The sequence below is a fragment of the Lactuca sativa genome, chromosome 8 (genome assembly GCF_002870075.4).
Source record: "Lactuca sativa cultivar Salinas chromosome 8, Lsat_Salinas_v11, whole genome shotgun sequence".
Taxonomy (NCBI): domain Eukaryota; kingdom Viridiplantae; phylum Streptophyta; class Magnoliopsida; order Asterales; family Asteraceae; genus Lactuca; species Lactuca sativa.
Window position 1 is genome coordinate 195920385 of NC_056630.2, and position 72089 is coordinate 195992473.

Below are 72089 nucleotides of genomic sequence, written 5' to 3' on the forward strand. Positions count from 1 at the left end.
TGAGTGCATCTTATCTTGTATTCGAAGGACATAAAGACTAAACTTTGGTGTAACCAACACCAAAATAATATTTTATAGTATTGTTTACTTAGTCAGTTGTTTTGAGATCCAATGTGGGTGTACGACTTAGATTATGGTTAGTCATACCTTATACATGTACCTATTTTACATATTTAATAATGTTTTCCCTATGAATAACGGTTAAGGGATAAGTGTTAAAGCATTCCTTGTGGAAGTCTATTATCTAAGTTCATTATACAGATTTAGCTAGTAAGATGAACATGTCGGCCTGTTTGTTGGATTTCAGAAAACTATATATGTCATAATGGTGCAGCCCTCCGATTATCTTAGCTGACCAATCTTCATTTGGTAGCCTGTTGGTATAAATTGGACTTATGAGGGATCTAGATATTAGTTACTATATTCCATAAGTTATTAATCAATTATAATTTTATACGTTAACATATGTTCTTGGCAGGTGTAACATTGACTTCTTAACACAAAATACACTAAAAAAATTTTACTTTTTATTACATGAATCATAACAATTTTGGTGTAGATTCGTATTGCAAATTAGTACAAGTAGTTATCAAGAAGATCTTATAATAACCTTGTGTAAGAATCCAAGTCGGGCATTACTTACTTCACTTCATGCTACTAAGTCTACATGAACTTGAAAGACACACACAACAAAATAGTAAGCCACAACGAGCTTATTTAGTAACCATATTATTAATGTATAATCTAGTTGCACAATTAAATATATCATATTATTCTTAGCCATATAATACTACGTGTCCTCTAATCATTCAATACAAAGTATGACATTACTAGCACCAAGTCTGCCATCTATTATTCATAATAGACTTACAGCCAAGACAGATACTATCAATTCCCATTTATCTCCCCTCAACAATAATCAATTTATCCAATCAACATTTCTCTTACCGGAATTACAACCGTACAAACTCCCATTACAATATATTCCTTCACAAGTATAGTATTCCAACCACCAATGCCACTATTAACTTGTAATTCTCCAACGATAATAAACAATATAACATTATAGCTACCAATGCTACTATCATAATCCAATGCTTACATACAAGCATTTACACATCCTCATAACCCTATAGTATTGTAGTCTCTAAGACCACGATCACCAACTTGTCACAATATAGTGGTATTACAGTCACCACGACCACCATAATAAATTTATCCTAATACATTGGTGTTACAGTCACCAAGACTACCACAATTAACTTATCATAATATAATGATATTTCTAGTACCAAGCATATAACGATAATTCATACTTGTATTGAAGATAATATAGTTGTTATTGCAACACTAAGCATACCACTAATAACCGATTCCAACATAGTGGTAATTACAAGCCTAAACATACCATCAATTTTTTTTCTAAAAAATCTACAAGTATAACGTTACAGACTCTAAGTTCATCGTTGAATTGTACTCCTTAAATGATGGTATTACAGTCACCCTTACTACCATCTGTTTCTAACGATTACCTACAAGTATAGCATTATAAACACGAAGTTTTCCATTAACTTGAAATTATCCAAAAATGGTATTACAGTAACATATATAATCATTAGTTTAAGGTCTATAGACTCACAATATGATATTGTTCTTGTCATAATTCCATCGAAGGTATACAACATCACCATACTACTTTATGACTAATATGACTACTTTAGTCAAACACATATGTGTACACTACGGTACACCAATATTCTGTCGTACAACAGACATAGAATATCATACCTAATGTAGTGTAAAACTTCTCTCATACAATATAATGTTTATTGACCAAACTATTTGTATACATTCCACAATAATATTCTATGACAACCAAGTAAATTTTCATCACCAACAACTATTAGGATATAGTAGGGGGAGATAAATGTAATAGCTTAGCATTATAATGTTTGGTTTTATAAATAAATATAATCAAATTGTTGTTATATTTAGAAATAATTCGACATTTAGGCTAAAAGTAAGCGTCTAAAAAGTTGTACCATCTTTTAAAATGGTTAATATATTCGGAAAGTACTCATCAACATGATTCCAAGGATATAAAATTGGTAAAAATCCGACTCCGGTTGGAGATCTTTGTAAAAAGTAAAATCAGTCGCGTAAATAATTATTATGGCATTGAAACGGTACATAGTGATTGGTTAAGTTTTGATTAAAGTTATAAAAAGGAGAACCGCAGTACTCCTCAAGATGAGAACTTTAGGAAAAAGAATGCCAAAAATGGGATCCATATGAGAGAGATATGATTTTTGTAAAAATCATTTATTTATAACCCTGTTAGGCAAAAAGATGAAAGTCAAAACTCGCCAAAAACAACCTAAAGGAAAATATTAGTACTAGTTGAGCTCATCACATAGATATAAAGATAGTAAAGATCAGAGCTCGTATGCATAAGATATAGATTTTTCAAAATCCTGTTTGTGCACTCGAGGTGCGTGTCATTGTGTGACATGCACCTAACACCGGATTCGACCTGATTACGAGTGACATGGCCCAGGGAGAGAGTGAGATGTGGAGAATCCCCGATGGATCCACGATGATCACGCGTAACATGCATAGATATTTGCATTGTGCGCACGACAGAACCTCATGCATCCCTCAAAACTCTCTCTCTCTCTCTCTCTATGGAGCTGTTGCAATCCTCGGGTGCCTCGGAGCCCTGATCCTGAATCAACCCTACACCATCAGTATCACGCATCGAGGGAACGTTCACGACCCCACTTTTATGGTTTTAAAAGAATTTTCTAGGGGTTGGGGATACGTGCTTATCAACACTACAAGAAAAATAGCCTTTTACGACGCGCAAACCACGACACTCATTGATTTATGTTACACAATGGAGAGTGACGTTAAAAAAGTGTCATCTCTTCAAAAAATTTAAGGATTTAGGTCACGCATTATTGTGTGCCCTTAAATTAGCGTCATACGAGAAAAAATTAAAAACACGGAGGGCGCTGTATCTTAAATGGGCGTCCTCTATGAGTGTCGCTTTATAATTTTAATGAAAAGCGCGTTTAGTAGATAGGGGGAAAATGAAATCCCTAAAATTTTGAACACCCGCCTTATTTTTTGTCCTCCAATTTTGTTTCCTTCTTGCCCTAATTACGATCCTTTCTTCCCCCTCCATGGATTCGACTGCCGCCTTGCCTAGTTATCGACACTCCTTCCTTCGTTCTGCACTTGCCTTCTTCGCCTGACAATATCTAAAGAAGTACAACTATGAAAGCGTACAAGTCGGACTTATGTGTGAAGAATTTACATGCTCCATCTACTTCTATCCTAGAGCCGACGATTTAGGGCTTACAGCTTCTCATCCCACATAGCGCCGGCGATTTAGGGCCTTACAAGCCCTAGCTCGGATTGAACTAAGGTATGCTTTACTGAGCATGATTTGTCATGATTTTTTGTTCTGCTTACAAGCCCTAGGTCCGATTTCAAGAAATATCTCATTCTATTCAATGAAGTAGGTCTGATTCTTCTCTTCTGGTTGCACTAAGGTATGTCGTGCTTACCGTTATTCATCTAGTCTCTTCATCTTCTTCTTCTTCTTCTTCCCTGATATCTTAATTTTTCATGTAACACCTACCATTTCTTCACTTTTGGAACGCGTACAATTTCTTCACTTATTCTTCTTCTTCTTCTTCCCTGACTCGAATTACTTTATCATGCCATTTGTGTTGATGGGTGCAGCGCTAGCTTTTTTCCTAATCTATTTCCAAGTGAACTGGTCACTAGCTTGTGTGGTGGTTGTGGCGGAATCAAAATGGGGGGTTTCAGCCATACTCAAGCAAAACATATAGACATCATTACCACTTGGCCAATTGTCATGGCCCTCCACTCGCTGGTTCTAAACCCTGAAGACATGACAAAACAGAGGGTATAATATCATGAGACATGTATGTGTTTCTTGGTCATGAAACAACAGCTGCAAAACAACAGCTCCCATCATACAACAGAGGGTATATATATATATATGTAATTTTAAGTTTTTTGTGATTGATTTAATCTTTTATGAATTTGTTATTATAATATATATATATATATATATATATATATATATATATATATATATATATATATATATATATATATATATATATATATATATATATATATAGTTTGTTGGGTGCAGGTTGGATCTGTGAAAGGTAAAGTTATTAGGATGGGAGTCATAAGCACCTCACTGCTTACCGCAGACAATACTCCTATGGTTGTACCAAATACCGTATTTTCTAGTCAGGTGACCATTACTTCTTTCCTCCATAACCTTAAAAGTTTTGTTTTAGTATATAAGATAGTCTTCCAATATTTATCATAGGCAATTGTGAACAAATCATATGCTGGTTGGCATGAATTGGTGTCCGATAGCTTTCCCAATACACCCTTCATTTTCATCGGTTGAAGAAGCTGCTTTCTTCTCAGTTCTCCCTGCCTCTTTCTTCTGTCTTTTTTTTTTATTTTTTTTTATTTTACATCTTCTTTGTAGGGTTCATCAGTTCAAAAGTTCCTAAATTACCCTTCATCTCTTTTATCTTTGTCCACCATTCTCATCATCAATTAGCAAGAAATACGTATATTTCTCCTCCTCCACCACCCCCACTATCTCCGTTTTTGGTTTTAGAAATATTTCATCACCATCTTCATCTTTCGTTTGAAACAAAATCGCCAAAATAGAGGTGGGTTGTTGTTCTTCGTGATGTATTACTTGAATTATTTAGTTTCTTTATTTTATCAGTAATTGAAATAGATCAGAGTACAACTACACAAACACTTACATAGGATGCCACCTGTGCCTCCTACAAAATTTCACATTCCAATCTGACTTCATTTCGTTATTTTTAAAAGGGGGAAGAGGTCACAGACACATAAAAAGCAAAACATTGAAGCAACTGGATTCACATATTGAGAGCATACACTCGCCTTTAGTTTATGATTTCTCCTTTTAAGCACCTGACCATATTCAAGACTTCAATTTGTTCACGCCCCTATTTAGTTGTTTCACGGTTTCACCATAGCAGTCATGTCTACAATTTTTCACCTGATCAAATCCCAAAATAGCACAGCTGACGTTGCACAACATACAAAGGCCATGCCCAATTCATATGGACTTCACTTTTGAAAGGGTGGCTGTCCACACCTGCAACCTGTCTACAAAATCAGATGTTCACATGTTTATTTCACCATATCATCAAGCAAACTACACGTTAACAACTTATCTGCCTCTAATACATGCCATCTCTTCCTGCCCCTATCGTTATACATATATTGAGAGCTACAGAAACTTCTAGTAGAGTACAACGGTTCAAAACATTTTCCTCATTTCTTGATGGTGAAAATGGTCCAGAAGCAGTAAGCACATCCAAATTTGCCAAGTTTAGTGATCTTTTAACTCTTATGATCTTATGAACATGGAAACTTATAAAAACACATTATTTTAGTTGATTAATTATAGCTATTTTCATTTCAGGCTTTTCGCATACCCTTAGGAGCTGTTGGATGTTACAGTTGCCAAATTTACCCCTGTGAATACAGATGGTGAATCTGGTGAACCAACGTACATTATATCAGATCGATCAGTTGAAAGTAAGCGAACTTTATATACTTCTTTGATAGTAACTTTTTGTGTAAAAAGCTTGTCATCAAGAAGTTGCAACTCTGATAATCAAATTCACGACAAAAATGAGAGAAGATAGGAACAACTTTTGATTCTAATTTGTACTACACATTAAGAAAATGCTAATTTCCATCACACACAAAAACAAAAACAAGTAGTTCCCATCTTCTCTAAGAGGAGTCATCTACTTTTGGAATTTTAGATTAATGAATTTGTATTTTTTGCAAAGTATTAAATTAAGGATAATTTAAATAATTTGATGAGGGATTAATTACACTTACAGGAAGAACTGGAGGGACTTACTTCTAATTACCCTAATCGCTTCAAAGTTTACTATGTATTGAATCCGGTAGGTATTATTCTTAGTAACAAAAAGCCTATGATAAACAAATAAATGATAGTAGGTTGCTGTTTGTTGCATTGAATTAAACCTAAGGGCCCTCATTGTTGGAAGTATTGGAGAGTTTTTATCAGCTGCTTTGCTGCCTCCAGAGCCATTAGCTGTAAGTGTTAACAGTTCTTGATGACTTGAATCTTAGTGAATGATTCAAATTGCTAAATGATAGAACTTTAATTTGTTCTAGGTCCAAAATGTTGTGGATTTTTCAAAGATGATTGGAGCATTATATGTAAATGAAAATCTTACACATCTTGGTTAGTTTATATTAATATATTTATAAAAGTTTATTTCCTAAGATTATCTTTTCTCATTTTTTCAAAATATACATAAATATCTGGTAATGCTTCCATTGGATCCGAAACTAGGGAAAATGCTAATAATGGGTGCTTTCTTTTTCGTTGCTTTGATCATATTCTTACAATTGTTGCTGGACTTAGTGTCAGGGATCATTTTCTTTTGCCTCAAGAGAACAAAGACGTGAGTAATCCAGCTACTTTCACACAAGGGCATTTTGGTCTTTTCCTGATATCTTTTGTATGTCTATTTTAGCAAGCTAGTACAACAAAATCAATATTTTCTGCAAAGGATTACAATGATCATATGGCACTTGTGTGTGAATATGAAGGATGGAAAGAAGCTGAAAGAGAAGGATATGCTTATAAATATTGCTGGAGGAATTTCCTTTATGCTCAAACACTTCAAGCTATACATTCTTTAAGGAATCGTTTATCCATATTTTAAAAGATGCTCAATTACTTGAGACTAAATCGGGGATTAGCAACAGATTAAGTCATAATCAATCATCGGTTAGCGCCATTATATGCTCAGGCCTTTTTCCTGGCATTGCATCTGTAGTGGTATGTATGCTTAATGCTTATTTATTTAATTTACAATTTACAATACAATTGATAGATATATGAATCCATATGTTACTTAATTTTGTTCTTTTTTATTTTTAATATGTGCAGCATAGGGAGACATCAATGTCCTTCAAAACTATAGATGATGTCCAAGTCTTACTCTATGCAGTATGTATTAAAGAAATAGCAATGCACTTTCATTCATTTGTTTCATATTTTTTTCACATTTCTCTAATGATATTTTTCCTTGAGTCATAGAATGATTGGCTCATATCTTGTTTTTTGATATTTATACGCAGTTTTTTTCTTACGTCGGTGGTGGCGAAGTTCAAGATTAAGGGAGACTTGTAATCATGTTTGGCTTTCCTTTCCAGTAAGAAACAGAGTTGTATGATTATTTGTTAGTTTTATAGGAATGTATAACACATGTTAGCAATGTATTATTTTTGTTTAACATTTGAATGACATTATAATTTGTGCAATTTATTTTATATTATGCAATGGATTGTATTTTTTGTATATGGTATTTTATTTCTGTTATAAGAAATTAAATGAAAATTTAATTTAAAAATTAATAAATATATGAATTTTTTTTTAAACATTTAAATTTATGATACGCAAAAATGTATGTCATCTTCATTTATGACATGGCCTTTCTTGACAGGGGCTTTCTTGATACGCATTGCGTGTCATTAACACGCGCGTCGTAAGGTTACGACACGCGAATGCGTGTCGTCTTCCTTTATGACAGGACCTTCCTTGATACGCATTGCGTGTCGTAACCGCGCGTCGTAAATGCGCGTCGTAAATGCGCGTCGTCTATAGACGACGCGCAAAAGCGCGTCGTCTCTCTTTATGACAGGGCCTTCCTTGACACGCATTTGCGCGTCGTCTGAGCGTTTTACGACGCGCAATGAGCGTCGTAAAAGGCCTTTTTTCTAGTAGTGCAAACTGCTTCATCAAAATATATTTTTGCAAATATATAGTAGTGTATGTAAAACATAAAACGATAGGAGAATATGCTTGTAGAAACTCTGCCTCGTTTTAAGCAATGATCTTGTCTATTCGTTATGCTATCTGACATACTAGGAAAAGATTATGCCTCGATATTATGCTGGTCGATTTCCTAGGATAACTTAGTACCTAGAATTAATGTTGGCCAAATCTTAGGATATGCATTATACAAAGCTGTTACTCTGCCCTAATATTTGTTATCCAGATTATTATTATTATTATTATTATTATATATATATATATATATATATATATATATATATATATATATATATATATATATATATAAAGTGATAATTATGGAAGAAAACGTAAGGATTGGCAATGCACTTCACTATAACATAACCTATCAAAGAATATGTATAAATGATAATTATTTTATATAGGGTTAAGTATATATGAATAACTATGAAAAGCAATTGGTATCAAAGAAAGACTAAATAAGGAAAATATAAAACGATCATCATATTTAAGATTAAATAAGCACGTGTTAGTGAGCTGTTATTATCATCCTTTAGCCTGATTAAATTCGGATAACCCCGAACCTATAATCATTAATCTCACGAAAGCCAGAAAAATATGTATAGATCTATACCAGGCTAACAACCCCACCTGTGATTGCTAAGTACAATCTCAGCATGATAACTTTCTTAAGTATAAAATTAATTTTATTCGACGTCCAACGAAGCATCGTGTGGGGGTATTTATCGATCCACAAAGTTGATTATAAGGCTCGTAGTAATGTTGTTCATAAAATCTTAATTTAAAACTGCCTAGAGGGATGCGTTCGCGTAGTTGGATGATTCGATTTGATAAAGATTATACAGATTATGATACGTTATACATCCTAAAGGAAGTAAAGGTTTTTAAAACATGAATAGTTTGTGATAAAATAAAATAATTAAAAAAAACCATAAAACTTGTGAACTTAACATCTTTATGTTGCTGTTTTCAAAATACATGTATTCTCAGGAAGATAAGTGTGGATAGTAGTTGTTGAAGGAATGAAGTCATCAAGGAAGTTGCGGGAAATTGTTTTTGTTTGTTTTTCGCTTACTTGTGGATAGAAAGTGTGCTTGAACTCTAAACAATGTAACCCTAAAATAATTTATAATAAACAAAAGTAATGTTTGTGTTCTACTTTTATGTATTGTTCAATATACCTGTCACTGTGATCCAACGTTCGTACATCACACAACTCGACACTTCCGCCGTCGGTCGGGGGTGTGACATATTCCACTGTATAAATTCTTCATTAAGCATATCCATTAAATGATTATACCAACATTCCACTAAACAAATTAAATACAAATATATTAATCATTCAATCTATGTAACATGGTTTATCTTCAATGTAGTGATGTGCGGAAAAATAGTCTAATAACATTAACTTAATTCAAACTACAAATCTAGATTGAAATTTTTAAATCCTAACAAACTAAACTGACTACTAGCATTAGGCAGTGTACCCGCTCAGATATAGTATTTGTTAAAGTAATTAAGGGTGTCGAACTAAATAGGAATTGAGGTGTACTAAATAAAATAATAAAACACTGTAATTCCGAAATAAGCAAGATACTATTAACTTTAAAAGATACTATTGATTAGATTTTCAAATCACTATAGATATATGGTTAATTCATATGAAGTGCTATGGAAATTTGATAGATATTCACTTATTTCTAATTTGATTAACTAAATACTGATATCATTAATCCTATGACTCTAAGTTATCTACCAACAATGATAGCTATCCTAGAAGCAGTCTATTCATTCATATTATATAATGACTTAACATGTATAATTAGTCCCATGGTTAGTGGCAAACAATACAAAATTTATAATATTTCTCATACTTGATAAGTGCACGTTTTGTTTCATGATTTCCCTAAAGTTAGAAATCCATAAATATACTATAACATATCTATGAAATATATCTTTTAAATTTGTTTCACATTATCTATCATAAGTTCATTATAAAATAATAGATTTCAATTTCACTAAATAAATAGTCTTATTATAATTAGTAACTCTTACTTCATAACTCTTACTTCATGACTCCTTCATAACTTCTACCCCACACTTAAACTATGCAACTACTTTGTTGTATATAAATGTAAAAGAAAGGTAAAGAAAGGAATAATACTCCCATGTTATTTTCTTGAATGCTCTTTTATTAAAAACCAATAAATACTTCTTCAAAATAATGCATTTCTTATGAGGCATAAAAGTTCGGCGACAAAATGATATTTCAGCACTAAATTTGGTCTAAAATTATTATGCTGGTAAATGGCATATTTTCTTAGAGCGGTTTCCATTCAGTGAGCTTTGTTAATTTTTAAATATTAGTAGAGAGGCTTGTACTAATCTTGTATTAAAATCCCTTCTTCTTGTAGGCGTATATAACTCCTTTTTGTAGGCATGTTAACCCCTATCTTAGTCTTATTGCAATTATAGATGAGTATGTCGGTAGCATTCGCAGTTGAATCCTAATTTGCAAAATAAAAATATAGAAAACAAAAGGATAACTAGATTGAATTAATTCATTAGTAAAAAATAAAACTAAATCACACTTAACTACTTGAGAATTAAAAATAAAACTTAAAATTTAGATATCTAAATTAACTAAATCCCAAGTTGGTGCCCTCTTAATATGCATTATCTAAAATGTTGTAAACATCTATTGGGTCATCATTTTTAAGAAAATTTGATGGCTCTACATCCGATAGTTCTTCTTCAAACTTCTCCTCATTCCACTGTTATCCTTATCATCTTCATCTTCGTTATCTACGCTTGGATCTTCTTGAGGTTCATATTAACTTTCTATTTTCTCTTCCATTTTTTCAAACTTATCAGTTTCTTCATCCTCACTTGTAGGTTTTAATAGTGGTTTATCATTATCTACTTTTAAATTTAGTATTTTAAATATTTCTCAATCTAACATCTTTTGAATTCTTTCCACATGCTCTCTTAGATAAGAAATTTTTAGCATTAGCCCATTAATCATCTATTTATTATTAATTCCTCTATTGACTTCTTTATTTCTTCATCAAATTTGACTTTCTCCTTCCTAGCATTTACCTTTTCTTTTCCTCTTTTACTTCTACATCTTTTCTTAGAAGTTTCTCCCTTATTTGTATTCACTTTTTCTTCTTCACTTTCATCCTTTACTTTCTTCAACCTGTTAAACCCATGAATTTCCTCAAAGGCATCTATGGATTCAAGAAAATACATATCCATGTTTTATGGAACATACCATTTCATGCTTGTTATTATTTTATTTGACAAGATAACAAATGATCTAGCAATCGTTGTGATAAAATGACCTCAAATAATGACTTTGCTAGTAGGTGCTCCTTTTCTATGAATTTCTAAATAGTATGAAAGACAATATGCCAAGTTCACAAGTTCTTAAAATGTCAAATGCTTGTCCAAAGGAAAAATATCATTGCAACATACTAGATGTTTATTCTCATGATGAGCAATGATATTTACTCTTACTTGATGCATGATCCAATGTGCAAGAATTTAGATCCTAGTAGATGGTGCATATAAAATCAAATTTTCTGTAATCGTGCTTCTTCCAAGTCTCATCATGATTAAACCCTTTTGATATCTTCCTTGGCATTTGTGATATGTAATGGTTTCATTCCTTTATCAAAGTTTCTTCTCTTTTGATTATTCCCAATATCCATGCTAAATCTAAAACACTACATTGTATAGGTTTTCCTCCTAGTTGGAGAGTGATTTCTCCTTATTCCTTATAGTTGGTGATTTCTGAAAAAAAACAGTTATAGCATAGAATTATTTCACCATTTCTTCATAGATTACTTCCTTAATGTCAAAGATGTTGTTCCATGCGAAAGAGATTAAAGGCATGTCGTCACCTTCTACCATCATTGCCTTTGTTAGATGCACATTTATGTCATTATTGATTTTAACAGAAGCTAGTATACCCTAATCAATTGATTTGAGAATTGAGATATTCCTCTTTTCTAAATTTGTTAGGTGAGAGTTAAAGAAATTCTTCTTCATCAAAGGAATAGATTTAAACTTCAAAAATTCATTCCTTGACATCTATAAAGTTGAATCAAATTAGTTTTGAAAACAATAAAATAAATTTTGTTTTCTGAAAATTCGATTTTCACAACGCGGACTACAGATCGTGGCGCGACAATCGAGTAGTTCAGTTTCTTTCGAAAATATTTTTGAAACAATACTTTTTAAAAAGTTTGAACATTTCATCATGAGTAAGAGTTTAAAAACCTATCTTTCGAAGTGAGAATTCTAAATAATATATTTCTTATAGATAAAGAATGATTGCATTACTATAACTTTTGAGAACATGTTAAACAATTAAATGAAATCTTAAGAACAGACCATTCGTCATGTAACTAAATAATCAAAGTGAAAAATTACATACCTCTTTGTCTTGGAAATGAAGAAAAAGAAATTAGGGTTTATGAAATTATTGCAAAGACCCAAAAACGTTCAGATGAATCTTTTCAGAATTGGAAGCATTATATTTATAGTATTAATTTTCTATAGAATTCTCGGCGTGGCATATATTTCATGGCGCGATGCAAAACTAATTAGGTTTTTGAGTCGGTTACTAAAATCACATTGCAAATTATTAATTATGTTCAATTTTGCGAATTTTAGCTCAAATTCGTGATTTTTACTAATTTTTCTTTATTTCATGTTTTTAGACTTAATTTATTGATTGATAACTTTACTTATTTCTCTAATCTATGCAATGATTCTCGGGCTCTGAGTCTTACTCATTTTGTATTACTACATATAGGAAGTTCTCCTTCCTTGGAATTTTCCATACTAAAATGTTTTAGCACCCTTTCCAAGTATGTACTTTGACTAAGTCCAATTAGTCTTTTACTCCTGTCTCTCAGAATCCTTATCCCTAGAATATAAGCATCCTCTCCTAGATCCTTCATAATGAAGCACTTTCCAAGACAAGACTTAACCACTTGCATAGTTGGAATGTCATTCCCTATGAGAAGTATATCATCAACATACAATACTAGGAAGGTTGCTATACTCCCACTAGCTTTGACATATACACAATACTCATATTGACTTTTGGAGAAACCAAATTCCTTGACTTTCTTGCCGAAACAAAGATTCATCTGCAAGAAGCTTGTATCAATCCATAGATGGATTTCTCAAGCTTACACACTCTCTTTTGAAACTTTGCATCAACAAAATGCTCTGGTTAACTAATGTAAACATCCTCAGTCAACTTCCCATTAAGGAAAGTGGTTTTGACATTCATCTGTCAAATTTCATAGTCATGCAATGCAGCTATGGTGAGCATTATCCTAATAGATTTTATCTTAGCCACTAGTGAGAAGGTCTCATCATAGTCAACCCCTAGGGTTTGAGTAAAGCCCTTCGCAACCAGTCGAACCTTAAAAGTTTGTACCTTTCCATCCATGTTGGTCTTCTTCGTGAATATCTATTTGCACCCAACTTCTTACGACCTGGTACATTATCAACCAAATTCCAAAATTGGTTGTCATACATAGACTTGATCTTGCTGTCCATTGCCTCTTGCCATTTGGCTGCCTCAGGGCTACCATTGCTTCCTTGTATTTCTCTAGTTCATCCAAATTTACCAGTATACTATCACTGATAACCATATCACCATATACAGTAATATAGAAACCATAGAACTCAGGTGGCATTCTAACTCTATAGAAATATAACGCCCTGTTCCTGGTACGCAATTTCTTAATTTATCAAGTATTTATTTTCGAGCTACTCGACAAGTTGGTAGCCATAATTCGTCGAGTAGATGCCAGAAAGGACGCGGGGTTTAAAGAGTCTACTCGGCAAGTTCAAGCATGGACTCGACGAGTAGGCCGGCCAAGAGAAAACCCTATTTTCGGGGTTTTGCACCCTATTTAAACCTCTTAAACCCCCTTTGGGCCTCCCTTATCAGTCTCCCTGTCCTCCAGAAACCCTAATTCGATTGAGAGCTTCTCCTTTGAGTTTTTTTAGTGTGTTTTTGTGTGTTGGAGATAGTTGGAAGAGCTTGGAGCTTGCAAGTTTGTGGAAGAAGAACAAGATCCAATAGCACACTAACCTTAGGTAGCTTTCTGAGGTAAAAAGCTCTTAGCTTGATGAACTATAGCTTAGATCTCTTTATATGTTTATTCATGGGTCTTCTTAAGCCTTTTGATTAGGAAAAGTTGTTCTCATGAGTTGTATGCAAAACAATTCCTCTTTTTTGGGATTTTGAACCTCTAGAGTCATAAAAGGGGTCTTTAACCTATTTTCATCCAAGCCATGGCCATGTTCATGAAAGTAGATTGCTATAACTTGAGTTTGGGTCCATTTGAGGTGTGCAAAGCCATCAAGTCTCCAATTTTATAGAAATGGACCTTGGAAACAACCTAGATCTCTATTTTGGAGCTGTGGAAGTGTGAAACTAGCTAACTAGGTTAGATCTGCAAGGGACTCGACGAGTTCATAAAGGAACTCCGCGAGTTCGATGAAGAAAACCCCGATGATGTTCATAGGTCTCAGCGAGTTGATTAAGGAACTCGGCGAGTAGAAGGATCTTGTCCCTTTTATGATTATACCAAGACTCAGCGAGTCTAAAGGAGACTCGACGAGTCAGTTCGACAAACCACGATGGCATGTAGCTTAGGAACTCGTCGAGTCAAGAGGTGACACGGCGGGTCGATTCGCGATTTCCAAGGTTCTGAGTTCTAGGACTTGACGAGTCACAAGGCTAACTCAGCGAGTTTGGTCAACCTAGAATGTTGACTTTGACCAGAATGTTTACTTTGACTAGGGGTAAAAAGGTCATTTTACCCTAAGAATAGTTATCAGTTTTTGACTAAGTGTCTTTATGAAATTTATAGTCGGAGATTCGTCGGAGTAGCAAATAGAGATTCCTGACCCAGAGTTTCAGCAGTCAGTCTTACGAGGTGAGTTTTCTTCCAGTAGGAACGGGTCTAAGGCACCAATACCGAGAAGTGGTTATGTATGTTTGACGTCTTTGTGATTCATGCATGTTTATGTTATATGTTCGATGTTCTGGACTCCGGTCCGATGTTGGGCAAGCCCGATGCAGTATATGTGATCATGTTATATGTTATATGTTTATGTTTATGTTATGTTCAATTTATTCCAGACTTCAGTCCAATGCCGGGCGGTGCCCGATGCAGTGGGCGGGGCCCAAGTTATTCCAGACTTCATCCGATGTCAGGCGGGGCCCGATGCAGTGAGTGGGGCCCAATTTATGCCGTACTTCGGTCCAATGTTGGGTGGGGCCCAATGTAGTGGGCAAGGCCTAGTATGTGCTATATGTGTTATTGTATGGTGTGTGGTAGTTTAGAGGAGCTCACTAAGCTTCGTGCTTATAGTTTTCAGTTTTGGTTTTAGGTACTTTTGGTAGCAAGGGGAAGAGCACGGGGTGATCGCATGGCACACACCATAGTATTCAGCCGGGGATTGTTTGAGACTCTTATATTATATCATTTGTTTTTGATACATTATTTTATATGATATTGTGAGACACATGACACTTGGTTTCTTACTGATTATGGATGATTATGGTTTTTATAATATTTTTCAAACAAAATTTTTGGGTGGGTGTCGTATTTTTGGGATGTTTCAAGTTGGTATCAGAGCATTGGTTTGAGGGATTCGGACATACCTTTGGGTGTGACTGAACTCAAACTAAGGAAATTGTATAAAGATTTTCAAAAAGAGTTTTGAAAAAGAAAATAAATTATGAAAAAGAAAGAGTTTTGAAAAGAGAAAAGGGTGTGGTACATGCAATAAGCTGAGCTCAAGTAAGTGTTGGGTTTTGAGCAATCTATCACTTCCTAAGTGTGCATGCAACCCTAATAAACCTTGGATCTATGTTTGTCTAAATACATGCAAAATAATAATTTTCCAAGGTTCATAACCTATCTAACATGGCATGGGGTACTTTTAAACATAAAAGAATTAGATGAGATTACATACCTTTTGATGAGTTTGATTCCTTTGGAGTTTGAGAGCCAAGCACCAATAGTGTGAATGCCTCAAATGGAAATCACAAATCACCACAAACACTTGGAAAACTTTAGAGAGTGTACACACACTTGTAATTTTCGGCCACACACAAGCACACACACTAGTGGCCTAGTGGCTATTTCATGCAACATAAACATGCTTATATAGTGTACATGATTAGGGTGAAACCCTAATAACTCATGACCTTTCCTTTTCCAAGGATTCATGGGTTAAAAGCTCCATGGATCATCCATGGACTTCCATACAAGCCTAGCCCATTAACAAATGAGTGTTAGCCCACACTATATAAAACCAATAGCCCACAATCTAATTAGTCTTCCTTTTAATCTCTAAATTAATTCATAATTAATTTAAGACTAAGACTAATTAAATAACATGACTTCATATTAATATATTATAACTTATAATATATTAATAAACATATGTGTATAACTTTCATAAAATTATCCATAAATAGTTCGGGTGAAGTGCAACCCAAATGGACCATGCCGGGTCGGGTCAAGTATGTACCAAATAAGTTATGGACTTAGACACCTTATCCAATAGACTCCCACTTGAATAAGTCTAATAACTATATTTGCGTATGTTACTTTAGGAACCAACCAGCAATCGTAGCTCTCGAAAACTCTGTTGAACTATGAAGCGCCATTTTAGATATGTGATCATATAATCCTCTGTTCTCATGATATCAGCCGGACAAATACATGGAACAACGTCATACTTATTGTCCAGCAGTTTGTTTCCCGATTTTCCGATTTGTTTGACAAAGAACTTAATAGAACACATCAATTTAGTTCTGACCGGCCGGTACATAGGTCACAACAAAATCATCGAGGGGCCCAAATATCGCTTCTATTTCTAGAAGGAACAGATAAACTTCGACTCATATGCTTGTTCTACTACTTGTTAAATTGTACACAAAGGCACGTTTTATAACATCAAGTTACTAATGCGTTTATGTGCAATCAATGCACAACCAACTCATAGGTAACAACTCATATCTCTAGGTTTGAAGATTTATATGATATTACCGTCTCACGATCACTCGAGATAAATTCCATTAAGTGATACAAGTGAACGTGGGTTTATTACAATACTCATAACTTATGAGCACTCATGAATGTTGTAGCAACCATTGCTATGACTAAACCCATTTAGCCATCTACAAACTCGATTCATGACAGTCTTGATTCATACCTACTTCCAACATATGAACGACTGTGGAGTGTTTAAATAACTTAGTCATTCGGAAAGAATAACCTAGCTATTTTGGAAGTCAAAACATGAAAAGTGAAACACAATAATAATCGAATCCAATATGGTCTCAGAACCCTTTTGAATATAAATAGAACCACCTTTTATTTATCACCATATTGATTACACATTATTCATTGTATAATGTTTCAAACAATCAACTTAAGACTTGAATAAAAACAACAGTCGTCCCATGCTCCTAGCATGTACACTTTGTTTTTCTAAACAATAGTTATGCCATACTCCAAGTATGCACACTATGTTTGTCTATGATCCTTACATTGTGATGTAGATCAATTGAACATGATTCCAATGATACTCATTTCATAATCCCAAATCCTTATTGTAAATGTGAGAATCCCCGATTCCTATCATTTACCAAAAAATCTGTTAGATTTTAAACTTTTATGCAATGTTCCTCTTGTAATGATTATGCACAAAGTCACCAAAACCTTGTCACCATTCATTACAGAGTATTCCAAAGAAGGTCAACCTCTATGGAACGGAAGTCTCATATTCAAAGTACATTGCTTTGAACATCCTTCTTGCATTAAGGTTTTCTAATCTTACATAGATTGAATAACTTCCACCTATGGATACATTTCCATAGTCCCATTTTGACTATCACTTCCGAACAAGAGTTACTTCTTTTCAGAATATGTCAATATGGTCCTTTCCGACAACTTACATCATACTTCCAACTTTCCCTGAGCAACCAGTCTTTGGCGAACCTCAGATTGTCCTCAACAATTGCTTAATCACTTTAGTCATATCCAATTCTAGACTTTTCCCTTCTCAATGCCTTAAGCATTTGGAAAATTTAGAAAAGATGAATATTATAGCACATGCAATCGATCCTATATCCGTAGCATATGGGACACGATTCAGGATGTTTGACATAAAGACATGATACTAGACAAGTCTTTTGCTACAATATTTTTTATTTGCCATGTTTTCAAAATTTAACTATGAAGAGGGATGCCGTAATCATAATCAAATTTTGAAAACGCAATATATATAAAATTTCTTCAAGTTGAACCATTCCAACATAAAATTCATATATATATATATATATATATATATATATATATATATATATATATATATATATATATATTCTTGACTAAAGATGATTAAAATCTCAATCTAAGCTTTAGAATTGAAATGAAGTATAATTTCCTCTCCCTTAATTATAACAAAAGAACTTTTCAACCCCTGCAACTTCACGAATTAAAACTTTGTTTTCTATAATTAACATTGCTATCTTGCAACACTAAACGTAATAATCATGCTCCCACTAACATGATGATTATCAGCATAACACTTATGCTCCCACTAGCTCTGACATATTTCCAGAAATCTGCTGGACTTCTGAAATTTAGATTCATACACCCTTTCTTAGATAGATCACATGTGTGTCTAAACAATTTTCAGAACTATGAAAATGAATACCGTAATCATAGTCTTAATTGTTTAGACGGTGGCCATTTCTCACAAGTCCATGTTAGTGTGCCGGTGAACCACACGCGCTCCACTAACGACTTTTGAAAATGCAAATAACACAATTGATATCTACGTAAAATCTACTTAGTGAAAGCATTTCCTCACCATCATTTTCATGAATCGAAGAGAAACCTTATGACACTTAGATTTTATAGTGTATGAGTTCCTATCCATGTGAATTTGTCAAAACCATAGTCACAAGATAAGGTTAGTGACAAATTCAGCCTTACATGGATTAAACTTGTTCAGTCTTAGTTTCTTGTCACCTTGGTAGCACAAGGCCCACCAATGCTTCCAAGTTGAACTCTGATAACTCACATGCAAATTCAACTTATTTGAAGTAGGTACAGAAATAAGAATTATGTCAACATGATAGGTTGCAAACCTTAAGTCATGTGCTAGTGATAAATTACAGGTTTTACTCTTGATTAAATCTTGAAACTCTTTCAGGATCTTTAAGGCTCCCACTGTCCCCTTGACATATAAGTTTCCCCAGTCAAGAACCATTCCTTGACAAAACAAATATTCAAGGGATAGTGCAGATTCTTATCAAGACTAACACTTCACACAACTGGTCTTAGTTGGTCTTTGTCTCATCCAAGACATCACAACTTACCAATCTCAAATGTACAAGAGTAGAAAACATTTTACTCTTACATTTGACTAGTTTTAATAAATCTTCCTTTATGTCACTCAAGGTTACAATCTTGGAGTATGACTCTAAGAATTGTTTTGGAAAGAAGTATGACTCATCTTCTTGATTTTAACCAATCCAACAATTCATGACCTCTCTTCTTAGCCATAACAATGCACTAAGACGTCCTTAGAGTATGAATTTGTGATATGGTTTCATAATCATTAAGATGATCACGAAATACGATACTAAAGTACTCTCCCATCCTTTCAGATTTGAGAAACTCTTATCTTTCTGCCTAATTTGATTCTTCTCATTTGTTTTGTCATACATTGTAACCTTTCCAATGTTACAGAATTATACTTAACCTCATAAGTATAATCATATTTACTAATCTTTAGTAAATCATGACAAATCAATCTTTGTGGTGGACATTGACCAGCGCACACCCAGTGTACCTAATTCCTTAGTCCTTCAATTGACTCACATATACATGTGATCAAAGAATTAGTCTTAATTTTCAAAGATGAAAATTTTTATTCATCATACATTACAACTTGTATGATTCCAAGTTTCTGTCCAATTGAAACTTGGGTGATGAAAAACTTTCTTCATTCGGTAAATTCAGACACTACCACAAATGAAGGAATCAAATCCACTTTCCAATATTGCTATTACTGGAAACATATAAGCAACAATTTTCCACAGATGCCATTGTAAGGATATATTTTTTTTTATAAAATAAAGAAAATTAAAACCCTTTTTTTTCTTTTATTTTAAAACTTTGCGGAAAAACTTATCCTTACAATCCACATGAAAACCTTGTTGTTATCTATTCCTAAGTAATATATCATAACTCTCAAGCAATAGCTCAAAATTCTGATCACCGAACCATGTGATCGAAACCCATTTTCGCAATCAGAATCAGCATATACTTCTTTTAAGCTTCCTATCCTTTCTTTGATTCTTAAAAACATCAACATGTGACCCATTCACATTATGTAATAAGAATCTACAAATAGAAACTTAATAGAGTTAGTCAGTGGACTTTAACTGAAGTAGAGTCAAACTTTTTGACTTGATCAATCTTATGATCTTTCAGGTAAATATGGCAACTTCGCAATCAGTGTCCCTCCCTTTGGCAATAAAACATATAGACCCTTTGGTAATGGCACATGAGACTATCTCAGACTTAGCCTTTCTCTTTACCATTTGGTCAACCGAGTTGACTATGGCCAATCCCTTTCCATTGGGAAGAGAAATCATTTTCTAGATATATCCAGTGCTACCATTGTGAATGTCCATTTAAAGTTTGGGAAGTTGAACTTCTAACAAAATTTGCTTTACTAGTGTTCCAAATCATTGCTAATTCCACAGCACCAAGCAAATAGATAAGATCATTAAGGGTCATGTCATAGTCTATCTCATAATAGTCCCAAAGGGACTCACTATGTTACCAAGAAAGTGATTTAACATCCAACTTTCACAAGACTTTGACAGCCAACTCTCCTGGCTTGTCAATATGTGACTTTATCTCCAAGATGTGAGCACATATAGACTATGCTTGCCAATAGGGCTTGAGTGACCTTAAACTTGTGGGTTAGGGAGAATAAATAGAGGAGGTGGAGGAAGTGAAGCATGATGTTGAGGGACACCATCTTCAAGAGATTTGGGAAGATCATAATTGTCTGAACCAGACATCTATAATGGGAGAAAATCAAGTTAGTTGATTCAATGTCCTTAATATAACACCCAATATGAAATATTAAGGCTAGGACCCAACACAGTATTTTATAATTTGGAAGAGGGATGCCGTAATCCAAGCTATAAAATATTTGAAGGTAGGCGAATGACGATTCACCAATTTCCACCATGAAAAACGAAATAATTTATTATGTTTTAATTGGATTTGAAATTCCTAGATCTTTTGAGATTCATTGAACTTTTCCATGGCATGTTTCAATCTCGAGTGTGCCCTCTCAAATTTTGTGACTGGGATGCCGAGGATCACAAAACAAGGTGTGAATAACCATACCAATTCACTTCATACCCTTAATATTATCACCCAATCAATGTGCCGGTTAACCACACACGCTCCATTGATCTATGACAAACATTAAGTCACCCTTTGTGATCCTTACTAGTCCACGTTAGTGTGCTGGTTAACCACACACGCTCCACCAACGACTTGGTAAGGTACAAAGTGTGAATTCCATGGGCTAGCACCAAATTCACATTTTTCCTAAAGTAACTAAGATTGGGAATTAAATAAAACATTTAGTTACTTTATAATAATCATTATACTTTTAATGAGAATTTAAAGTCATTGTCCTACCCGTTCGGCTAACGACCCTCCTCCAGTCAAGCAAGCGGTGGGTGAGAGTGGACACCCATTAAGTTGCCATTTTATAGGCAACAACCTTATAACCACCTTATAGACCGGCTTCGTGAATGAGGCCTACTAACGGTAAAGCGACTTGTTCTTATACATATATATATATATATATATATATATATATATATATATATATATATATATATATATATATATATATATATAATAATTAACCATTAATGTTATAAATAGTATAAGTGTTGAATTTTAACTTTTAAAACTCTAGGATGTGGAATTAAAGTTTGTGTGAGACTTTACAAGTTCCAAAACTTGAGGGCAAGTTTTGAACAATTCATAAACTTTTGGATATTCATAACTTATGAGTTTTAATTAAGTGTTTAAAACTTTTAATGAAGAGTCTCTTGGAAATCCACAACTTGAGGACAAGTTATGAAGTCCATAAAAGCATTTATTAGAAAAACTCTTCAAAAGTGTAACTTATGACTTCTTAAAAAAACATTTAAAAGAAAAAACTTTTGGAATTCCATAACTTGAGGACAAATTATAAATTCCATTGAAACACATTAAGATCAAGAATTAACTAACAAACAATTTGCAAATAATTCCTATGATCTAACAAAACTCATATGAACATGAACATCCACATCAACAATTTCAAAAATCATATGAACACATATAAACTTGAAATTTTGATTATAACTTTGAAATTGGTCCACCATCATCATTACCACATCAAAAACAGGTTTTATGAGTCCAAAACAGTTTAAGGTAATTATTCTAGACCAATTCCAACACCAAAACTCGAAGATATGCTGTCTGGGGGTCCAACTCGTCGAGTGCATGAACCAACTCGCCGAGTTGGATGAATTTTGTCTTGGACTCGGCGAGTCCCCCCATGGACTCGGCGAGTCCATCATGCAGACAGCAAAAATTTCGACTATTTTCACTATTTTGCATCAAGTATCAAACAAGCAAGCCTAGGCTCTGATACCATTGTTGGGTTTTGAGCAATCTAACACTTCTTAAGTGTGCATGCAACCCTAATAAACCTTGGATCTATGTTTGTCTAAATACATGCAAAATAATAATTTTCCAAGGTTCATAACCTATCTAACATGGCATGGGGTACTTTTAAACATAAAAGAATTAGATGAGATTACATACCTTTTGATGAGTTTGATTCCTTTGGAGTTTGAGAGCCAAGCACCAATAGTGTGAATGCCTCAAATGGAAATCACAAATCACCACAAACACTTGGAAAACTTTAGAGAGTGTACACACACTTGTAATTTTCGGCCACACACAAGCACACACACTAGTGGCTATTTCATGCAACATAAGCATGCTTATATAGTGTACATGATTAGGATGAAACCCTAATAACCCATGACCTTTCCTTTTCCAAGGATCCATGGGTTAAAAGCTCCATGGATCATCCATGGACTTCCATACAAGCCTAGCCCATTAACAAATGAGTGTTAGCCCACACTATATAAAACCAATAGCCCACAATCTAATTAGTCTTCCTTTTAATCTCTAAATTAATTCATAATTAATTTAAGACTAAGACTAATTAATTTATGAATTGCATGCTAGTACAGATCAGACAGTATGATAGTCAGAGTATTATGTACTTGATTATGTGTGCTCAATGCCTGAATGTTGCTTGCTTTGTGCTTTTAGGAGTTCTAGTTGTCTTTCACTAACTAGTAAATGAATATGTTAAGTTACATATTGCAAGGACTAAATAATTTCAGAAGGTTAGGTCTAGCTCTATTTCACAGCTCTTATTTGAGTCCAACCATTATAGGGCAGGATCTCTCATTCGAAGAATTATCTAGTCTGAGTAATATGTAATAGAATTTCGAGCTAGTTAGGAGAAGGATGCAGCGACTTCTTATGCAACTGATGGCGGAGAGTGGATTGGCGATTACCCTAGGGCAAGCCTAGGATGAGACTAGCAGAGAGCAATTGCAGTAGAAGGGACTTGGTAGAGTCAAGGCAGTTCTTGAGGAAAGTAAAGATAGATGTGGAAGGTAGTATGGGCCTGTACTACTGAAAGCATAGGATCCGTACTCGGATCAAGGAAGGCTGAGATAAGACTATGGAACTTGTAGTGTATGTGATCCCTCGAGTTATGTTAGTATTCTGACGTTTGTTATGATGTGTTTTTCAGAATAGTGGTTTTACATCCTAGAACAGCAGACGTCAATTCGGGTGTCGGGGAGGGATCGAGCTCATGCTCTGGAGCTGGGTAGTTCGATGAACAGACCAGGGAGTTCATTTCCTTGGAGATTACGCGTAGCATACTTGAGCAGACTCCTGTGATCTTCGGTGCAGTCAAGGAGGATATTTTGGAGTTGTTGGAGGAGAGGTTTAGTGCTTTCCGTATAGAGATAGCGGCCATGATGGGGTCGCACACACTCACTTTCCGGGAGTTCAGATCATGCGGAGCTCCCGACTATCATGGGGATCGGGACCCCATTGCTAGTACCAGGTGGTTGGTGGATGTCGCTAACACCTTCCGTACCAGCAGATGTCCCGAGGGGGGACAAGGTTACATTGTGTCACACCCCGAAACCGACGGCAGAAACGTTCCGGGGCGGAGGACGTCATGTAAAGTATCACAACCAATGTACATAGTAGGCATAGTAAACACAAAACATTACATTACATAGAATCATTACATTCGTTTTAAAGTAAGGTAATACATGTTTTATAGAAACATTAGTTTAATCAAAAGTAAAGACGTGACTTCCATATGCTCCGTCTTTTGCAAAAGAACGTGGGATACCTGTCTAAGGAGAACCTGAGAATACAAGCAGTTTTAAAAATATCAGCATAAAGCTGGTGAGTTCATAAGTGGTTCGTTTCTGTAAAAGAACAAGTTTTCTTTGGTTTTCTGAAAAGTTGATATCCAAGAAAATCCCATATTTTCTTATAAGTAAAGTTTAGTTATCCATTTGTTAGACAGTTTGGTTAAGAACAGTTTGTTATCCGGTTATTACGCAATCTGGTTAAGAACAAGTCCAGTTATCCTTGAAAAACCCTTATTTTCCTTAAAAGTTTGTGGTTGGTTATCGAATTTGAATGAAGTGTACATGAATCTACCATACTTGTAGTGTTTGTGTGAAGTTTCCTGAAAGCCTGGTTATCCTTGAAAAGTATGCTAGTTTTAACACGTATATAAAACTATCAATTTAATAGTAAACTAATTTCTATGGATATTAATTTACTAAGTTCTTTATTACTTAATGGTAAATCTCCGTTATCTAAGTTTGCGAGTTCTATAACCATACGATAAACTAGATACGGCAAAGGAAGGCCAGTATCATTTATGACTTTTGTCACCCGTAGACCTGTCGGTCCCACTGTAGCTAGCAGCAAGGTGCAGGGTAGTCAGCCCCATATAGATCTATACACTTAAGTCACGCTCTCCTACTAAGAGATTCTGGTAACAGGGGCAGTCCTCCACTCGTGTATCTCTGTGGAGTGTTATAGAGGACGTGTCTGCAACCCTAAGATTAACGAATTTACAAGTAATAATACGGAAAATCGTGTTTTAAGTTCTAGTTACAAAGGTGGTTCTCCACTCGCGTATCTTTGTGGAGGGTTACAGAGGACGTCTAAAGTTCTAAGATTAATGATTTTTAACAGTAATGAAATGGAAAATCATTTGTGAAATATACAATATAACACTATATAATAAGATTTGCAATCAGTTTGAAAACTAACTCTGCAAGTCAAATGGTTGGTTAATACGGTTTCGATTGTTAAAAGTATACGGAATATGAAACAATTCAAATGAAATAATAAGTTTGAGTACAAGATATTCTTGTATTTTTTCTTGTATTCCCCCCCCCCCCCTGAAAACATTAAAAACACGGAAAAAGGGGTATGAACTCACCAGACGATAAATGTGTCGGCTAGGATACTAAGTGTCAGTTTGAGGCTTGAATACACGCGAGGTTCCTATGTAATAAGAAGAGATACGTAATTGTATCTAATTACACTTTGAACTACTAATTAAATTATAATATACACTCTGAGGCGCGAAAACACTTCAATTCAAGTGTTAGGAGTGATCCGGGTTGCATCTAAGGGGGTTTAAGGTCTAGATATGGAGTTTGCTCTTCAAGAGTAAGCTCCTAATAGAGATTACGGCCCTATGACCATATCCCATGAGTTTATGGCCGTAAACTCATGGGTGGTGTGTTCTTGGATGCTTAAAGGTCTTATAACACTTGTGCAATTAGGCTAGGTTCAGTTCTAAGGGTTTTGAAGGGATTTAACCATCAAAGGGACCACTTTAAGGAGTTTACGGCTATAAACTAGAAGTTTACAACCGTAAACTCTCATATACCCTTTCTTTATGTGTTTTGGTGATCCTAGGTTAAGCACAAGTGGTTCTAGTCCAAAGTACAAGCCATGGAAGGAAGTTAGGGCACCATTTGACCACTATAGAGGAGTTTACGGCCCAGGAACCTTTCCTTGGAAGGTTTACAGTTGTAATCTCCTAAGAGGTGGTTTCTTTCATGTTTAAGGTCCCTAACACAATGGTGGTTGGTTCTAGACATTATTCCAAGGCATAGGAGGTGTTTAAGGGGCATTTTAACACCTTAAAAGGTGTTTACGGTCCTTGATGGGGTGTTTACGGTCCAAGCATGCTCTTGGGCCATAAACTCATGTTTACTCCCTAAATTTTAAGTTTTTGGTGTTCCATGTCCATTCATGAAAGCCCCTAAGTCATTGTTAAGCACTAGAAGTGGTTTGGAAGGGTTTTGGGGCTCCAAAACCCCATTTAAGGGTGTTTACGGTTTGGGAATGTTCCTAGGCCATAAAAACAAGTTGTTGATCCTTTTGAATGATTTAAACACGAATTTGAAAGCTAAACATGCTACACTATCAGCTAGGATGGATTACTTACCAAATTGGAGCTTGAAAGGGGGTGGTTTTGGATCAAAGTTTGGATTGTAGAGTGAGAGTAGAGAGAGTGAAAAAGCTTCAAATGAAGTCCAATCACCCTTATATAGGGTTTGAGTTTGAGGCTCGGTGGAAATCTACCCGACACTGACGTTAAATGAGACATATGGTCGTACCCGATTAAGTTGTCGTAACTAAAAATTTTCCAAATAAAATTTTTGGGCGTTTTCACGTGTTTCAAATGGGTTTGGACACTCACGAGGTCATAATAAAAGTATCTATTTAATTAACTTAACCCAAAAGTTAACAGAAAAATTTGGAACACAAACGGTTTTATTTAATGGGAACGGTTTATAATGACAGAATAAATTACGGGTTGTCACAGATTGGCATCCTGTCTTCTGAAGGGCAGGACATGAGATTGGTGGGAGGAGATTGGGAGAGCCATTGGTGATGATACTGCGTTGGATGCGATGACCTGGAGTGATTTCACGACCAGGTTCAGGGCCGAGTTTGCACCTGTTATTGAGGTGCAGCAGCTTGCGAGGGAGTTCCAGGACCTCTAGCAGACGATAGAGGCTGTGGCAGAGATTACCGCCAAGTTTAGGAAGAGGGCCCTTCTCGTTCCGCAGTATGTGGCGGACGAGGAGATGAAAAAGGCCCGATATCATGATATATTGTGGAGTGATAGTTGCCAGTTTGTGATCCGCTGCAGCTGCAAGACGCTGGAGGACATGATTGCGAGGGCTCATGAGAGGGAGATCGATCTAGAGATGGAGAGGAAGAGGAAGTCGGAGGTGGCGTCTGGCACAGCAGGTTCGGAAAAAAAGCCGAAGGTGTCTGATCATAGGTATAGGGGACAACAGATCCAGATTCGTTGTGGCAAGTGTAGCAGGTTTCACGATGCGATGTGCAAGGCGGGAAGCTCCGGTTGCTTCAAGTGCGGCCGGACTGGGCATATGAGTAGGGATTGTAGAGGTACTACCACCACCACCACAACATCTGATATGATTTTCTTTCATTGAGATTAGAGGGGACACAAGAAGTCTTAGTGTCCGAGTCTAGCATCAGTAGGACAGGTGGTGGCACCCACTCCTACTACTTTGAGGATCATAGACGGCCAAAAGGGTCGGGCTGAGGCGCCAGTGGCGAAGAGCAGAGCCTTCAAGTTGACAGCAGAGGAGGCATGCGTGACTCCTGATGTGGTTAATGGTATGTATCTTCTCCATCATCTCTTTATTGTCTTTGATTATTACTCATGTTTATGTATTTGTTTATAGGGTCGTTCCTAGTGAACGGCATTTCAGCTATGGTATTGTTTGATTCGGGGGCTACCCAATCATTTGTGTTGCTTGCACTTTGCAAACGATTTAGCAGAGCTCCGGGCGAGCTGGATTACCCACTCGACATGGAGATAGCCGATGATAGGATCATCAGGTTCAAGAGAGTTAATAGAGGTTGTATGCTACAGCTATTTGATGAGCATTTCTTAGTGGATCTTGTTCCTATTCCTCTGCGAGGGAACAAGTGGTTCGCGGTGGTTTGACCGTCGAACTCTGACAAATTTTTACCAATTGTTACACTAACTATCTAACTTTTGAAACTAATATCATCTCTTAGAACAATGCTCCTAGCATGCTGATTGTGCTTTACCCTACTAAGAGCCTTCGTAAAAGGATCTGCAGGATTCTCATATGATGATAACCTCTTCACAATGAGGTGACCTTCTTCTACCCTTTGTCTGATGTAATGGTATTTTTTGTCGATCTTTCTGGACTTTCCATGATCTCATAGTTCCCTAGTCAAGGCAAATGCACCTTCACTATCGCAAAAAAGATCCATTGGCTCCAGAATGGTTGGGGCAACTCCAAGATCTACGATGAAGTTCTTCAACCAAGTTACATTGATGCTTCACTTGCAGCTATGTACTCTGATTCCCAGGTCGAATCGTCCACCGTATCCTGCCTGGAAATCTTCAAAGTTAGTGCTCCACCATTTAGAGTGAACACCTATCCCGACCGAGAATGAAAGTTATCTTTATCTGTATGAAAGTTGGTGTCACTATACCCACACTACTAGAAAAACAAACTTTTACGACGCTCATTGCGCATCGTAATAGGCTCATACGACGCGCAAATGCGCATCAAGGAAGTTCCAGTCATAAAGAGAGATGACGCGCTTTTGCATGTCGTCTATAGACGACGCTCATTTACGACGCGCAATTACGACGCGCGTTTACGACACGTAATGCGTATCAAGAAAGGCCCTGTTATAAAGGAAGACGACACGCATTTGCGTTTCGTAACCTTAGGATGCCCGTGTTAATGACACGCAATGCGTATCAAGAAAGCCCCTGTCAAGAAAGATCATGTCATAAATGAAGATGACACACATTTTTGCATATCATAATTTTAAATGTTTAAAAAAATATATTATTTATAGATTTACTAATTTTCAAATTAAATAATACATTAAAAATATCGTAATACAAAATAAAATACCATAAATAACAAAGATAATTCATTTCACTAATATGTCAAATACAAATAATTATTCCAATAGTGAGTAAATGTTATAAAAAAATAAACTCATATATATATACAATTGCATCATCTAGCTTACTATGTGCCAACAACTCTCAGTGTGTTTACTTTTTCTTGAGTCTCAATTCCTCCAAAGCTTCTAGCCATGCAAAAATATGATATATCGTGTCTCATTTCAAGAACCAACATCACCTTCAATCACCCAATTACAATCTAATGTTGGTAGACTGAGAGTTCAAGAATCAAGTTTACATCCATCACCTTCAATCACCCAATTAAACTCTAGATCTTTTATTGTTTGAAAGAAATTGGTGTTTGTATTCTATGAACAAAAAACGCAAAGACCAAGGTTATCAATTGCTATATAGAAAGCACAACTGGACATATGAATATATAATACACAACATAAACATTTTCATGAAAATGATATAGACAAATAAGTAAGAGTGATGATATTGATACCTTAATTACGCCATTGGTGAACGAAATTTTAATTTGTTGATAGAAATACTTGACCTCTGAAAACATATAAACAAATGATCGCATAATAATTACCTCAATGAAGTAATTCTTATACATTGTCTCTACCAAAAGATTCATCATGGAAACATTTTTGTTGGAAATAACTAAACAAAAACCTAAATACTAAGCAAATAAATTATAGTAATCACCATTTAGAGCAGGATGAGGAATCCGATCAGGCCATATGAGACCATTTAGGCAGAAATTTAAGTCATTTGGTGTATCTCCAAAGTCACCTCCATATGCCCAGTATTTGCTACCATTTGCATTTTCCTTGAGTAACCCCTGAAACCAGATGCAAATATTTCGAACTACCCTTGCACCACATTTACAATTTTATAAAATTTTATATGCACAGTATTTGTACACAACCACAACCACTTATTCCATCTTATTTCCTATAAATGTATAAATATATATATATATATATATATATATATATATATATATATATATATATATATACATATCATACAATTACAAACACAAGTAACTCACCTGTTTACTTTCGAGTTTGGAAAGTAGCTCCATATCAAAATCTAACTTACTATGAATATTATGAAACCAAATCAAACCACAAGTTACAAACTGATAAACAAAGTCAACCAAGTTAAGATTAAGATGATGGGATATAAAATGCATCCAACTCCTGGATAACCGTAAAGGGTAAGAAGGTAAAATCAGTTGTAAAAAAAAGAATAATAATGTAAATTCATTGGTAAAAGGGTAAGAAAGTAAACTCATTTGTAGAAGGGGATAAATCAGTATGTGTCCTAATTCCCACTCTATAATTCCCAGCTTCTTCATGTGCAGTTGCTAATTAGGTGACGTGTCAACCGGAATCCTATGTGGCATCAGTTCTTCTCCAGCCTCAACCGTACCCAACATTAACTGTCAATCCGACACACAACCATCAATAAAATAACAGGTACAGATACAAATAAAGATACAGATAAAGGTAAAGGGTTAGTTAATATTGCATGCTTTCTATGCTTTTTACAACCTTTCGTTGCTTGATTTCAGAGTTCATTGGCCCAATCCTGAAATACACAAACATAAGTCTAGAGATGTCATTTGAAGGTTCAATCATAGGGCCATGAGATTGTTCACTAGCCTGCTTTAGAAAATAATGAAATACTATTACTAACCTGCTTTAGAAAACTTGCAAGCTTCTTAACCTCAACCTTTTCTTGAACCAACTCTCCTTCCCTTTTCTTTAGAAAACATGCTCGGGTAGTTCTTCAAGTTTGCTGCTATTATCCTTCGAACAAGATATGTTTAATAATATATTAACTCTAATTAACATATTAAATAAAAACAAAAGTCTTTTTGTTTAGTTTTCTGAATTGCTCTAAAATATCAATATTAAGTTCTCTAACCTCGTCAATTCAACCTAAGTGAAACAAGGAGTTAAAATGGTGTCCCAAATACTTGTACAAGACATATATGTTTTGTTTTTGAAGATACTAGGGAACAAAATTACAGTATCAAATCTAGAATAATTCTCTCCTCCTACTAAAAGGTCATGATCTGGATTCTTGTGATCATACTCATAGCTCACTGTTGTTATTGGTGTCTCCTCCATCTGATCCTTTGTCATTGACAGCAACAAGCTCCGTATTAAATATAAGTGTAGCCCCACCTGTTTATCAAAAATTAATTTCTTCAATTTATTAATATTTTTCCCCATTAAATCAAAACACATTTTCCCTATAAAATAAATATGCTCAAAAAGGATGAGGAATCATTACGTACCTGGGATAGTAGGTGGTGAACCCTGGTCTCCATACCCCAGCTTTGAAGGTATCTTCAACTTACATTTCTCCCCAACACACATTCCCAATAGTCCTTGATCCCATCCTGGAATACATTATTTTTGTTAACTTCCATAATATATATAAGAATCAAATTTCACAAGAATCAAATTGGGTCATATCATATGGTTTTATACCTTTTATCACCTGACCAGTACCAAGTTCGAATTCAATTGGGTCACCCCTTTCAAAGCTGGAATCGAATATAGTTCCATCAGTACGTTTCCCCTGCAAAACGAGAGCTTAAAAGAATGTTCAAAGATATGCATACAAATACAATCATTCATTAAGTGATACAGAAAACTGAGATAATAACTCAGAGAAGAGGGGGGATGGGATGGGATGGAGAAAGAAAGGAAATAGCTATGTAGATGTATCTACTAACTCACCCGGTAATGAACTTTCACCCTATCACCTTTGTGTGCGTGGATTTCACAAGATGTTGGTTTGAACTTGGGAGGTTATTAATAATACCCTCAAGTCTGGGTAGACTCTGGAAAGAGAAAAAATAATTTAAATTAAAAATTAAAAATAGCAATGTGGTTTCAATTTGCATAATTTAAAGAGAGAGACAGAGAGAGAGAGAGAGTATGAACCTTGATAACCAAAAATTCAAGTTTATTTGTATTCTATTTAGCTTTCCTTCTTCCTTTAGAAATTCAATTTTTTATTAAATCCGGTTCAAAAGCGTAAAATCCAGCCATTGAATCAGATAACTTCCAAATCACACCAGTTACTTTTAGTCGGCCTTCTTTTCTTGGTTTAACACTTAGTTGAGCCTGAAAAAAGTTAAAAATAAATAAATAAATAAATAAATAAAAACGTCACAATCGTATAAAATACATGCTACGTGAAACTCCACCACTCTCAATCATGACAGATACTTCAACTGGTAAATAGTTTTTTCACTATTAAAGGATTACTTAATGTAATCAGGTGAATACACCTCTTATTTGACTGATCTTGGTTCTTTATCTTGTCAGCAATATTAACATCATGAATATATAAATTTGATCCCTTGTTTACCCTCCCAGTCCCAGCAGAAGGCCAACACACATCATGCACAGACACACAACAACGAAAAGGATGACTACTTAGAAGAGAATGGTAACAGACAAATGACCTCAAATGTCCAGTCTTACTTTAATTAGAAAGAATAATGGAAATTCTATAAGCTTAACTCCATAGGGAAGTGCTCCCTAATGGACGCCATCTTATCGGAGACCAGATTCTGCTAAATGTAGAGGAAGAGGAAACTTGTGTCCTGGATATACAGGGTCCAGAATTAATCTTGGGAGACACACGAAATTGGAAATCAAATCTGACTTCAAATGGAATTGTTGTTGCATTTTTTAGTATGACCTGGCACACTTAGCAATTGGCGCAACATGAAAAATGAAAGAACGACAAAAATAAAAATAAATAAATAAAGCAATAAATAATAATAATAATAATAATATGATTTTATATAATTTAGATAATTGATTTAAAAAATAAAAATAATTATATATATATATATATATATATATAAATTGTTAAAAGAAAAAGAAAAAAGAAAGGAAAAATAATTTGGTCATATAAGCACTCGCAGTGTAATTTTAACAAACTTTAGGGATGTAACCTATCAAATTTTAAACTTAAGGATCAAATTGAAAATTTAACCAAACAACAGGGACCATTTCTGTAATTTACTCTAGTTTATTAGTGATAAGAAATACACATGGACCTAGTTCACTAGTGATAAGTAATCTAAATAAAATAAATACACCAATATATTAGTTTTTTCGTGTTTAAATTAATCAGTGGATGTGAAATTTTTTAATTTCGCGATGAGGGAGCATTACACGATGACTAGCATGACTAGGGCAATATTTTCTCACTTGTAATATCTGGATTTCCATGAGAATGATTCTTATCATTTGGTGTACAAATTTCCTAAAGATGTTGGACAGTATAGTCCTTATAGCATAAAATTTGAAGCATAACTTTTCTGAATGCCATGAATGGTTCTAACAGGCTCATATGTAACTGTGCACAATTCAGAATACAACTCCATTCCGTATTCAACCATGACAGTTGACAACTGCATAAAATAATTCAACACATTAGCAATGACAATTAATACTAATGAGAACAAGTAATCGTCTGAGAATTGAAAACCAACAAGATTCAAGTTGTTAAAAGTCAAAAACATATTATAAAAAATAAACTGAAAATAGAATAGAAAAAGAAAAACTAACCTCTACCATTACTTGGTCATTTCATGATTAAAATAACATCACACCATCATTTTACATAAATAATACTAGTGATTAATAGGAATAACCGGCTATCTGAAAAGCAACCTGAGAAAGCAGATCTGCAGCTATGTGAATTGGACTAGCATATTTGTCATCAAGCTCAAGAACTTCAGATAGCCCTGCATGCATGTCAATGGATACCATAGCCTCACTGTTCTGTCAAGTGTCAATATACAAAAATAGTTAGCTTTTTTATATAAAATTTGTTAAAATATTGTTTTTTTTTTTCACAAATGGGATCACATAATTGGAGAATCATTTTTGTAGCTGTCACATACTGATTTCTAAGGCCATAAATCTTCTCGACCTTAGGACACCATGTTCAAATCAATGTTGTTCAATTTCATCTTTCCACCTCTACCCTCCATGCCATTATTAGCTTCAATAGGACTGGGAGCTTTGTTATATTTGACAAATATGTGATCTGGAAAGCTGCTGGAGTTCCTCTATCCACCATTGAAGGATTCAGATATCAATTATAATAATTCACAGTTGTTCATAATTCATGTAACTCCATGTTACATGAATAAAAGAAAAGTCCACAGAGTTAGATGGGTTGGATTATTTCGATTATGATTACTTAATGTTTTCACTGAAACTAATTAATTGACATGAGCAAAAAAAAAATCTAATTACTAATAGGGAATACCACAATTTAAACCATGAGGAATCGATTTCATAATCCAAGAAGCAAAAATTACAAATCAACCATAGTTCCAAACACCACTAAATGAAGTGGAAGCAAGGAATAAGAAAAAAGTGGAACTCTACTAACCATTACTATGGTCAAGCAAGTCAGATAAGAAAAAAATGGAACTCAATTAGCTTGGAGAGGAGCGTGAATGAAGACTAGTTATCGTTTTTACCTAATTTCCAGATTTCTCTCATGTTACCTCGTCTTCTGTTAACCACGTCTACACTCCATGGCAATCAGCGTCTTCGTGATTCCGAAGGAACGAGACAAGATCGATTCTAGCTTTGCCCAAAAACCCTAGCTTCCGTGGCCCTGTGAGCATTCATTGACAAACAAGACCCTAACCCTTTGATCGTGGTGACCAGAAACCCTTCAATTTCAATAGGAACCGAAACCCAAGTTCCAGAAATAGTTGATTTTGTTGCCCTATGAATGTAAAGTGTTCAATTTCTTGTGAGAAATGAAGCAATAAGGATCGATCTATGGAGGATGTGGGTCGTAATTTGAGGGATGAAAAAAAAACCCTAATTTGAGGATGTGGGTCGATTTCCGGTATGCAAAGCCGACGGGGTGCTTATAAAAAACTTTGAGAAGCATCTGATTCAGTGTTCTTATCAAAAGCTTTAAGAAGCATCATAAGTCGTAACAACGATAGGTGCATTCTTCATATTTCTTTCTCTTTTCGTCTCTGCCTCAGAGGGAGACTAGGGCTTGAAATTTCTTGATCTTCAGAGAGACAATAGAGCAGAGATCCGATGAGACGATTAACAAGTAAGGTCAGGAGTAGGGGAGAAGCGGATTGGAGAGGAGGGAGAGGAGAGAATCGATTGTGAAGATGAAAGATAGAAAAAAGGTAGAAAAGAACAAGGTGGGTTTTCAAAATTTTGGGGATTTCATTTCCTCCTATCTAATAAACGCACGTTCATTAAAATTATAAAGCGACACTCATAGAGGACACGCGTTTAAGATACGGTGCCCTCCGTGTTTTTAATTTTTTTTTCTTATAACACTAAATTAAGGGCACGCAATAATGCGTGACCTAAATCCTTAAATTTTTTGAAGAGATGGCACTTTTTTAATGTCACTCTCTTTTGTGTAACATAGATCAATGAGTGTCATGTTTTGTGCGTCGTAAAAGGGTATTTTTCTTGTAGTGGCACTCACTCTCAACGTATCACTGCCACCAAGGACTAGAAGCATGTCCTTCGTCCTCTGTAAATACTTGAGAATGTTCTTAACCGCTATCTAATGAGCTTTATTAGGATTTACCTTATAGTTACTGACCATGCTCAAGGCAAAGGACACATCAGGGAGAGTTCATGTCATAGCGTACAAGATCGACCCTACAACCGAAAAGCAAGGTAGCCGACTCATATAAACTATCTCTTCATCTGTACTAGGGCTTTGAGTCTTACTTAATTTGGTATTGCTCTAGATATGTAGCTCTCCTTTCTTGGAATTTTCCATACTAAACCTATTTAGTAATTTATCCGAGTATGTACTTTAACTAAGTCTATTTAGTCTCTTCTTTCTATCTGTAACGATTCTTATCTAGAGAATATAGGCTGCTTCTCTAGGGTCTTTCATGGGAAAACACTTTCCAAGCCAAGACTTAACTTCTTCGAAGGCTGGAATGTCATTTCCCATGAGTACTATGTCATCGACATACAACACCATAAAATTCACTATACTCCAACTAGCTTTGATATACACACAAGATTCATCTTAACTCCTAGAGAAACCAAACTCTTTGAATTTCTAATGGAAGCAAAGATTCCAGCTGCGAGATGCTTGTTTCAATCCATAGATGGATTTCTCAAGCTTGGACATTCTATTTGGAAACTTTGCATCTACAAAACCCTCTAGCTTACTCATGTAAACATCTTCAACCAACTTCCCACTAAGGAAAGCGGTTTTGGCATTCATCTGCCAAATTTCATAGTCATGAAAGGCAGCTTTGGCTAGCATTATCCTAATAGATTTTATCTTGACTACTGGTGAGAAGGACTCGTCATAGTCAACCCCTAGGTTTAAATGAATCCCTTCGCAACTAGTCGAGCTTTGAAAGTGTGTACCTTTCCATCTATGTTGGTCTTCTTCTTGAGTATCCATTTGCACTCAACTGTCTTTCGACCTGGTACATTATCCACGCAATTCCAAACTTGTTTGTCAAAAATCGACTTAATCTCGTTGTCCATTGCCTCTTTCCATTTAGCAGCCTCAGGGCCTACCATTGCTTCCTTGTAGCTAGTCGACTCACCCAAATTTATCAGTGCCCTATCACTGACAAACATGTCACCATCTGTAGTAATATGGAAGCCATAGAACTCAGGTGACATGCTAACTCTACTGGAATGCATAAGAGGTAATGACTTGTCTATCGGTTCAACATGAACTTCTTCCTCTGGTTGAGTGCTAGTATCGTCTAAGGTGATGGGTTTCATGCATAAGAACAATCCTATGTGCTCATAGAAACCCTAATGCTTGGATCTAGGTTTATCTATTGTACATGCTTTGAATCTAAGACTTGCAACCCTAGATCTATCATATAAAATTCGAAAATAACATCATAAAAACATATCTAAGTGTTTTACCTCTTTCAAATGGCTTCAAATCCTTGTAGTCTTCTTAATCTTGAGCTTAGAGTCACACTTGTAACTCCTCTCATGGTTCACAAACCCCACAAGCAAAAAGGCAATATGAGAGAGGGTGAGAGATACTAAAATCAGCCCTAAGGTTCACTTGAAATCAAGTGTAGCCGGTTTTCATAGCCTAGGGGACATATTTATACTGTAGGCTGCTAGGGTTTCAGTCTAAACCCTAATGGACAGCTTAGCCACCAAGCAGCCCAAGGAACCTTCTGGAATTGAGGCCTTGGACGAAAATATGATGATCCTTCATCATAATTTCGTCCCCCTTAGTCCATTAGGTTTCCTAGCCCCAAACTCAACTATCACACATTTGACAGTTTATGCCCCTTTATTTAATTAATCTCTTTTAGTCACCAGATTAATTCTTAATTAATTTATGACTAATACTAATTAAATAAATATGATTTCTCCTTTAATATATTATTCTTATAATATATTAATAAACCATAATATTCTCTCTCTCTCTCTCTCTCTCTCTCTTTCTCTCTCTCCTTAAATTACCTTGTCGAGTTGCTTTGGTGAAGGCAACCCAAAAGGACCATGCACAACCGGGTCAAGTACATACCAAATATAGTTACGGGCTTAGACACTAATCCAATAGTCTCCCACTTGGATAAGTCTAGTGACTATATCTCACATATGACTTCAGGATCCGATTAGCAATCATAGCTCTTACACGTCGCTGTCAACTCTGATCAGTAACTCGTCCTTCAGATGAGGGATCGTATAATCCTCTATTCTAGATATCATGCTAACAATACTCATTGTCCAACATTTGTTCCTCGATCTCTTATTTGTTCGACATAGAATTTAGTTGAACACATCAACTTCATTCTGACCGGGCCCGACACATAAGTCAAACCAAATCATCGAGTGGCCAAGATATCACCTTTATTCTCATAGAATAAAAGGAACATATCAACTTCGACTCATATGCATCTATTATTTACCAAATAAATCATGCACAACAATGTGTTTTATAACATCAAGTTACTAATGCGTTTACACATCATCAATGCACAACCAAATAGCAAATAACAACCATATCTCTAAGTTTTAAGACTATATCATATTATCACTTTGCGATCATTTAAGGTTAAACACCACGAAGTGATACCAGCAAACGCGAGTTTACTCCATTGCTCAAATCACAATTCATAAGCACTCATGAACTTTGTAGAAAACTTTTGCTATGCCCAAAACCTTTTAGACAAACTACAAACAAATCCATGACAGTCTTCATTCACATCTACTTCCAAAAGATGAACGACTGTGGACTGTTTGAATAATCTTATTATTCCGGAAGTCAAAACATACAAAACAAAAAAGAATAGATAAATAACCAACACAAGATAGTATCTTTACTCATAAATAACACAACTTTATTTATTCATCAAATGTTAAGTACAAAATATCTATTACACGTTTCCTATCTAATCCAAACTTATATCATCCTTTAGCCTAATGCTTCTAGCATGCTGCAAGTGCTTAACCCTGCTCAGTCCCTTCGTAAGGGGATCTATTGGGTTTTCTTCTTATGATACCCTCTTCACAACGAGGATTCCCTCTTCTACCCGATGTCTGATAAAATGGTACTTTCTGTCGATATGTCTGGATCTACCGTGATCCCTTGGTCCCTTTGTTAAGGCAACCGCTCCTTCATTATCACAGAAAATCTCCATGGGCTCCTTTATGGATGGCACAACTCCAAGGTCTCTAATTAAGTTCTTCAACCATATAGCCTCTTTTGATGCTTCACTTGCTGCAATGTACTCCGACTCACATGTTGAGTCAACTACAGTCTCCTATTTGGAACTTTTCCAAGTCACTGCTCCTCCGTTAAGGGTAAAGACCCAACCCGCCTGTGATCGATAATTGTCCCAATCCGTATGAAAACTAGCGTCACTGTACCCTCGTACCCTTAAGTCATCACTCCCACCGAGGACTAGAAACCATTCCTTGGTCCTTCACAGGTACTTAAGAATATTCTTAACTACAATCCAATGAGCTCTACCAGGATTCCCTTGATATCTGCTGACCATGCTCAAAGCGAAGGCCACATCAGGGCGAGTACAAGTAATAGCATACATGATCGAGCCAACTGCGGAAGCGTAAGGTACTCAGCTCATATCAGCTATCTCTGCCTCTATACTCGGGCTCTGAGTCTTACTCAGCTTGGTATTACTTTGGATTGGCAACTCCCCTTTCTTTGAATTTTCCATACTAAAACGCTTTAGTACCTTATCCAAATATGTATCCTGACTGAGTCCTATCAGTCTCTTTTCCCTGTTTCTTACTATTCTTATCCCCAGATTATAAGCAGCCTCTCTGAGGTCCTTCATAGCGAAACACTTCCCAAGCCAGGACTTAACCTCCTACAAGGTTGGGACGTCGTTTCCTTTGAGCAGTATGTCATCGACATACAATACGAGGAAGCTCACTATACTCCCACTGGCTTTGACATATACACACGACTGATCTTTGCTTCGTAGAAAACCAAACTCTTTGACCTTTTCATCAAAGCAAGGATTCCACCTGCGAGACGCTTGCTTCAATCCATAAATGGATTTCTCAAGCTTGCACACTCTATTTGGATGCTTCGCATCGACAAAACCCTCTGACTGATTCATGTACACATCCTCAACCAACTTTCCATTAAGGAAAGCGGTTTTCACGTCTATTTATCATATTTCATAATCATGAAACGCAGTTATTGCAAGCATTACCCTAATAGACTTTATTTTAGCAACTGGTGAAAAAGTCTCATCATAGTAAACTCCAAGAGTTTGAGTAAATCCTTTTGCAACCAATCGTGCTTTATAAGTGTGCACTTTCCCATCCATGTCTGTCTTCTTCTTGAAGATCCACATGCACCCGACTATCTTACGACCCGGTACATTATGAACCAAATGCCAAACTTGGTTGTCATACATGGACTGAATCTCGCTATCCATAGCCTCTTTCCATTTAGCAGACTCCGGGCCTGCCATGGCTTCCTTGTAGCTGCTAGGTTTCTCCAAATTTATCAGTGTTTCATCACTAATAAACATATCTCCTTCAATATTAATATGAAAACCATAAAACTGGGGTTGAACACTAACCCTACTAGAACGTCTAAGAGGTAAGGACTCATCAACGGGTTCAGCAGGAGTTTCCTCCTCAAGTTGAGTGCCAGTGTTAGAGGTTCCTTCATCTCTTTGCTCTTGAATCTCTTCAAGATCAATTTGCCTACCACTATCCTCTTGGCTTATTAATTCCCTTTCTCGGAGCACTCCTCTTCTAGCAACAAAGACAACATTGTCACTTGGTCTATAGAAGAGATAGCCAAAAGACTTTTGTGGATAGCCGATGAAATAACACTTCTCACAACGAGGTTCGAGCTTGTCGTGAGTCTCTCGTCTTACGAAAGCATCGCAACCCCAAACCTTTATATGTGCCAATGAGGGAGCTTTCCATGTCCACATATCGTGAGGTGTTTTGGCAACCTTCTTGGTGGGAACTAAATTAAGGATATGGGCGGCGGTCTCTAAGGCATAACCCCATAAATCTATTGGTAACAAAGCCCAACTCATCATCGAACGAACCATGTCCAACAAGGTCCGATTACCTCTCTCAGCTACACCATTCAATTGTGGTGTCCTCGAAGGCGTCAATTGAGAAACAATTCTGCATTCTTTTAGATAGTCATGAAACTCAAGACTTAGGTACTCTCCTCCTCGGTCCGACCGAAGCATCTTGATTTTCCCGCCCAGCTGATTCTCCACTTCATTATTAATCATCTGTAAAAGTCACGTAGAAGCGGCAAGCATCCCTTTTGGTGGATCTAAAGGGACCACACACATCAGTGTGTATGAGATCCAATAGACCCTCACCCCTCTCATAAGTACCAGTGAAGGGTGACTTGGTCATCTTCCCAAGCAAACAAGATTTACACACGTCATCGTCCTTAAGGTCAAATGACTCCAACACTCCATCCTTTTGGAGTTGGGTTGTGCGTTTCTTGTTGACATGGCCAAGGCGACAATGCCACAAGCATGCCTTATCTAGACTAGTAGACGAATCAATATTCAAAAAATCATTTCGTAAACTATCAACAACCATCACAGATTCATAAATCCCATTACAAGGTAATGCATTGAAATAAAAGACACCATTCAAATAAACATTAATAGAACCATTACTATTATCAAAAGAATATCTGAAACCTTGTCTAAATAATCCATGAAATGAAATGATGTTTCTTGCCATATCTAGCAAATAGCAACAATTATTTAAATCTAGCCTTAACCCATTACTCAACACCAAAGAATAAACTCCGACTTTGGTCACAGGCGACGATATTCTGTTCCCCGTAACCAAGTTCATCTTTCCATGCTCCACTTCCCTACTTCTTCTTAGGCCCTGCAAATCAGAACAAATGTGGAAACCACACCCTGTATCAAGAACCCATGAAATAGCAAATGATGAGTTATTAGATTTAATAGAATACATACCTGCAAAGGTGGGCTTTATCTTCCCATCCTTTATGTCTGACAGATAATTGGCACAACTTCGTTTCCAGTTGCCCTTTTCGTGGCAATAGAAGCACTCTACTTCCTTGGGATCAGAGGAGGGTTTAGCAGGGCCTGATTTGGTCCCACTAGAGGATGAACCATCATGGGACTTTCCCTTTTGGTGGCTCTTTGAGGGATCCTTCCTCTTCTTTCACATCCCTTGGCCAATTGCCATCACAGAAGCAGCCACAGCAGGGGACGGTGCAACATCTTTGTCTTTGAGGTTGCTCTCAGCAGTCCTCAATAATCTTGGGAGCTTGCTCAAGGAGACCTCTTCCTTATTCTTGTGGTAGGTCATTCTGAACTGGTTGTAACAGGAAGGCAAGGAGTGGAGGATTATGTCGATATCCAAATCCTTATCAAACTTAACAATAAGTTTGAGAAGACGATCAACATACCTCTGCATTTTCTGCAAATAAGAGGTTAGGGATTCTCCACTCCCCATCTTAGCGGTGATCATGTTAGTAATGATCTCATAGCACTCTTGCCTTGCACTCTGGTGGTACTTGTCCATAAAATCTTGGTGCATTTCATACGGATACATGTCCTGATAGGACTTTTGGAGTTCGAGGTTCATGGTGGCCAACATGATGCAATGAACTTTCATGGCATCACGCTCGTGGGCCTCAAAGGCGGCCAACTCTTCCGGAGTAGCAACATCTAGGATGATCTTTTCAAGCTTTTCATCGAGCACATATTCTTTGTCCTCATAGCATGTGATCATCCACTCGTTGAAGTTTGACCCATCAAATGTCACCTTTTGACGTAGGTTCATCAACAAGAATGACCCAGAAGCGTTGTTGTTCTTGTATGCAGACATCTGAAAAAGAAAGGAACAAAGTTTGATTAGAAAATGAGTCCCTAATTAAACACCCAAATGAAAAATTAGGGCTAGGACCCAACAACATTATTTACAACTTAGAAAGAGACATCGTACTCTAAAAGTAAATAATTTGAAGGTAAGTGAATGATGATTCACTAATTATCACCATGAAAAACGAAAAAAAAAGATTAAGTTTTAAATGTATTTGAAAACTCATAGATCTTTGAGATTCATTGAACTTTTCAATGGCATGTTTAAATCTCGATATGCACTTCAAATTTGTGACTGGGATACCGAGGATGGCAAACAAGTTGTGAATAACCATGTGAATCAACATCGTGCACTCAATGTCTCTATCACCTAATCAATGTGTCGGTAAACCACACACGCTCCATTGATCTATGACAAACATCAAGCCACCCTTTGCTACCAATGTCAACCCCAAATTAGTGTTCCGGCTAACCACACACTCTCCACTAATGTTTGAAAAGGGTACAAAGTGTAATTCCATGGATTAGAATCATTTTCACATTTTACCCTAAAGTAACTAAGATTGGGAATTTGTAAAACATTCTATTTACTTTGTATCTTTCATTATACTTTTAATGAGGAGAGGATTACCCTATCCTACCCGTTCGGCTAACGACCCTCCACCAGTCAAGTAAGCGATGGGTGTGACTGTACACCCATTAAGCTACATTTTATAGGCAACAACCTTATACCCACCTTATAGACCGGCTTTGTGAATGAGTCCTACTAACAGTAAGACTAGCACTTTAAGTTACACACACACACACACACACACACACACATATATATATATATATATATATATATATATATATATATATATATATATATATATATTAGTTAAGCTTGTAATTATATAATAGTATAGGGTTGAATTTTAAACTTGTAAAATTCTAAGGGTTTGAAATTTAAATTACTCAAAATTAAACTTTTAATCCTAAAATTTAAATTTCAAAACCTGAGGACAAGTTTTGAACTTTTCAAAACAAAAGGGATCAAATAACAAATAATTTAAATTAAACAATTAATTTCATAATTATCTATATTTGACCTAATCCAATTTTAGTCATAAGATAATTACCAAATAATTTAAATAATCCATATTTATCATATAAACAACTAATATTTAAAAGATTTCAAATTATGTATTGTTTTGGCAGGGATAATCATTCAAATATTATAAAATTCGGATTTTATACTACAAAAACGATTTAGGCATTAATTCCATGACAAAACAGCAACAAAATCACGAAATATCCTCTACCAAACGCATAGACTCGCCTAGTAAGGCCAACTCGCCGAGTCCAGATACTGACTCGCCGAGTTGAGTCGGGCAGAGGCAAGAAAACATGATTTTAAGCAAGCAAATAGTTAAAGCATCACATACAACTTAAACCAATCATGTGTCTGATACCACTGATAGGTTTCATGCATAAGAACAATCCTATGTGCTCATAGAAACCCTAATGCTTGGATCTAGGTTTATCTATTGTACATGCTTTGAATACAAGACTTGCAACCCTAGATATATCATATAAAATTCGAAAAGAACATCATAAAAACATATCTAAGTGTTTTACCTCTTTCAAATGGCTTCAAATCCTTGTAGTCTTTTTAATCTTGAGCTTAGAGTCACACTTGTAACTCCTCTCATGGTTCACAAACCCCACAAGCAAAAAGGCAATATGAGAGAGGGTGTGAGATACTAAAATCAGCCCTAAGGTTCACTTGAAATCAAGTGTAGCCGGTTTTCATAGCCTAGGGGACATATTTATACTATAGGCTGCTAGGGTTTCAGTCTAAACCCTAATGGACAGCTTAGCCACCAAGCAGCCCAAGGAACCTTCTGGAATTGAGGCCTTGGACGAAAATATGATGATCCTTCATCATAATTTCGTCCCCCTTAGTCCATTAGGTTTCCTAGCCCCAAACTCAACTATCACACATTTGACAGTTTATGCCCCTTTATTTAATTAATCTCTTTTAGTCACCAGATTAATTCTTAATTAATTTATGACTAATACTAATTAAATAAATATGATTTCTCCTTTAATATATTATTCTTATAATATATTAATAAACCATAATATTCTCTCTCTCTCTCTCTCTCTCTCTCTCTCTCTCTCTCTCCTTAAATTACCTTGTCGAGTTGCTTTGGTGAAGGCAACCCAAAAGGACCATGCACAACCGGGTCAAGTACATACCAAATATAGTTACAGGCTTAGACACTAATCCAACATAAGGTTCCTTCACTAGTTGACTCTTGAATTTCTTAAAGGTCAATGGTACTCGTACTATCCTATTTGAATATGAGCTCTCTCTCTCTCTCTTGAAAGACTCCTCATCATGCTAAAAGACCACATTCCACTAGGTCTGTAGAAAAAATATCCAAATGACTGCTTTGGGTAACTAATAAAAATATACTTCTCACATCTAGCTATTAGCTTGTCATGAGTCTCTCTTCTCACGAAATCTTCATAACCTCTGACTTTTTGATATGTGCTAATGAGGTTACTTTCCATGTACACATCTCGTGAGGTGTTTTGGAAACCTTCTTTGTAGGGACAATATTGAGGATGTGGGCAGCTGTCTCTAAGGAATACCTCTAAAAGTGAATAGGAAGAGAAACACGACTAATCATGGAACGAACCATGTCCAACAAGGTATGATTATGCCTCTCAGCCACACCATTTAATTGTAGTGTCATAGGAGGAGTCAATTATTAAACTATTTTTCATTACTTTAGATGGTCGTTGAACTCAATACTAAGATACTCTCTACCTTTATCAGATCTAAGCATTTTTATCTTCTTGCCCAACTGATTCTCGACTTCATGTTTTAAACTCTTTGAACTTTTAAAGGTTTTTGAATTATTCTTACTTAAGTAGATATAACCATATCTGTTATAATCATTTGTAAAAGTCACATAGAATCGATTAGCATCCCTTGTGGATGATCAGAAGGGTCCACATAGATTTGTATGTATGAGATCCAATAGAACTTCACATCCTTCACAAGATCAAGTGAAAGGTAATTTTTTTTCATCTATCCCAAAAGACAAGATTCTCATGTTTCATCTGGCCTTAGGTCAAATGATTCCAATACTCCACCGTTTTGGAGTTGGTAGATGTGTTTCTTGTTAATATGTCCAAGACGACAATGCCATAAGCACGCTTTGGCTGCACCATTAGACGAATCAATATTTAAAACAGTATTTCCTAAATTATCAACACATGTCACAGTTTCATACACACCATCACAAGGTAAATCTTCAAATATAAAAACATCATTTTTATAAGAAGAAATACAACCATTCAAATCATTAAATGAATATCTAAAACCTTGTCTGAATAAAGCATGAAAAGAAATAATGTAACGTGTCATCTATGAAGAGTACCAACAACTTATTAAATCTAAACAAACACCACTACTAAGCAATAGACTATAAACTCCAATCATGGTAATAGGAGATGATCACCTATTCCCCATGATCAGGTTCATTCTTACATGCTTCACCTCCTCACTTTCTCTTAGACCCTATAAATCAAAACAAATGTGAAATCCACATCATATATCAAGGACCCAAGAATGAGAAGATGATGATTTATTAGATAAAATAATATATATATACCCGTAGAAGATGGCTTCACTTTGCCATCCTTGATGCCTTGCAGATACTTTGGGCAGCTTTGTTTCCAATGCCCCTTATCATTGCAGTAAAAGAAAGTAACCTATTTGGGATCAGAAGTGTGAGGAATGTCAGAACTGGTCTTTTCTTTGGGTCCATTGCTTGACGACCCAACATGACATTTTCCTTTCCAATTTTGTTTAGGAGGACCTCTCCACTTTTTGTCCTTTCTTTGTCCAATAGCTAGAATGGGAGCACTAGCAGGAGTAGAGGTCGAACATTTTCCCTTCATTCCTGCTTCAGTTATCTGTAGTAGGTTGTGTAATTAAGCCAAGGTGGTCTCAATGTTGTTCAAATGATAGGTCAGAATGAACTAATTATAATAACCTAGTAAGGAGTTTATGACTATATCAATAGCCAACTCTTCATCAAAATGCACATTTAGCCTAACAAGGCGCTCCACGTATCATTGCATTCTCTGCACATGGCTACATATAGATTCTCCCTACTTCATCTTGCATGCCATGAGGGCTTTGACTACATCATACTTTTCTTGAAGAGCTCGCTTATGGAATGTTTCTACAAGGTACTTGTTCATCTCATAAGGCTAGTTGTCCTCACAAAATCTTTGCAACGCAGGGGTCATAGTGGCGACCATGATGCAAGAAACTTTTGTCGCAGCATCGCAGTGTTTCTTGTATGAGGCTAATTCTTCAGGAGTGACTTCTCTTCGTTGATTTCTTTTAGTTCCTTCTCAAAGACATATTCCTTGTTCTTGAAACGAAGGGCCATTTTGATGTTGCGCATCTAGTCATTTTAGTTGGTGCCATCCAATGTCACCTTTTAGGAGATTGACAACAACGAGAAGTTATGGTGGTTGGAGGAGGAAGAAGCAAAAGCATCAATTGGAGTAGACGTCTATAAAAAGAAGGTAGTTTTATTTAAACAAGAATAATCCTTAATTTAGAAACCCAAAATAAAATATTAAGGCTAGGAACCAACTATATAATTCATAACTTAGAAAAGGGATGTCGTAATCTAATTGTAAATTTTATAAAGGTAGGTAAATGAATATTTACCAATTTCATTAGAAAATAAATGAAATTAAGTGAAATTCCTAGGTCGTTTGAGATTCATTAAAACTATTTAATGGCATGCTTAATCTCAAATTATGTTCTTCTATTTGTGACTGAGATACTGAGGATCACAAACAAGATGTGAATAACCATGCAAATGTGCTTGGCAACCTCATTGTCATTTATCATCCCAATTGATGTGCTGGTAAACCACTCATGCTCCATCAACAATTATAATCTATGAGATACCCATTACAACTCTTTATTAGTCCCTGGTAGTGTGTTGGTTAACTACACACACTCCACTAACGACTTATAAAGTGTAATGTGCAATTTCATGGGTTAGCATACTAATTCACATTTTTCCTAAAGTAACTAGATTTAGGATTTTAAATAAAAGGTTCTAGTACTTTTAATAGCATTATACTTTTAATGAGATTTAGTTGTCATATCAAATCCGTTCTGCTAACGACCATCCACTAATCAAGGAAGCAGTGAGTGAGAGTGGACATTCATTCAACTACGATTTTATAGGCAGTTTCCTTACTAGCGATTCGATTGACTGAGTCTTATACATATAGTATATTAACAATTAATAATAATAATAATAATAATAATAATAATAATAATAATAATAATAATAATAATAATAATATATAAAAGGTGTATTTTAAGCTTTTCAAAAGACTAGATTTATTTAATTTTTTTAAACTTCGAAAATTAATAATCAATTAATTTAAATTTAAAGTAAACCAAAAATTGATTTAATATTTATTTAATAATTAACAATTAATTAAAACGTTAAATCAAATAAGGATTAACTAATTAATTAATCATATAATTTAATCCTAATTGTAACTCTCTAATTTTTCAAAATTAGGGTGTAGGAGTTGTCTAATTTTATAATTATCCCTTCTAATCAAATTAAACCAACAATTATCTAAAATAGGAAACCCTAACAACCTTAGAAAATTTCAAAAACTTGGGGAGGAAGCTAGGGTTTCAAAACCTTAACCCTAATTTTAAAATCCAAGGGGAAAGACGTAGGGTTTCGAAAAACCCTAACCCTAGTAGAAATTCTTTGCCTTTTAGGGTTTAGTTTCTATAAAGCCTAATTGATCAAATTCCTCAAGTATAACAATTCAATTGAAAACAAACCAAATGCTCTTATACCACTAATAGGTTTTACACAAAACAAATAAACTTAAAACCCTTAGGTTCACATGCAACCTAAGGATCTATGTTTTCACTATTGAAACTATAACTAAGAACGTAAAATAAGAAACCCTAGAAACCCTAGGTATATTTCGAAAATCAAAATAGGATTTTGGTTAACATACCTTGTTGTTATTGTAGCAAATAACAAGAATCCTTCACTTGTAAATCCTTTGGAAGCAAGCACCACAATTGTTGCCTCTAATAGCTCACACCCAAACCAGCAATAAGGAAGACTATAAAGAGAGGAATAAGGAAGACGATAGAGAGAGGAGAGGAGAGGGAGAACTTCAGCTATCTCTATGAAGGTATGAGCATCCAAAATTACAAGAGTTGAGGGTCTTAAAATAGTGCTCCAAGAAAACACTAGATAATCTTAATTTGAATATTAAATTAATATTTCAAATCTGGTATTTATCTCATTCCATATTTACCAACATGAGATATTCTAGAAACTCTAAAATATTCCCCCAAAACTGTCCACCCCTATGGTGGAAGGATGTGGAGCATTTTTGTTCAACTATTCAACAATTGCACTTTAGACCCAACATTTTTAATTAATTCTATTAATCCCAAAATTAATTCCAATTAAAATCTGATCAATTATTAATTAAATAACAACTTTTATAATTAATATATTATTTTCATAATATATTAATAAACTATTTATTTTAATTTATTAATTTGATAATTAATTAATCTCTCTCTCTAAAAGTAATCCTGTCCAATTGCTAGGTTTGAGGGCAACCCAAAAGAATTGTGCTACTATCAATTAAAGTATATACCAATTATAGTTATGGGCTTAGACACCTAATCCAACATTCTTCTTATCAGTTATACTTAAGCAAAATTGTAACATACTCGACTAACGTTCTCCAAAAATTCGCAAGTAGAACTCTGTCCCTTATTTTTTATCTTTTCGAAACCTCCAACGTTTCGCTACTGATACTACTAAAACTATAGAATGAGAAGTAGAATCATGTGAGACCAAAATGCTTGAGGGTGAGAGAAATTCCAGAGAGAAAATGGTGCAAGAAATGATGAGGGAAAGGCTCTTACATATATGCTGGTTTGGAGGGTGCATCACATCCATTCGAAGGTGCGTTGCACCTTTGGTAGTTGGTGGGACAGGCCTCTAAAGTTGCCGCGTGTCCTGGTGGTAGGTGCAGTGCCTAGCCCTGGTGCTGCCACGTGACTATGCCAACTATTTTCTTGTTTTCTTTGATAAATAGTTACTTTCTCATACGGACTCCATTTTTATCATTCTTTACTTTATAATTTTAGACAAATATTGGACACTTTGTATCTTTGAAAAATCATAACTTCTTCATACGAACCCCATTTTTTATATTCTTGATATCCACGGATTCGTATGTTCATCTACTATAATTTCTATACGGAATACATTGGCTAAAACGAAATGTATTTACACTCTAAATTTTGTAAATATATGCTTATACTAAATTATAATATAAAGTTAAAATGGGTGATATAACACTACCCCACTTTCGAAGATATTTTCTCTGAAATCCAACTCTTAGCACACCTTAAGACAATGACGACGCACCATCTTATTGGAGTTCTCAAGACCAACTTGGAACATAGCCAAATCTAGCACATAGATTCCACCCATCTACCCTTATTCCACTACAAACCTTTTTTTATCTCAAACATATCCTCAAATTCCTTGTGAAGTCTTAGAAAACTGGAAATTCGTCAGTCTGAACTTAAAAATTTGGCATTCTACAAACGATGATCACTTCCTAACGTAAGATGTCGAGTTATTCCTTCGACGAGGAACATTGTCAACTTACTATAAAGTGAGTACCTAGGGCAATCTATCTATAGTAACTTGAAAGAATCCGTATTCTAGAACCTGGCCCAAGAAAAGGCTTATGGTATATGGTTTTGTCTTCGTGTCCATATGACATCATTCTACGGTATGTCGTTTAAACACACACGATTATAGATTGTAAGTGGTATTTCTACCTATTTTAGGCGTTCAACATTCTGAAAAATGTTGAAGGATACTGAAGTGGACCTTCTATTCGAAAACTTATAGAACCAATACTCTAGCACTGGTAACTGACTCTTGACAAGGCTCTTACTCTCCAACCCATCCAATCATAAAGAGAACTAGGTCGCCAATATCCTTCTCGCAAGTCTCTAATTAGTCTGCCCACATCAGAACACAACTGATGTTCGAGCAAATTGCATACATGCATGTTCACGATATTTTGTGACACTATCCAACTACAAGGACTACGCTATACAAATGTTCTTGTCATCATTACCCATAGGGTCTAAAGACTCACGATCGACAACTCAGTGGGCTTGTAGGATTGCAACCATCATCCAACTGACCTGAAGGAACCTAGTCATCATCCCCTAACATCTACCAAACATAACATGCCTCCGCTACTTAGCCTCTTGAGGCTACAACCGAACTGAGGTCCTTAATCCATGCAACATGAATGCTAAAGTCTAATCGTTGTCCTATATTAACCTATAAGTGCTATAGATTGACTATAGTCTTATATCAACTCATACTCATGCCTATAAACAAAAGAAACCATGGAACCAAGAACATAGACTACCCCAAAGTGTAAGATTTACTGTGTAACACCAAAAGAATATGTAATCACACATAGTAACGAAAAAATAAACATCCAACAGTACTTCCTACTCGAAAGCAATTAATCAGACAAGAAACATGCGATTATGTTGTACCAAGAGTTCTTAGGCTATCTCATCCTAATCCTGTGTGTGACATCCTCAACTTCATGGTCAGAAAAGACATTTTTATTTATGCTTATTTTAAAAATTAAGTTTATTTATAACTACAAATTTTGTCCCATAATAGTATTTCTAAAGAAATTGTCACAACCCGGAATTTTCATTCGGTCAAACCCTAAAAGTCAATCACTTCTTATTATAAGTTAATGTCATTATTTCTTATGTTAACAAATTTAAAGTTCGTTTGATTATTTTAATATTATTCTTTAAACGAACGAGTGAAAGAAAGTGTCGTCTCGGGTTTTGAAATTTAAAAACCGCAAACACCTCGTGTCTTAGAAGTTCGCGGCCAAACTTTTATGTTTGGGCTGGAAAATCATCCAAAAATCCTGAACTCATGCATAAGCATGAGTTTACTCCTCAAATTAGTCACTTTTCATTTTTCATCCTAAAAGAGTAAACTCAAGAAACACTCTCAAGTGTCATCCTAGAATTAAATCAAGATCTTCAAACTTGTAAGTATTCTAGCCATTCCAAATTGATATAACACTTAATCTAGTGTTTGTGCATCTATTCATCCATTCATTTTTGTGTTTTGATTAGATTTCCAAAAACACCAAGAACACACACTAAGTGTTCTTGGACTTTTAGCATATTTCAAGCTTCCTTATAGTAAGTACTTCCATCCTTGAGTCTTATTAAGTTAGTATTACATGTTAGCATCAAGAAAATATGTCAAGAACACAAGGAATAAGGTGTTCACGGTCCAACAATGTTCTTGGACCGTAAACACCAAGAAAGGCACCAAAGTATGCCTAAGTCCTTAATCTAAGCCCTAGTTGGATGTTTAAGCCTTCTTTGATATGTTTGAACCTTCCCTTGATGTGTTTAAGCCTTGAAAAACACCAAAGTCCAACACTTTTATGTGTTTACGGTTTGGGAATCTCCCAAAACCGTAAGCACCTTAAAGTGTGTTTATTTGGGCCATATTCCTTCCTTAGGCCTAAAAACTAACCTAGACAATTACCTTGATGAGTTAAGGACTTGAAAACATAGCAATACCAATTTCTATATGGGTTTAAGGTGGTAAACCCAAAGGGAAATGACCATGAGGCCGTAAACTCCTCAAAGGAGTGTTTTGTTGCCCTAGTCCCTTCTTAAGGCCTAACCACAAAGTACAAATGCTTCAAACGACTTGTAAAACCTCAAAACAACATATGGTCATAAGGTGTAGAGTTTATGACCATAAACCCTTGAGTTTACTGCCATAAACTCCTTGGGTAATGGTCATTAAAACCGTAAACTCCAAAGGAGTTTACCCTTGAACTCCAAAGACTCTAGCTTTTCCCTACAAACACTTGGATGCAACCCTTGTGATCTTTAACACTTGAAACAAAGTGTTTTCAGGTTCTACAGTGTCCCAACTTAATTTATTTGTTATAAATTGGCTAATTAGTTATATATATGTTCATTATATGATAACTAGACTCGTGCGTGTGTACAAGTCTCCATTTGTCACCTAGCTCAGTATCTGACACTTCAATCCAATCCACTCGTTGCATGTGAGTTCATACCCCTTAATCAATGTTTTAAATGATTTTAAATGCTTTAATGGGGGGAATACAAGTAGAAAACAGTATGTTATTAAATCACTCATATGTATTTTATAACTATGTTTTCATCCAGCAGATTTCACATACTTCAAAATGTGATGCATGAAATGGTTTTCTATCTTAAAATACCTTGGTAACAAAAGTATTAATTTTGAAATGCTTATTAAAATGACATCAAGTCATTGTTAATTATTGTTCACAACTCTTAGCTGTCTTACAAAACCATTTATACCTTCTTGAACAAAACTATATCTATACACTTATGTTCTTATATATGTATTGATGTTATAGTTTTCATCCTTCATTCAGTTTCCCACACTCTTGTGTAGCAAGGGTGTATAAACCTCCTTGGACAACCAATTACCATCCAGTTAACTATTATAGGGATAGTTAGAAGATACAAAACATTATTCCTATTACAAGGAATTACATCAGATTCAGTTCATTCATGAGTCTATACTATACATTACATGTTACATGAATACGCTTACATGAATACGCTTACATGAATACCTTACATGAATACCTTCACATAGATACATTTACCTGTTACACTTACATGAATACTTGTATCTCGATTCACTAGGATGATTTATTAGTACCTTCTGTGTAAATTGTCCTACCTATCCCAGTTCAACGTGATATCTAGACGGGACTAACCATTCCGAAACCCACATGTTAGCAACAGTGGTAGATGAACATTTATGGATGCCTACGGTTATTACTTATACTAGGGGTACCTTTACGGGACTAACCATTCCTTTAGCCTACTGTTCGCTACAGAGGTAAATGACCATCTACGGATGCCTACGGTTAATACTTATACTAGGTGTACCTTTACGGGACTAACCCTTCCTTAAACCTACTGTAGCTACAGAGGAAAATTGAACAATCTACGGATGTTCAAAGGTTATACATTTTGCAAATTGCGATGTCGTGTTAATCCTAATACAAAAGGATAACAATTACATGATTACATTATTCCTATACCTTTGTTTTGTGATACATTCACATAAACGATGAGTTAGACTAAGTATTGTTAGTAATAGTCAAAAAGGAAGGAAAAACTATCATTTTTATAGCAAAACATTCGGGTCTTGGTAGAAGACTACATTTCATACTAGGAAGACTACATTTCATACTAGTAGGAAATAAGGGATTTTCTAGGGTTTTCGTACTTATATCAATTGTTTCATTTAAAGGTTTACATGGCATTCATAACAGCTTTCCAAAACAAGACAATGACACTTAAATACTTATGAATTCACCAGCTTTAGGCTGATACTCGCTTTCAAAATAACTTGTATTCTGAGGTCACCAGTAGACATGTACGATGGCCATGTTTTGAGAAGACAGAGCACAGACAAGACTCGTCTTTTATTTTTATTGTATATTTTGGTGTCTTATTACATTGAAAGAACAAACATGTATTAAAACTTTACTTTTAATGCAATGGATGATGTTGTTCCTTGTTTACTACTTTACACTGTTGTGATACTGTACATGACGTCCTCCACCCTGGAACGTTTTCGCCGTTCACGGTTTTGGGGTGGAACGTTTACACTGTTGTGATACTGTACATGACGTCCTCCACCTTGTGCGTGTGTACAAGTCTCCATTTGTCACCTAGCATAGTATCCGACACTTCAATCCAATCCACTCGTTGCATGTGAGTTCATACCCGTTAATCAATGTTTTAAATGATTTTAAATGCTTTAATGGGGGGATACAAGTAGAAAATAGTATGTTATTAAATCACTCATATATATTGTAAAACTGTGTTTTCATCCAGCAGATTTCACATACTTCAAAATGTGATGCATGAAATGGTTTTCTATCTTAAAATACCTTGGTAACAAAAGTATTAATTTTGAAATGTTTATTAAAATGACATCAAGTCATTGTTAATTATTGTTCAAAACTCTTAGATGTCTTACAAAACCATTTTTACCTTCTTGAACAAAACTATATCTATACACTTATGTTCTTATATATGTATTGATGCTATAGTTTTCATCCTTCATTCAGTTTCCCACACTCTTGTGTAGCAAGGGTGTATAAACCTCCTTGGACAACCAATTACCATCCAGTTAACTATTATAGGGATAGTTAGAAGATACAAAACATTATTCCTATTACAAGGAATTACATCAGATTCAGTTCATTCATGAGTCTATACTATACATTACATGTTACATGAATACGCTTACATGAATACCTTTACATAGATACATTTACGTGTATACACTTACATGAATACTTGTATCTCGATTCAATATGATGATTTATTAGTACCTTTTGTGTAAATTGTCATGCCTATCCCAGTTCAACGGGATATCTAGTCGGGACTAACCATTCTGAAACCCACCTGTTAGCAACAGTGGTAGATGAACATCTATGGATGCCTACGGTTATTACTTATACTAGGGGTACCTTTACGGGACTAACCATTCCTTTAGCCTACTATAGAGGTAAATGACCATCTATGGATGCCTACGGTTAATACTTATACTTGGTATACCTTTACGGGACTAACCCTTCCTTAAACCTGCTGTAGCTATAGAGGAAAATTGAACAATCTACGGATGTTCAAAGGTTATACATTTCGCAAATCGCGATGTCGTGTTAATCATAATACAAAAGGATAACAATTACATGATTACATTATTCCTATACCTTTATTTTTTGATACATTCACATAAACGATGAGTTAGACTAAGTACTGTTAGTAATAGTCAAAAGGATGGAAAAACTATCATTTTTATAGCAAAACATTCGGGTCTTGGTAGAAGACTACATTTCATACTAGGAAGACTACATTTCATACTAGTAGGAAATAAGGGATTTTCTAGGGTTTTCATACTTATAGCATCTGTTTCATTTAAAGGTTTACATGGAGTTCATAACAGCTTTCCAAAACAAGACAATGACACTTAAATACTTATGAATTCACCCGCTTTAGGCTGATACTCGCTTTCAAAATAACTTGTATTCTCAGGTCACCAGTAGACAGGTACGATGGCCTAGTTTTGAGAAGACGTAGCACAGACAAGACTCGTCTTTTATTTTGATTGTATATTTTGGTGTCTTGTTACATTGAAAGAACACACATGACGTCCTCCACCCCGGAACGTTTCCGCCGTTCACGGTTTTGGGGTGTGACAGATTGGTATCAGAGCTTTGTTTATAGTGAATATAGTATATCAACCCATAAAATATATACTTACTATAAATACATTGGGATTAAAACACTGTGTCTAAGAGTTATACTTCTATATAATAAAATATTTAAGTAAGTATACGTGCCTGCATTCATACTAAAATCAGTGTCACAATGACAAGAACAATAGTATTACGATTGTTGAATATCACAAGTAAGCTTGGGGATATATGGTCAGTCTTAGGAATGGCATAGCCTGATCAACTATGCTGGTCCGAGGAGTGATTAGCATATGCCCAAGAATGGTTGTGATGTGGCAACTAGTCTAAAAACTTACCAACACAACCATAAAGTAATACCATAGGGGTATTTAGTCTTACTGTAATTATCTTAGTCAGTTCGTCTATTTAGCTATTTCTTATATCCCTTTTCTCGCGTAGATTTTAATGGCTGGATTTCACCATGGCAATCCATACTTCCCAAACCAAGGCAACGCCGGATGGCTAGAGGAAGAACCAGAAAATGATCACCCAATCCCTTTGGATGATCACCATGCTGAGGGTTTTTCCGATAGTTCTAACTCAGAGCCAATCCTGAACCCCCGTCCCGCATTTCAAGGACCCACACCTCTGTGGGCCACTAAATTGAATAGATGGAGTCAGGAGCAGGTTCAACCCATTCCCTACAACGGAGACAAAAGTTTCTACAACCTCACTGACGGAGGTTCTGCTGACAGGGTCCTACCCATCATGGTTTGTAGGATTTCTAGGAACACGATACTGGGTCAATCAACTATGAATCGAGTCTTGGAGATTGACCCCAACTCTGGCGTTAACACCGTCCGCATTCTCCAACTAGAGTCTGCTCATGAAAGGACTCTGGTCCGCAATGCAGCTCTGCAGAGGGAACTTGCTGAAACTCAAGCTGAAGTTAGGGAACTTCGAGCTCGGCAAGTGAGAGCTGACAGACGTATGAGGGACATAAAACGCCTGCTGTCGGGATCAGGAACTCATGCTAGCAGTTCTCGTCACCGATAGAATCTCGATGACTCATCTTTTGGATATAACCTAGTCTATGTAAAAACTTTGGTCTAATTTCCTATCTTTGTAAATCTTAGACCGTTAGGTCTTGATCTAGTCATAGTTCTGTCAAAATTTTCCTATCTTGGTTGATGTAAGGCCTACTTCTAGGCCATTTTTCCCGAACTTGTTACATCTGTAATCCCAGTATTATTGACAGATATCTAATCATATGGAAATTATTATCCAAATGCTATCATCTTCATTTAGTTATACTATTCATTATGTTGTTGGACTATGGGGAGTTAGTCCATGAGACACACTCATTATTCATTTATTCTTATCCATGTCGTTATCTTTTAAACATATAGTTAAAGATGCCGCCACGCAGGAATCCCAAGCGTAACCCACACAACGAAACACCGATACCACCACCTCAACCTCCTCAACCACCTTCTCCTTTCGATGCCACTATGTTCCAGGCAGCCTTCACAGCAGCAGTAGCAGCTGCTGTGTCAGCCATCAACGCTCCTGTCTCTAGTGGATCGGGAACAGGTGCACCTCCCTCAAACCACGGCGAAAGCCATGGACATCCCCGGGAATGCACCTACAAGGACTTCACGAACGCCAAACCTCGCAGCTTCAATGGAACTGGTGGGGTTATGGTGTTAAGGCAATGGATTGAAAAGATGGAATCAGTCTTTGAAATTTGTGCTTGCCAGGAGGGCAACAAGGTCAAGTTTGCAGCTTGTACCTTCTCTGACAGAGCACTAACATGGTGGAACGGCCATGTTAAGTATCTGACTCTAGTGGTGGCATATTCCATCAGCTGGGAACACTTGAAGGACATGCTGATGAGAGAGTATTGTCCTCGAGGTGAAGTACAAAAACTCGAGCAGGAACTCTGGGGTCTACAAATGGTTGGATCTGACATATCAACCTACACGAATAGGTTTTGTGATCTGGAAATTTTATGCCCTGAGATGGTTGCTCTTGAGAGCAAGAAGATAGAGAGATATATATGGGGACTGTCGCCCCAGATCCAGTCAAGTGTGTTAGCTTCCAAACCTGTCACTTTTGATAGTGCCAAGGAGCTAGCACAATCTCTCATAGATCACAGGAAACCTCAGAACCCAACAATCCCTGCACCCGTACCACAAAAGGTCAACAACAACAAGAAGGGGTGGAACAACAGGAAAAGGGGGGGCTTCACAAGAATCCTACAAGAGACAACAACTTGTGGCAATCAATGCCGCCATGGTAACTCTCGTTGTCCCTGCGAACCCCTTACCAGCAAAAACTTATGCTGGAACTCTCTCGAAGTGCAACAAATGCAGCTTCCACCACCACGGATCTTGCAGGGAGATGCAGTGCTCTAACTGCAACAGGAAGGGGCATATAGCCCGTATCTACAAGACTCCAACAGCTCAGGCCGCCCAGGTTCCTAACGCCGGTATGGGCCAAACTTGCTATGGTTGTGGCAAAAGTGGGCCACTACAAGAGGAACTATCCTAAAGCGGGGATGGCTGGAGGGGTAGGAAGAGTTATGGCCCTAGGCCACGAGGAAGCGGTGGCTGATCCTACGATAGTTACTGGTATGTTTCTCCTCGATAACTCATATGCTTGCATACTTTTCGACAGTGGAGCAGAGAAAAGTTTCGTAAGTCATAAATTTGCACACCTGCTTAAACAAAAACCATGTGCATAAGATAATTCATTCACGGTAGAAATGGCTAACAGGAAAACAGAGAGTACTAACTGCATATACGTAGGTTGTACTTTAACTTTATATGGCCATACTTTCAAGATAGACATCATGTCGGTCACAATTAAATGTTTCGATGTTATCATCGGCATGGATTGGTTGAGTCTTATTTGACATCATGTGCTTTGAAAAAGAAGTTCGTCTTAACCTTCCTAACACCGAAACCTTAGTTATCTATGGCGACAAACCTAGTATGAGCCTTCACATCATTTCGTACATTCAAGCCCATAAGTGCTTGCGAAAGGAATATCATGCATTCCTCGCACACGTCGTCGATACGAGTCAAGAAATGAAAGACATTCAGAACATCCTAGAAGTACACAATTTTCCCGACGTCTTCCCAGAAGAACTTCCCGGATTACCACCACAACGCCAAGTCGAGTTCAGAATCGACTTAGTGTCAGGAGCTACTCCCGTAGCCATATCTCCTTATCGTCTGGCACCGGCCAAGATGCAGGAACTTTCCAGTCAGCTTAACGAACTTCTTAAGAAGGGATTCATTAGGCCAAGCTTCTCACCCTGGGGAGCACCAGTCTTGTTCGTCAAGAAGAAAGATGGATCGTTTTGCATATGCATCGACTATAGAGAACTCAACAAGCTTACCATTAAAAATCGTTATCCTTTGCCCCGCATTAACGATTTATTTGATCAACTTCAAGGAGCCAACTACTTCTCGAAGATAGATCTACGATCCGGATATCACCAACTACAAGTGCTAGAGGAGGATGTTCCCAAGACAGCCTTCCGAACTCGTTATGGACACTACGAGTTTGTGGTGATGTCGTTCGGATTAACTAACGCACCCGCAGTATTCATGGATCTGATGAATAGGGTGTGTCATCCTTACTTGGATTAGTTCGTCATTGTTTTCATTGATGACATAATTATCTACTCTCGAAGTAAGGAGGAACATGGTCAACATCTCCGTAGAGTCTTAGAAACATTGCGAGCGGAGAAGCTCTATGCGAAGTTCTCCAAGTGCAAATTTTGGATCCGACGAGTCGAATTCTTGGGCCATGTTGTTAGCGAAGAGGGAATACACGTGGACCCTTCCAAAATCAAGGCCACTGAGAACTGGTTAGCACCGAAGACGCCTACAGAAATTCGTCAATTTCTAGGTCTCGATGGCTACTATCGCAGGTTCATTCAGAACTTCTCTGTGACAACCCAAATATTTCCGTTAGATTTAATGTCGAAATTAATTACGTCAAAAATTAGCCAAATTTATCTCAAAAATATTTTTGACTGGAATTAAACCCATTGGAATATTTTAAATAATATTCTTCAAGCAAACCAAAATTAAGGTGGTATAATTTTAAAATGTTGTCGTGTTTAACGGTAGTCGTTAAAAACCCCGTTCGCGGTTGGTGTCAGGTGAACCCCAACCAGGCCATAAGCTCCACCCTATATAAGGGTTGAGTAGGTTTCACTCCCACCTTTTTTCCCCACCTTGGACACTCTCTCTCTCTACTTTCTCTCTCTACAAAACGGGTTTTGGTCAAAAATCGCACCTTCGAGCTTCAAATCGGTAAGATAACCTTCCCAGCTTGTTGTTTAACTCATCTAGCTTGCAAATTCGTGTTTAAATTACCCAAAACCCTCAAGAACATGATTTTACGGTCCAAGAACACCTTCATGGACCGCAAACACTCATAAATGGGGTTTTAATGCTCAAAAACCCTTCCAAACCACTTCTAGTGCTTAGTTATGACTTAGAGGCTTCCATGAAAGGACTTAGAACACCAAAATCGGAACAAATGGGGATTAAACATGATTTTATGGTCTAAGAACATTCTTAGACCGTAAACCCATCTTCATGGACCATAAACACTTATTTAAGTGTTAAACTAACCCTCAAACACCTCCAAAGGTTTCCATGAGTGCCTAGAGCCTTGTAATCCTTCGTTTGATGCACCAAAAACATGATTCATGGACTAAAATGAGTTTACTGCCATAAACTCATGTGTTTAAGGTAGTAAACTCCCCAAGAACATCTTCTTAGACCATAAACACCTTTCGAAGGTGTTTAAGTGCCTTTAACACCTTCCTATGCTCATATAAGTGACTAGAACCTTACATGCATGAGTTAGAACCACCAAATAACAAAAGAAATGGACCAACATGAGTTTACTACCGTAAACTCATGTGTTTACGGTCGTAAACTCCTCAAGTGGTGGTCATTGGACCATAAACTCCCTAAAATGGTCCATTTGGAGCCTAAACCACTTCCTATGCCCTAGAATTGAACCTAGCCTAATTCCACAAGTGTTATAAGACCTTAATGCATCAAAGAACACACCACCCATGAGTTTACGGCTGTAAAATCATGGGGATAAGGTCTTAGGTCTGTAAACTCTATAAAGAGTTTACTCTTGAAGAGTAAACTCCCTAACTAGGCCATACACTCCCTTAGATGTTACCCGGGACACCCCTAGCACTTAACCAAAGTGTTTTCCACTCCTTAGGATGCGTATACATGTTTAATTAGTATTATAATTACCAATTGTATGTAAAAATATGTCATCATATGTTAATAGGTCACTAAGCGTGTTCAAGTCTTTACTTGACACCGAGCACCCAACCGGCACCTCCGCCCGATCCACTTACAACAGGTGAGTTCATACCCCTGAATTAACCTTTTAAATGTTTTTACATGCTTTTATGGGGGGAATACAAGTTAAAACATGCCAGTTATCATATCAATCACATGTGATTGATAACCCGCATGCACAAGGATTTATTACACTGTCAGCTATTTTACCAAGTATAATACTATAAATGGTTTTCCAAAATGTCTTTACTTGTTTAAATCTTTTCTCAAATTGTCTCTCGCGCTGTATGTTTTACTTCAAAATCAGCTACAACAGTATTTTAAACAAAGTTTTTCTTCACTTATATTGTTTTATCAAAAATTACATTCAAAACGTGTTTATGAAAGGTTTTCAAAGGATTTCCAAAGGTCTTCAAGCTTATTTTACAAAAGGATATCAAGTCACGATTTTCTTAAGTGTAAAGGTTTTCCAAAGTTTTTGTCAAAGTTTTCTTCTATGCTTCTATACTTGTACTTCGTTAAGTACTTCTACTTAGTTATACACTTCTACTTCGTTAAATGCTACCACTTCGTTGAACGCTTCTACTTCGTTAAACGCTTCTACTTCGTTAAACGCTTCTGCTTAGTTAAATGCTACTACTTCGTTAAATGCTTCTACATAGTTAAATGCATGTCTGTACTTGTATAGTTATATAAATAATGTTTAAAGGACTTAGGAAGGCTAGTTCGCTTAACTTCCTTTTCCTCGTTTGGATGTGGTCTGGTGGGATCGGATATCCGTCTGAAGGTCGTTTAATCATTAATTATATATCATGTATACATGTATAGACATAAAGTTTTACATCGATCAGTTCATTTCCCTTGGGTAGCAAGGGCATTCTCCTACTCGTCACTCATAGATCAGAGACACTAATAACTATTATAGGAATAGTTAGGAAGCTCTATTTACTCTTTCTAGTATGCGAATTCCAAAGCAGTCAGTTCAGTTGTGAGTCTCTATCGTTAGTCCAGTACCTACATCAGAATTCACTATACGAGATGCATCTTCCAGACACGGATCTCCCCGTCGTCGAGTTGGTAACCAGAGTCTCCTGTAGGGAGAGCGGACATTGTGTGTATAGATCTATACAGGACTGACAATCCTGCACCCTGACTTCTAGCTATAGTCCACGGCCTACCAAGCCAAGGGGGTGACAAATGTCACATTTATTCCGAAGCTTGCACGGCGTCAAGTACTCTAGTGTCAATCAGTATGGTTACGAGTATCTCCATGTTTACTTTATAATTCATGGCCTTAAGGTAACGAGAATTAACACTGTATTTTCGAGACAACACTTTTAGGATCATTCCTTGTTTTAGACCTTGCTAGCTGTATCTTTCATTTGATACTGTCTGGGGTTTGTGTTTCTTTTAGACCTTGCTAGTTGTATCTTTCATTTGATACTGTCTGGGGTCTGTGTTTCTTTTAGACCTTGCTAGTCGTATCGTATATTTGATACCGTCTGGGGTCTGTGTTTCCTTTTGTTAGACTGAGCCAGGCGTATCATTCAGTCGATAGTCTCCTGGAGTCTATGATTTCTTTGCCTTAGTCGGCAGTATTTTCTGCTGAGGCATATGTTATTTTCCCTTAGTACTTTTACTAGTGATATTCTCCTACTTTCTTTAAAGTCAAATACCATATTTTGGTAATGATAGTATTTCAGGGAAAATTACTCTTTAAAACATAACTCTGTCGAGTCTTGGTAGAAGACTGCTTTTATTTTGAAAATATAGGATTTTTTGGAAAGGACTCTAATACTCCGTAGACTCTAAACTACTACTTTTATAAAGTTATTTTGAATAAAATGCTTACTTACACAAATGACACTAAATACTTATGAGCTCACCAGCATTTATAAAAATGTTGATACTCGCTTTCAAAATAACTTGTATTCTTAGGTCAGCAATAGACAGGTACATCCCAGGAGCTTTTGGTGAAGACAGTTTAGTACCAAGCTGCACCTATATTATTACTTGTATTACTTTAATGTCTCTATGAAATGTAACTTATGTAAAACTATTACTATTAATGCAATGGTTGTTGTACTTTAATTACTATATTGCATATGTTGTGATACTTGACATGACGTCATCCACCCCAGAACGTTTCCGTCGTTCCGGTTTTGGGGTGTAACATTCTCCCGCATAGCAAAACCTCTTACAACACTGACCCAGAAGGGCGTGGCCTCTGACTGGGAAGAGAAGCAGGAGAGAGTGTTCCAAACGCTCAAACGAGCCTTGTGCACCGCACCAATACTATCCCTCCCCAAAGGGATAGAAGACTTCATTGTCTATTGCGATGCATCAAATCAAGGACTCAGATGTGTTCTGATGCAGCGAGGTAAAGTCATAGCCTATGCCTCAAGACAACTGAAGACACATGAGGTTAACTACACCACCCAAGATCTTGAGCTAGGAGCAGTTGTGTTTGCTCTGAAGATCTGGAGACACTACCTGTATGGTACAAAAAGCACGATCTTTATAGACCACAAGAGTCTACAACACATTTTCTACCAGAAGGAGCTCAACATAAGACAACGACGGTGGGTCGAGCTACTAAGTGATTACGAGTGCGAAATTCGTTATCATTCGGGTAAAGCCAATGTAGTAGCCGACACCCTAAGTCGGAAAGAATATGCTGGTCGTAGAGTCAAATATTTGACTCTAACTATCCATTCACACTTGTCCACGCAAATTAAGGAGGCTCGGCTCGACTCTTTGAAACCTGAAAATGTGGCAGGTGAATCCCTTAGAGGGATGGATAAGAACTTGGAAGTCAAGGGTGGCGGGGCCTTATACCTCATGGATCGGATCTGGACACCGAAACACGGTGGCTTCAGAGACTTGGTCATGACCGAGGCTCACAACACTCGTTATTCCGTCCACCCGGGTTCAGATAAGATGTATCTGGATCTTAAAAAGTTATACTGGTGGCCTAACATGAAAGCAGATGTTGCTACCTTCTTAAGTAAGTGCCTTACTTGTGCGAAGGTAAAGTTCGAATACCAGAAACCCTCCGGTCTTCTACAGCAACCAGAGATACCAGAATGGAAGTGGGAGCGGATCACTATGGACTTCATAACCAAGTTGCCCAAGACGACAGGTGGACTTGATTCCATATGGGTCATCGTCGATAGACTGACCAAGTCTGCACACTTCTTGCCAATCAAAGAAACAGACAAGATGGAAAAACTTACAAGAACTTACATTAGGGAGATTGTAATACTGCACGGTGTTCCCTTATCTATTATCCTGGACAGAGATAGTAGATTCACTTCGAGGTTATGGCAGTCGTTACAAAGTTCCCTAGGAACTAGGCTGGACATGAGTACAGCCTACCATTCACAGACCGACGGGCAAAGTGAGAGAACTATCCAAACCTTGGAATACATGTTGCGAGCCTGTGTGATAGACTTCAGGAAAGCATGGGATACTCATTTACCCCTTGTCAAATTTTCCTACAACAACAATTATCACACGAGCATAAACGCAGCTCCATTCGAGGCCCTCTATGGCCGAAAGTATAGATCCCCTTTGTGCTGGGCTGAGGTGGGTGATACCCAGTTAGCTAAGGTACGAGTTCCCGAAAGCACTCTCACGGGTCCGGAGATCATTCGGGAAATGACAGAGAAGATCGTTCAAATTCGTGAGCGATTGAAAGCCTCTAGAGACCGACAGAAAAGCTACGCTGACAAGCGAATGAAACCGTTGGAATTCCAGGTGGGCGACCGAGTTCTACTGAAGGTCTCACCCTGGAAGGGCTTGATACGCTTTGGAAAGCGTGGAAAGCTAAATCCAAGGTACATTGGGCCTTTCGAGATTCTCGCAAGAATCGGACCCGTAGCTTACAAACTTAATCTACCGCGTGAACTCAGTAACGTACATTCTACCTTCCACGTATCGAACTTGAAAAAGTGTCTGTCTGATGAGACTCTTGTTATTCCACTCGACGAGATCGAGATCAACGAGAGCCTCAACTTCGTGGAGGAACCAGTAGAGATCATGGACCGAGAGGTCAAGCAAACGAAACAAAGCCATATCCTGAAACAAAGTCGTATCCCTAAAAGTCAATCACTTCTTATTATAAGTTAATGTCATTATTACTTATGTTAACAAATTTAAAGTTCGTTTGATTATTTTAATATTATTCTGTAAACGAACGGGTGAAAGAAAGTGTCGTCTCGGGTTTTGAAATTTAAAAACCGGAAACACCTCGTGTCTTAAAAGTTTGCGGCCAAACTTTTATGTTTGGGCCGGAAAATCATCCACAAATCGTGAACTCCTGCATAAGCATGAGTTTACTCCTCAAATTAGTCACTTTTCATTTTTCATCCTAAAAGAGTAAACTCAAGAAACACTCTCAAGTATCATCCTAGAATTAAATCAAGATCTTCAAACTTGTAAGTGTTCTAGCCATTCCAAATTGATATAACACTTAATCTAGTGTTTGTGCATCTATTCATACATTCATTTTTGTGTGTTTATTAGATTTCCAAAAACACCAGGAACACCAAGAACACACACTAAGTGTTCTTGGACTTTTAGCATATTTCAAGCTTCCTTATAGTAAGTACTTCCATCCTTGAGTCTTATTAAGTTAGTATTACATGTTAGCATCAAGAAAATATGTCAAGAACACAAGGAATAAGGTGTTCACGGTCCAAGAATGTTCTTGGGCCGTAAACACCAAGAAAGGCACCAAAGTGTGCCTAAGTCCTTAATCTAAGCCCTAGTTGGATGTTTAAGCCTTCCTTGATATGTTTGAACCTTCCCTTGATGTGTTTAAGGCTTGAAAAACACCAAACTCCAACACTTTTATGTGTGTATGGTTTGGGGATCTCCCAAAGTCGTAAACACCTTAAAGTGTGTTTATTTGGGCCATATTCCTTCCTTAGGCCTAAAAACTAACCTAGACAATTACCTTGATGAGTTAACGACTTGAAAACATAGCAATACCAATTTCCATATGGGTTTAAGGTAGTAACCCAAAGGGAAATGACCATGAGGCCGTAAACTCCTCAAAGGAGTGTTTTGTTACCCTAGTCCCTTCCTAAGGCCTAACCACCAAGTAGAAATGATTCAAAAGACTTGTAAAACCTCAAAACTGTTGGATAAGGTGTCTAAGTCCATAACTATTTCGGGTCAGTACTTGACCCGACCCGGCATGGTCCATTTGGGTTGCACGGCACCATGCAATTGGATAGACTAAATGAGAGAAATAACACTTGGATATTATTAATATATTATAAGTTCTAATATATTAATAATATTATTTGATTAGTTTGATCAAGAATTAATTTATAATTAATTAAGTGATCAAAGGACAACTAATTAAATATATGGGTTGAGTATGTAAATCATTCATATCTTGTATAGTGGGCTAAGAGGCTCCATGAATTATCAAGTTGGGTTCCACCCATAGGATGCTCCATGGATGCTCCATGGGAGTTACAAACCTATGGGTCATGGAAATGAAGAGTCATGACACATTAGGGTTTACATGGTGTAACCCTAGATGTGTCAACACTATATAAGGATCCCATTCTCCACCAAAATCGGATATACACATAAGAAACTAGAGGGCTTGGCCAATTTCAAGAAGTGTGTATTCTCTCAAAAGTCTTTCCAAGAGCATTTGGTGTTGTGTGAAGCATTTGAGGCATCACACTTGGGGTGCTAGGCTCACAAGGTTTCAAGGAACATAAGCAACAACAAGGTAAGTTATTCTATCTTTCATTCAAGTTAAAGTTGTTCCCCATGTATGCTAGATAAGAATATAACCTTGGAAATTCAACTTTGCATGATAATTAGACAAACATAGATCCAAGGTTATTAGGGTTGCATGTACACTTAGGAAGTGTTAGAATGCTCAAAACGCATCAGTGGTATCAGAGCCCAGGCTTGTTTGTTTATTATTTGTGCTAAAAAGTTGAAGAAAGTCGAAAAACTTGTTGTCTGACTGCTGGACTCATCGAGTCCATGGGGGGACTCATCGAGTTCACTTGTATCTTCAACCTACTCGTCGAGTAGGTTAATGCACTCGGCGAGTAGGGTCGACAGAGTGCATATTTTCGACTTTAGTTGCTGGAAATGGATTAGAAACATTACCCTAAACTGTTTTGGTACTTGAAAATTTGTTTTAGATGGTGTAATGTCTTGCTAATTCATTTACAACAACTAGTTATCAAAATTACAAAGTTTTAAGTGTAGTTTTGATTAATGAAAGTGCTTATGTTCTTGTTCTTGTTCTTATGATGTTTAGATGATCATAGGAATTATTTGTAACCTATGTGGTAGTTTAATTCATGATCATAATGTGTTTTAATGGTATCCATAACTTGTCCTCAAGTTATGGAAAACCAAAAGTCACTTGGATTAAAAAACCATTACTCTATTAAACTCATAAGTTACAAGAAGTGAAAAGTTTTGAAAGTTTACAAAACTTGCCCTCAAGTTTTGGAACAAGTAAAGTCAAGCTAAAAAAAACTTTAGTTCCAACCCTTAGAATTTTAAAAGTTAAAATTCAACCCTTATACTTATATTATTATGATTTAATAATTATATATATATATATATATATATATATATATATATATATATATATATATATATATATATATATATATGTATAAGAACAAAGTCGTCTTACCGCTAGTATGCCTCATTCACGAAACCGGTCTATAAGGTGGGTATAAGGTTGTTGCCTATAAAATGGCAACTTAATGGGTGTCCACTCTCACCCACCGCTTGCTTGACCGGTGGAGGGTCGTTAGCCGAATGGGTAAGACAAGGACTTATAAATTCTCATTAAAAGTATGATGAATATTATAAAGTAACTAAATGTTTTATTAAATTCCCAATCTTAGTTACTTTAGGAAAAATGTGAATAAGGTGCTAATCCATGAAATTACACTTTACACTTTGTTTAAGTTGTTGGTGGAGGGTGTGTGGTTAACCGGCACACTAACTTGGACTTAACAAGGTAGGTAAACGGTGACTTCAGGTTTATTATAGTATCGATGGAGCGTGCGTGGTTTACCGGATTGAGTGATAAACTTTAAGGGTACCAAGTGATTTGCATGGTTACTTCACACCTCTTTTTGTGATCCTCGGTATCCCAGTCACAAAACTTGGAGGGCACACTCGAGATTGAAACATGCCTTTGAAAAGTTCATTGAATCTCAAAGAATCTAGGAATTTCTAAGAACCAATCAAAAACCTAATATCTAATATTTCGGTTTTCGTGGTGGAAATTGGTGAATCATCATTCACCTACCTTTCAAATATGTTATAGCTTGGATTACGTCATACCTCTTCCAAGTTATAATATATTGTGATTGGATCCTAGCCTTAATATTACATTTGGGTGTTTTATTAAGGACTCTCCTAATATCTAAACTAATCTTGTCCTTTTCTTTCAGATGTCTTCAAACAATGTTGCTTCTGGCTCTAACCCTAATAGCTCCTTTACCCTTATGAACTTGTGTAGGAAAGTCACTTTTGATGGATCCAACTTCAATGAGTGGATCAGAAACATCAGGATGATTACCCGCTACGAGGACAAAGAATATGTCCTTGACAAGGAGCTTAAGGAGATTGATGAGACCATTGCAACTCCCCAGGAGATCACTGACTTTCAGGCACATGAAAGGGATGCTACGAAAGTGGCTTGCATCCTGATGGCCACGATGACAGCGGAACTCCAAAAGTCTTATGAGGATTTCTACCCTTATGAAATGCACCAAGATTTGATGGAAAGATACCATCAAAGTGCACGACAAGAGAGGTATGAAATCATCTGCTCCATGATAATAACCATGATGAAGGACGGGGAATCCGTCACGAGCCACATGCAGAAAATGCAAAGGTATGTGGATCGATTGTTGAAGCTTAATGTGAACTTCCCTGAGGAGCTTGCAATAGATATCATTTTGCACTCCTTACCATCGTGCTATGATCAATTCCGCATGACATATCACATGAATAAGGAAGAGGTAACACTCAGCAAACTTCAGGTACTTCTCAAGACCACAGAAACAGGTCTTAAGGGGAAGTCGGTTGTAAACACTCCTACTCCAAACTCTACTTCAGTTTTGGCAATCGGGAAAATTCGAGGGAAGAAGAGAAAGAGCTCTCTGAAGGGTACCAAGGCACGGACCCTTGATGGCTCTTCTTCAAGTGGAACCAAGAAAGGTTTCGTCACTCCTTCTTCTGACCCAAAAGAGGCTGAATGCTTCTATTGCCATGAAAAATCACATTGGAAGCGGAACTGCCCAAAATACCAGCAAGATGTGAAGGATGGGAAAGTTAAACCCAACCATGCAGGTATTTACACTATCATTTCGAATAACTCACCCCATTTTAAATCTTGGGTCCTTGATACCGGTTGTGGTATTCATATTTGTTGTGACTTGCAGGGACTAAGAAGAAGTGAGAATGTGGAGCAAGGAAGAATAAACTTAATCATGGGGAATAGGAAAGCTTTACCTGTTACCAAGATTGGAGTTTATACTTTATCGCTAAGTAGTGGGTTTAATTTAGATTTGAATAAATGTTGTTATTCGCCAGGAATGGCAAGAAATATTATTTCCTTTCATGCGTTGTACAAACAAGGGTTTACCTTTTCGTTTAATAATGAAGTTGGTTCTATTGATGCTTTCTTTAATAATGTTCTTTATTTTAAAGCATTACCTTGTGATGGTGTGTATGAAGTTGTATCTGTTGTAGATAACTTAGGAAATAATGTTTTGTGTATTGATTCTATTAATAATAATAACTTGGATAAAGCATCATTATGGCATTGTCGTCTTGGACATATAAGCTAGAAACGCATAGGCCAACTCCAAAAGGATGGAGTCTTGGAGTCATTTGACCTAAAGTCAGATGACAATTGCGAATCATGCTTACTTGGAAAAATGACAAAGTCACCCTTCACAGGTTCTTGTGAGAGGGGTGAAGGTTTGTTGGACCTTGTACACACGGATGTGTGTGGACCATTCAAACATGCCACAAGGGATGCTAATCGTTATTATTTGACTTTTACTGATGATTACAGTAGATATGGATATGTCTACTTGATCAAGCATAAGTCAGAGACTTTCGAAAGGTTTAAGGAATTTAAACAAGAAGTCGAGAATCAATTGGGCAGGAACATTAAGATGCTTCGATCCGATCGTGGTGGTGAGTATCTTAGTTCAGAGTTCCTTGACTATCTAAGGGAATGTGGGATAGTCTCACAATTGACACCTCCCAGGACACCACAGTTGAATGGTGTGTCTGAGAGGCGTAATCGAACCTTGTTAGATATGGTTCGTTCCATGATGAGTCGAGCTTCGCTACCAATCTCATTCTGGGGGTATGCCTTAGAGACTGCCGCCCATATCCTTAATCTAGTCCCTACAAAGAAAGTTGCCAAAACTCCTCACGAGATGTGGACTGGTAAAGTACCCAAACTAGACCACATCAAGATTTGGGGTTGTGAGGCTTTCTTGAGACGTAAGACTCATGATAAGCTCGAACCCCGAAGCGAGAGGTGTATTTTCATCGGCTACCCACAGCAATCCTTTGGTTACCTCTTCTACAGACCTAGTGAAAATGTGGTCTTTGTAGCTAGGAGGGCTTTCTTTAGAGAGAGAGAGTTCATAAGCCAAGGAAACAGTGGGAAACAAGTTGATCTTGAAGAAATTCAAGAGTCAAGCGGTGAAGGAACTTCAAACCCTAGCACTCAGCTTGAGGAGGACACTCCTGTTGAGCCAATTGACAAGTCTATACCTTTGAGGCGTTCCACAAGGGTTAGGAATGCTCCTGAGCATTACTATGGATTTCATATTACTGCAGAAGGAGATACACTTATCAGTGATGAGACACTGATAGGTCTGGATGAACCTAACAGTTACGCGGAAGCCATGGCAGGCCCTGAGTCAGCCAAGTGGAAAGAGGCAATGGACAGCGAAATACAGTCCATGTATGACAATCAAGTTTGGAACTTGGTTGAGAATGTACCAGGTCGTAAGACAGTAGGGTGCAAATGGGTCTTCAAGAAGAAGACCGACATGGATGGTAAAGTACACACTTATAAGGCTAGACTGGTTGTAAAGGGCTTCTCTCAAATTCCTGGAGTGGAATATGATGAGACCTTTTCTCCAGTAGCCAAGATTAAGTCTATTCGGGTTCTGTTAGCCATAGCTGCATTTCATGACAATGAAATATGGCAAATGGATGTCAAAACCGCTTTCCTTAATGGAAAGTTGGCTGAAGATGTTTACATGAGTCAGCCAGAGGGTTTTGTCAGCAACGAGTATCCTCATAGAGTGTGTAAGCTTGAGAAATCCATTTATGGATTGAAGCAAGCACCTCGCAGATGGAATCTTTGCTTTGATGAAAAGGTCAAGGAATTTGGCTTTTCTAGGAGTGAAGATGAGTCTTGCGTGTATGTCAAGGCTAGTGGGAGTATAGTTAGCTTTTTGGTGTTGTATTTGGATGACATACTACTCATAGGAAATAACATCCCAACTCTGCAGGAAGTTAAGTCCTGGCTTGGGAAGTGTTTCTCTATGAAGGACCTAGGAGAAGCTACCTATATTCTAGGGATAAGGATCTTGAGAGATCGGAGTAAAATACTAATTGGACTTAGTCAGAGTACCTACTTGGATAGGGTGCTAAAGAGATTCAACATGCAGGACTCCAAGAA

The 72089-nt window shown here is 36.5% G+C and overlaps 1 protein-coding gene across 1 annotated transcript; it reads right to left on the reverse strand.

The window, feature by feature from the left end:
- Window positions 1-31160: 31160 nt before the first annotated feature.
- Window positions 31161-36738, reverse strand: LOC111912670 (uncharacterized). Its single transcript, XM_023908410.2, has 9 exons — window positions 36616-36738; window positions 34164-34292; window positions 33892-34002; window positions 33561-33629; window positions 32275-32325; window positions 31936-31998; window positions 31684-31774; window positions 31488-31592; window positions 31161-31374 (listed from the first exon to the last, which is right to left on the reverse strand). The coding sequence occupies exons 1-9, from the start codon at window positions 36736-36738 to the stop codon at window positions 31283-31285; spliced, it is 834 nt and encodes a 277-aa protein (XP_023764178.1). The 3' UTR covers window positions 31161-31282.
- Between the last annotated feature and the right edge of the window lie 35351 nt (window positions 36739-72089).

What these genes read in the sequence shown, in the direction of transcription:
- LOC111912670 (XM_023908410.2), bottom strand. Translation starts at nt 36,738, where the DNA reads ATGGACAACGAGATTAAGTCGATTTTTGACAAACAAGTTTGGAATTGC. An exon ending in AGACCAACATAGATGGAAAG is followed by an intron (nt 34,293 to 36,615) that starts GTACACACTTTC and finishes AATGGTGGATAG; the next exon opens with AGGAACTCCAGCAGCTTTCC. An exon ending in GCACAGTTACATATGAGCCT is followed by an intron (nt 32,326 to 33,560) that starts GTTAGAACCATT and finishes AACTTTTTTCAG; the next exon opens with GCTCAACTAAGTGTTAAACC.